General features: G+C 48.3%; 1 protein-coding gene and 2 long non-coding RNA genes across 4 annotated transcripts in view; all 3 read right to left on the bottom strand.

The window, feature by feature from the left end:
- The window catches only part of LOC110348657 (uncharacterized), a 10,177-nt gene extending 8,981 nt beyond the window's left edge, over positions 1–1,196 (bottom strand). Inside the window, exon 1 of the long non-coding RNA XR_002394087.2 lies at positions 612–1,196. This is a non-coding gene — a long non-coding RNA (uncharacterized LOC110348657). The remainder of the gene's footprint in view (positions 1–611) is intronic.
- Positions 1,197–13,714: 12,518 nt separating this feature from the next.
- Positions 13,715–22,052, bottom strand: LOC110348658 (uncharacterized). The gene is made up of 3 exons (XR_002394089.2): positions 21,539–22,052; positions 21,218–21,441; positions 13,715–21,099 (listed from the first exon to the last, which is right to left on the bottom strand). It is a non-coding gene; the product is annotated as an uncharacterized LOC110348658 (long non-coding RNA).
- A 4,575-nt stretch (positions 22,053–26,627) lies between these two features.
- Ets2 (ETS proto-oncogene 2, transcription factor) lies at positions 26,628–43,301 on the bottom strand. 2 transcript variants are annotated; one of them, XM_021256243.2, is made up of 11 exons: positions 42,984–43,230; positions 39,808–39,978; positions 39,029–39,100; positions 36,652–36,763; positions 35,242–35,361; positions 34,829–35,029; positions 33,332–33,415; positions 32,486–32,710; positions 31,422–31,685; positions 29,639–29,757; positions 26,628–28,854 (listed from the first exon to the last, which is right to left on the bottom strand). In XM_021256243.2, exons 3-11 carry the CDS (start codon positions 39,098–39,100, stop codon positions 28,639–28,641), a joined length of 1,413 nt encoding a protein of 470 aa, XP_021111902.2. In that variant the 5' UTR covers positions 39,808–39,978; positions 42,984–43,230; the 3' UTR covers positions 26,628–28,638. The 2 variants fall into 2 exon arrangements, with proteins under 2 accessions (XP_021111902.2, XP_004842428.2); XM_004842371.4 differs by lacking the exon at positions 39,808–39,978 and having other exon boundaries at positions 42,984–43,301.
- Positions 43,302–70,894: the final 27,593 nt, after the last annotated feature.

Raw genomic sequence — 70,894 nt, 5'->3', positions numbered from 1 at the left:
ATGAGATTATTTGAATCTCACCCAAAGCACTGCTCACTTGGCATAGATTTATTCATGATATTGTAGAAAGTAGAGTCCTAGCTTCATTAAAATTTCTCAAAATTGCAAAATAGGACAGAAAAACATTGAAGTTCCACATTAAACAGTTCTTTTATAAAAAGCAAACTAAAAGCAGAAGAAAGGAGACAGTACAGATAAAAGCAACAATTACTGAGTTAGAGATTTTAAAAACAGTAAAAACGCTTTAAAACAGTATATAAAAACAAATTCAAATCTAGTTCACTGAAAAAAATACAACAAAGCAGACAAACCCAGTAAGAAAAAAAGGAGGTTCTACAAATATAACAAGTGACAAGGGAGGAATAATTATTGAAACAAAGAAAGTTAAAAAGTAATTTGCATTTCATCTCTGGCCTTGAGGGAATAACAAAACCCAGACATCCCATCTCCCTGTAAACTACTTGAAAATTGGACAAAAATAGAGCAGGCAACTGTTTTCAGACATTGGTCAATAGATAGAGCATTACTACTGTGCCAGTCAATTTTCTGTTGCTGTAATGAAATACCTGAGACTGGATAACATGTAAAGGCAAGAGGTTCTTGTAACTCACAGTTTGAAAGGCTGAAAGTCCAAGATCCAGTAGCCACGGTGATTTGTCCTCCAGTGAGCTGCCCCAGCTAGGTCACCTCATCACATCTGTCGAGAAAGGGTGCAAGAGGCAGAGATGACTCAGTGAGACAGGAAGCCAGAGCGAGGAGAGGAGTCAGGCTCAGTCTACAGCAACTGACTCTAAAGGGAGCTGCCCAGGGATCCCAGGGATCGACATGAATCTCTTCTGCGGGCAGTGCCCTCATCTCCTGACAACCTAAGCTAACCTCTTACAGGTCTTCCCGCCTCTCACACCAGCACACCAGGGCCTGCATTTCCAACATGTGAATGTTTGGGGGACAACCACAGCAGAGCCATAGCAGTGTGAACACCAGTGAAAGACGAAGAGGAGACAGGAAGGCTGTGGTAGCCCTGACTTTCTAGCTAGAGGCATTTTCCAGGCCATCGGCGCAGAAGTGGCATCCCAAACAGAGCCCAGTGGTCTCCAAGAGTTGAAAGAAAAGAGCTGAGTTCAGGGAGGCTGACTCTGCAAGTCATGGGGCCAAGCTCTGAAGAGGGAGCAGCTGCTCAGAAAAATGGCTGTAGACATCTGCATAGATCTCTGCTTCTTTGCTCCCATGTAGGCTGAATCTCAGTTTTAAAGATGGGCAAAGAAGGACCACAGAGCTGTAGGGTGACTGAGGACCAGGTCCCATGAGGGGAGGTTTGAATGCTCAGAAGTTGAAATGCGGATCCTCAAGAGCAATTCAGAGCAGCCACTGAATACCCAGAGCCCTCAGTCCTGGGCTCAGCCCAGCAAAGCTTAGAAACAACCCACACAGGTCTGGAGGCAATGTCTTCCAAATGGGCTCTCCACTGTGTGGCGGAAACCAGCATAGACCAGACCTAGGGACGCACCATTTGTAGTATCCTGCCAAGGATTGCAAGACACACCAAAAAACTGCCCAAGAACTTGGAGAAATATCAACCATTAGAAGCAAATCACAAAGAAGAAGGGCATGATGCCCAGTGTTACATTTATAAGTAAAATGTATGACAGTGATAGCACAACAGATAGCCAGCAAAAATAGCAGTGTCATGTTCTAAGGGCTATCCCTTACACAGGAAGGGGTGACATACTATTATTTCTATTCAGTTAAAAATGTATGTTGTAAATATTAGAATAACTCTTTAAAAATAATAAAACAAAAGGGGATAGCTTATCATTCAATAGTGTACATAAATAGGATAGTAAAATTTGCATATAATCTAAAACAAAGTTGGAATTGAGGAAAAGAAATAAATGAGGGTTGGAACAAATAGAAAAAGTCAACAAGATGATAGATTTAAAGTCAAACATATTGGTGATTACTTAACACATAAGCATTTACACTATTATTAGAAACAAAGCTTGTAGGAGTAAAAGAAAGACAAAACCATGTGCAATCTACAAGGAACTCAGGTGACAGTAAAGACAGGTGAAGGTAAAATGTACCATGCAAACAATAATCAAAATAAAGTAGGACTGGGCATAGTAACATCAGAGGAAGTAGACCTCAGAGAAAAGTATTATTATCAAGGATGAAAAAGGACAGAGGAATATCCATCACAAAGGCATAACAATCCCAACACCCCCCCTCCCCCCCATAAAGCAAAAACAAATGGACCTTAAAGAATAGGCAACAATATGATTGTAGTTGGAAATCTCTGCATTCTTTTCCAAATAATTGCAGAGCAAGTAAACAGAAATTCAGTAAAGATATAAAAGACTTGAATAACACTGTTTACCAGAGTGACTGATGTAAACATAGCTGTATCAACAGAAGGAGAACCAAGTGCACCAAGAAAGGCCATGTGGGTGTGCGGCCAAAGAACAAGTCTCAACAAATTAGCAGGGTTGAAATCATGCATAGTTTATGCTCTGCCCACAACAGAACTTAATCAGTCAGAACAATCTGGAAAATCCCCAAATATTTGGGAGTTAAACAAAGTACTGCTAAATAAACAGGACTCAAGAAGGACTAATAATGTTTGAGCCAAATAGGAATAAAAACACAAGATTTTGAAATGTGGAGGGTGCAGCTAAGATCTACATTTCTACTTTAAGAGGATAGAAACAACAAAAAATGCAAATTAAGTCCAAAAATAGAAAGAAGGAAATGCGAATCATAAAATAGAAATCCATGAAATAGAAAATGCTAAAAGACAAATCACAATAACATTCATGAAACTCACAGCTGTTTCTTTGGGGGAAAAATCAATGAAACCGATGAAGCTCTAACTAGATTTATCTATTGAAAAAGAGAGATGACACAAATTACCATATTAGGAGTAAAAGAGATGGATTACTATAGATCCTATAAACTCTAAAAGGCTATTTCAATTACTTTGGTAACTTAAATGAAACAAATTCTTTGTTATAATATTGCTTTGTTCACATTAGAGGATGTTTTTATTTTTAAGAAATTTGTGTAGTAATATTTAAAGTGCTACTCTCTTTCAAATAGATCAGCAAATTGTTGGCAATTAGAAGTAGTGAATACACAGGTATTTTTTTACCTTTCTGTAAATAGTGTACAGGCTCCACATCTTTGGATTCAGCCAACTGTGGCTGGAAAATATCTGAGAAAAATATTGTGTCTATTGAACTTGTACAGAATTGTTCCTTGTCATTGTTTCTGAAAGAATACAGTATAATAATTATTTATATTACATTTACATTGCACAAGATATTATAAGTAATCTAAAGATAATTTAAAATATACAGGAAGATCTGGGCATGGTGGCACATACCTATAATCTCAGCACTCTGGGAGGCTGAGGCAGGCAGATTACAAGTTTGTGTCCAGCCTGGGCAACTTAGCAAGACCTTGTCTCAAAGTTTAAAAAACAAAAACAGAGACAAAATAGAAGTCTGTGCATATGTCTTACACAAATACTGTGCCATTTTGCACAAGGGATTGAACATCCGTGGATTCTGGTGTCTGTGTTGTTTCCTGGAAACAATACTCTGTGGATGCTAAGGGACAAACTATATTTAACAGTGTTTGTAATACAAATCGTAGGGGACCGGAAGTCAGGCCCACACTCTTGTCAGGAGGCGGGCTATTCTATCAGAGGGCATTGAAATGGGCTGATGACGGGAAGCCCCGTGACCTGACCCTGTCACTCTGGAGGCAGGCTGTGGCCTTCCTTCTATGACAGGCTGAGGCTCTTTGTGACACTGAGGGACAGTAGTTCCTGCTCCCTCCACTAGCAGCAATGGCTAGCAATGACAACAAAAAATCCTGAGGTCCTTCGCTGAGTTTTCTAGCCACTCAGAATAGCTGGGAAAATGCCCTGGGTGTCCATGTTGGGCCCTGCTTGTAAACAGAGTCAGTCCTCCTCGAAGCTTTGAAGAGGAGGCCTGACTCACTCAGACACAAAACTGTGGCCTCACTGGATGCTAATTACTCAGCAGAGCTCTATTTACTCAAACTTCCCGTAAACCCAGCTCGAGTGGAGTGGGAACAGCACAAAGAAGCAAAAGGCGATGGGAGAAATGACACAAATAGATTGTCCAGGCCCAGGAGTCCTCTTTGCAGAAATGATGCTGCCAATTGCCCAGGAATAAACAACACAAGAGTTGACAGATCCCACATTTAGGGGCTGAGAGCAGCTTTCCTACAACTCCAAGGGGCTGGGTATTTGGAAATATTTGGAAATTTGTAAGGATAATTGGCATTCGAAAGCCAAGAAAGATGACATGAGCAGCGTTTCCCATATTTTGATAAATGTGTGCGATGAGTGGCTGCAATCTACTGGAAACTACTGGATGCTTACTACCGATCTCCACCGGTGCAAGAAAGAGGCCCTCCGACTGCGGGTCCAGCTGATGTCCAGCGATCAGTGCCCCCTCGGCCCGAACACTGACCCTAGAGGGAGTGACATGGACCAGCAGCAGCCTCTTTGCACCCGGATGTGCGTGGCGGAAACTAGTTTCTGTGAAGTCATCAGCACAGGAAGTTGGTTTGGCTGGGCCTCACTGGTGCGTGGACACCAGAGGCGTCGATATCACAGAAGCAGAAAGCAGAGAGGTCAGGGCAGTCATACGGAGCAGAGAGGTCCGAGAGCAGGTACCAAAGGCCAGGGAGGGAGGAGGGATCCCTTCCAGCGCACATAGAGGGGCTGCAGTGCCCACCAATTTACTGCACGTTCAGTGAAGAAGTCCAAGGGAGCAGTTCCGAAGTTCCAGCACAACAAAGAAGTGATAACTATTTAATGAGATAGAAATGCTGGTCGATTAATCATCATATTCCATACATAGATCGAATCATCACACTGTACCCCCTACATGCACACAATTGTTAGATGTCGACATAAAACATTTCTTGAAAAACTATGGAAAATATATCACAGTTTCCCCAAATGCTATCTATCATTAGTGATTCATTTTTTATTTCTACTTTTTGGCATTTTTGTAATAAAAATAAATGTTAAAAAGATGAAAAGATTCTTTGCAGGAGATAATCAAACTACTTGTTTTCTTGCGACTGTTGAGCAGATGGAGCTTCTCAATGGCTTAATGCTGTCATAGATGCTGAGTATAAAAGTAGCAAAGGAAACAGCTGAATCTTGGAAGTAACCTCTCTGGCCAGTAATAAATGAATGGATAAAGAAAGTGTGGTAGTCACATACAATGGAGTACTACTCTGCCATAAAGAGGGATAAACTTGAGTCATTTGTAGGAAAATGGATGCACCTGAGACGGTAAGTAAAATAAATTAGACCCACAAGTTTAAATACTACATGGTTTCTCTTATATGAGAAACTCAAAGCCTAAGTAAATTAAAGAGCAAAATAGAAGATAGATAATAGAGAGTGAGATAGATCTTCTCCAAAAGGAAGGGAACAAATGGATGGGAAAGGGAGGAGAGGGGACATAAAAAGAATGAAGCTGTGTGATGCACATTTACCAACTCCCCACAATGAATGGAATCATTATATATTACAAACTTGCACTAATAAAAAAATAAATTGCTGCTTATTTTCAAGTAACAGGGTGGGTGCTGTAGTCCAATTAAAATTGTTTAAATAAAGAAAAGTAGGAGAGAGGATGACTGGGCCTGGTGGAACTGGGCCGTCCTCTGGCTTAGCTGACAGGTGGCTGGGGCCCTGGAGTGACAGTCCTCTGACCCCCGCTAGTCCTTGGGTCTGTCCATTCTGTGAGGGGCCACAACCAGGTCCCTAGGAACAGCCATGCCGGGTCACCTTCATTCACACTCCCTCCAAGGGCTGCCGAGTGCAACCCAGGCCAGGAGGGCTTTGGGGAAAGCATCAGTGGCCTGGCCCCTTACCTCCAAGCTTGACTGAGTCATTTTACCACTCTGCATTCAGGTCATTTGCTACAAAATGGGATGATATATTTGCTCAGAGATTAAGCAAAGCAACTGGTGACTGGCACCCTAGGGTACTCTGCTTTTCTCTCTTGTGGTGCTTACATGGGATAAAAGAGTTTGCAATGCTAAGACAATAATCATTTCGTTAATGAAGCAGCCAACAATAGGCAACATCACTAGTGGGTGGTGACCTGTGCGGGACTGGAAGCTTTCTTCAGTTCAAGCTTTCAATGGCTTCTCATGACACAGCCATTGCCAACATTAAGTTTGGGCTCGTTTTGGAAGCTCTGTCTATGCTTACAGCCAGGACAGTTCTTCGCCCAGCGTCCTGGGTGTGGGGGAGCAGGGAGACATTGTTACTAGGGGTTTAATTTAATTGCACCCTGTGAAGATGGTGGCAGACAGCGCTCTTGGGTCTGAGCATCAGGTGCAGGCTCGCTTTGACAGCACAAGTTCCAGTCTTCAGGGGCCTTGGGGGCAAAGCTTGGGCCTGTGTAATACACATGATTTCTTTTCATTTCTAAACATCATAAGTGACAAAGGTTAGAACACCAGGAACCAGGACTTAAGGGGAACTTGTACAAATCTGTAAGAGAAGGATAGCAAGTTGATTTAAAAACAGGCAAAAGTCTTGAGCAGGTGCTTTACAATAGAACAGGGATGGGCGGCTTAGGTCTCATGGACTTGGTCAGCCCCACTGGCCCGATGTGATCAGTGGGACTTGTTGGGGCACAAGTGTGAGCCATGGCTGCTTTTGCTCTGTAAGAAGGTATCTGAGAATTCAGCAAGACCACCCCACCCAGCCTGTGTAGCCAGAAATATCACCGTAGAAGATACTGGGTGCCTGGTAACTACCCAGAAAATGCCTCAGCTTTATTACCCAACATGGATATGCAAAGTAGGCTCATGGTAAGATGACACTGCACCTTTTACAACGGCCCAAACTGAAAAGAGTAACAGTGAGCCCTCCTGCGTGCGTGGATGGTTGATGGGTAAATCATTTCGGCTTTGGAAACCAGGTTGGCATTTCTCACAGCTAAACCTGCACATCTTCACGCCCAGCCATTCTGGGCAGATACGCAGGAGAACCAAGGATCACGCCAGTAAGGGGCACGCGGGAATAGTCCTGGAACCTGTGCTTGCAAGAGCCCTAAACCTAACGTCCATCAGTAGAGGAACGGATTAAATAAGTCATGATGCGTGCACACAGTAAATGTTCTTTGTGCCATGCAGGGACATCTCACAGAAATAATGTTGAGCAAAAGAAAGCAGATCCGGGACAGTCCACATTGTACTCCTCTGTCTGTGAATGTCAGTAGCTGCTTCATCTGTGTAGATGTCAGAACAGCAGTTACCTGTGCAGTCACTGCTGTGTATGTGCTGGGAAAGGGGACTAGGAAGTCTTCTGGGGCTGGGCTGTTCTAATTCTTACTCTGAGGAGTCACTGAATAGCACGCCTGAGATCTGGCCACTATTTATGGTAGAAGGTCCAGTGTAAGAGCAAAAATAGAGATTAAAAAAGACTGTGGGTCCCTTTGAATTGAACCTTATGCTGACAGTGGATACTACAGAGCCCTGTGTAACTAGAATCCAAAGTATAATTCCTTTTATGTTTTGCACAGAACATAATTGCATTTGTAATGAAGTCCTCCATTATAACCAGTCACTTCTCAACAGAGGGGACTAATTGGTATCCATTACCCCTGCCCTCATCTCTGATGGGTTTGATAGGGCATCCACTGAAGAGACCAATGACACAGGCTGAGGTCACTTACTGAAAGGCAACCAGGAGCCTTCCCTGTTCACTCATCAGTGATGTGACAGGAGAAAGCACCCCAAGAGTGTTGGCCTCTCCCACCGATGGTCTGGGAGGGTGACACAGGGATGGAGTTGGATTCTTGGTGAACCCAGGACTGCTGCTCTGGAGAAGATCCTGGGAGTCCCTCTACCACACTTCAGGCAGGAAATGTCCTCACAGATGCCCACAGCCGGGAACAGAGCAAAGTGGATGCAGCTACCTGTCGGTCTCTAAAGGGAGGAGGATATTTTCTCCGGGTGATTTGGATCCTCTTCTGCTCAGGCAATCCCAAGGGGCGTAATACTCACGAGTGGATCAAACCATTGGTGACAAGTTCATGTGATTTTAGGAGGTGGGGCCTGGCGGGAGGGTTGGATCACTGAAGATGTGGCCTGGGCAGGTGCATTCTTGTTCCTGTCTGCTGCTTTCTCTCTCTGATCTTGGTTATCATGAGGGGAGCACCTTTCCTCCTCCAGACCCTTCCACCATTCCACTTCTGCCTTGGAGTCAGCTTACCATGGACTAAGCTCCCCAAACCATAAGCCAAATAACACTTCTCCTCCTCTAAATTAGGCATTATTAGGTGTTAGTTATTTTGTCCCAGCAATTAAAAAGCTGACTAATATAGACAAAGACACTATTTCTAAAGAGGGTTGCTTTCTGAGGCTCTGGGGGAGACATGAATTTGGGGAAATACAGTGCCCAGCATAGGCACCAAACACCAAGTGCTTATTTCTACTACCCTACCTGCTTTGCAGATGTATGGAGAAGGCTGCTGTGGCCACGTTGCAGGATGTGGAGGAGCCTCAGGCCTCATGTTGTGGGAGGACCAAGCAAAGGGGAGGAGGGCAAGGATGGAGAGCTGGTTGCCATGGAGATTTCCTCTTCAGTTTCCACGGTCCTCTTCACCCCCATGGTCCTGTTCCTCCTCCACAGGCATGGATTATTCTGGAGTCAATGCACCCCACATAGAGGGACCCCCCCACATACACCCTTTCCTTCCTCCCCCAGTCTCCTGGGGTCCAGCTCTGAGAGGATTAGGAAAGGCTTGAGCTTCTAGGACAGAATGCCACGTGGGTGCTGACAAAGGAGTTCTTCCTGCGTCTCTCTAGAGATGGGGACAGGATTCACGGGGCTGGCTCAAGACCCGATAGTGCCCATGCCTTCTCAGGCTTGGCCTTGGGGCAAGGCCAGAGCTTGAGGGTTTTTTCATTTTCTTATCCCACTCAGAATCCTATGGTGCTGGACTAGGAAGAGATTTGATTTCAGTTGAAAGATTCCACCTGACTCCTGAAATTAGATATTGAGGGGGCGTAGGGCACCAAGTTGTCCTTTTACATCAATTTTTCAATTACTCTAACCTATGAGATTTTGTTCGTCCCAACCTTATGATTCAGACTTGAAATTTCATCAGCACAGGAACAGGAAAGAACATTCAAATGTAAAACCGGCCTCCAACTGGCCAGGCTTGAAGCTAAGGGGGAATTACAGCAGCCAGCGTTTGCACAGGGTGAAGACCCAAGGCTGGTTAGGGATGCGACACCCGAGGAGAGGAGCGCTCTGCCAGCCCACTGAGCCTTTCTTGTGGCAATGCTGTTACCTTCCGGTGGGGCTAAGGGTGAGTTCAATCTGGACCAATTTCCACCTCCTCTCCCTCTGCTGTGAGGTGGCCCTGGGCCCCATGGGTGTGTCTGCTCCGCCCCTCAGTCCCAGCCTTTGGCAGCTTAGGGAAGACGTCCCCAGGAAAGAGGGGGTCAGAGCCCCAGCTCTGTTCTGTCCCCAGGAGGAGCCGGCCCAGACCTGATGGATCACGCCTGGGGAAGGCTGACCCTTCAACCCAGCCCCACCACATTCCTTGGGGAGGTTTGGAAGTATGAAAAAAACAATCCCACTCCACACTCGGCCCCGCAGAGAGAGTGCAAGGGCAGGGGATAGCAAGTGACTGCAGAGAAGGAATCCTGGGTAACGGGCAAACACGGTGACCTTGTGACAGCTTCCATGCTTGGACATAAGATCCTCTTGTGGACAATGGAGCCCGTGTCTCCTTATTTGTTCTGAGGGGCTTGGTGACTGAACAGCACCCACCTAAGCAGACTTTGCTTATCAGCAGAATTAGTACAGATACAACCAGAATTAGTACAGATTCCTCCATGTGAAAGTGACAGGGAACTCAGATCAAACTGGCTTCAGCCTCCAAGGTAGCTCATTGGTGTGAGTAATGTTTTGTAAGACTGAGACAAGGGCTTCAGAGAACAGCTGGATCCCAGGAGTCCACCTCTGTTTCCTGAAAGCTCTGCTGCTCACTTCCAACAGCTCAGCTTTCAAACATGGTGTCCAACGGGATGAGATGGCTGCTGGCTCCCAGCACTTCTGGGCTCCTTGTGACGTGAGCTCAGAAGGGGAGTCTGGGTCTGCTGGGGTCTTATGGCCGCCCTGCCCTGTGGGCTTGGAGAGGGACCCCAGGTGGAGAAGGGAGATCCTAGCAAGCAAGAGAAGGGTGCTGAGCCCCACATCTGGCTTCCAGAGGGATGTGTGACGTAGGCCCCCAGGCTGAGCCTGGCACAGTGATCAGCAGAGACTGGAGGGGAAGAAGTTTGAAAGCAGGAAAAACTGGAGTCTTCAAAGACCTCTCTGCACTGACAGTCATGCAGCTTTACGCTCCGAAGATGCTCTGTAAACAAGGGGGACAGAGGGCTGGCAGGCACAGAAGGGCCCAGGGCACTACCGACTCTGCCTCCTGTGCCCGCCATGCCAGTCAGCCCAGCGGAAACCCACGTGAGCCAGGCACTACAGGACCTGGTGCTACCGGACTGGTGACACGTAGTGATTGTCAGTGATTGTATTTCACCCCACCTAACACGTGTGTGGGGATATTTGCTGCTCCTTTTTCAGTTGATATTCTTAGATCACCTGCAGAATTTCAAGTGGAATGTCTAGAATTGCAATCATTCAGCTCAAAGACATATCTTGGCTTCACAGTGACACCTTATTCCGCATCACTCTTTGGAAAAGCGGGGACATCTGGCAACAACCACATTCAAGGATGGACACAAAGAGTAAAATTGGATCAGGAGTTTCTGCAGAACACTCTGAGAACTCACTAAGAATTGCAACCATTTCCATCAAGCCAGACAGTGAGGCATCTGCTTCAAAAACCAAGGTCAAATATCCCACTAGTCTTGTGCTTAAAAAATGTTATAATTGGGCTGGGAGTTTAGCTTAGTGGTTCTAGTACCTGCCTCACAAGCACAAGGTCCCGAGTTCCATCCCTGGTACCAAAAAAAAAGTTATAATAATAATACACAAAGACTTTTTTGTTATACATACACATTAACTATATTATATCCTGTATGTGAAGCCCAAGGGAATTCCTCTTCACTCAGTGCAACCCCAGGAAGCCAAGAGGCTGGACACCCCCGCTCCGCACCCTGCGGCCCAAGGCTGGGTGTGGAGTTAGCCAGAGAGGTGACTTTTGGGGGCCCAAGAACAAACTTGCACGGGAAAAAAATTACATTTGCATTTTCACTGACTTCCAACTGATATCAAGCATTGTTTTTGATTACCGGCTGGAGGCAGTGGAAGTGGACTACTGGTTTCTGGGTGACTCTATTTTCCATTTTATACTTCCTGTGGTGGCCATATCAGTTTGTATTCCCACCAACAGTGTGCAAGGGATGCCCCTTGGCCACATCTCACTAACACTGCTGGTCTTTTGTCTTTTTGTGGAAAGCCATCCCAACAGGTATGAGGTGGTATCGCATTACCGCTTAGATTTGCATTTCTGTGAGAGTGGGTGAAGTCCAACTTCTGATCATTTGCATGTCTTCTTTTGAGCAATATCTATTCAGACCTGTTAAATGCAAACTCATGAGATGGAATAAATGGGCTTCTTGGCTAGCAGAAGGATCAGATCCCTGAACACATTCCTGCCAACCATCAACAGGAAGGGTAGATGGGAATCAAGAAAATGCCCACTGCACCTACCAGCCAAGAGCATTTTTATAATGAAAAATTGGGGAAAAAAATCATAAACGATTTATATTGAACTTACATTCCCTGTGGATTCAAGAGGTGGGATAGATGAAGTGGGAAAGTTTTTTGTGATCAGAGCACAGTCCAGAGGGAAAAGCACTTGCTGCTTCAGGAATGGTTGGGGTCAGTAGTCTGGAAAGTTTATACATCACCAGCAGGTACTAGAGCTTGGTGGGTTGACCACCCAAGGGTGTTTTAAGCCAAGGTTGTAATCTATGTTAAAGAATGTGGAATAATCTTTTATTGGTTTCAGCAGCAGCTGTTAGGTAATTAACTTTCCTTATCTCTTCCTCCATTCTATGGCCCCTGTAATTAAATCTCAAAGTTTTTTTTTTTTTATCAGATCCTTTGCCCAGTTTTTATTTGGATAATTTGATTTTTTTGCTATTGACTTGTTTGTGTTCCTTGTACTAGCATGGTTAAAAAATATGATGAATGTTTAAGTGAAAATATTTATTACAGGAAAAGACACATTGCCCTTCAAAATACTCAAAGTATTTCCCATTGGTTTGAACACATGTATCCCATCATTCTCGGCAATGTGTCTTTTACTGTAGTAAGTTTTAAGAAATTAAAATCCACCATAGGTATTTTCTGTCCCCCTTGTATATTACAGATGTTAAGCCCTTGTCAGGTGTATGATTTACAAAGATATTCTATAGTTCCTATAGACTGTCTCTTCACCCTGTTGGTTGTGTACTTTCCCCTTTAGCTTTTTAGTTTGATGTGATTCCATTTGTCTATCTTTGTTTGTGTTGCTTGTGCTTTGGGACAGCAGGGTGGGGATAAATGACTTCCCTTTATGCTCCTAGGCTTTTTGGTTGGCTTACAAATTAAATACAGTAAGACAGATTAGCAGGAGGAAACTATACAATTGCATTATGTTACAAGGGCACTACATGAAATAAGACTGAGTACCTCAAACTGAGGAAGGCCTAGAAGTTTATATTTGTTCTTCATAGGAGAGGGTGGAAGGGAAGGGGAAATATTTGGAAAACATGAATGACCCTCAGAGGAATGAATACCAGCCTGTTTGGTCATGGTGTTGCTCTCCAATTTCCTGATCCATGACCCAATTCATCTTAGCTGGTGGATAGGATTCCGAAGGAGGGATTCGTGGTAATTGAGTTCCCTTTGGAGGATCGTCTATGCAGATGAGGGAGCTCAGGGAAAGGCTCTGCCCATGTCTTCAAGTGCCCTTTGTCCAAAGTCAGCAGCACCCCATGCTTGGGGTGGCAGCTCTTGCTCTTATGTAATAAAAGTTGTCTCTGAATAGCCCTCTTCCTGATGTAGACACTTTAATGCAGATTTCCTTCATTGCTGGAAATTGCTTTCACGAAAGAACAACTTACCATAAGTGATGTTAGTTTCCTGTTGCTATAACAAAATGCCTGAGTTAATTGACTTCTAAAGAGAAAAGGTTTATTCTGGCTCATGGTTTCTAAGGTTGTAGTCCCTGTTGCTTTGGGCTGGTGATAGGTAGCACAGCATGGCAGAAGAGCAGGCAGAGCAAATCACCCACCTCAGGATGAGCCAGGGAGCAAAGAGAGCAAAGACAGAGTCAGGGTCCTCTATTCCTCTGCAGGAGCATTTCCCCAGTGACCTAAAGACATAACACCAGGCTTGGCCTCTTTTTTTCTAATCTTCTCATAGTACTGGGGACTGAACCCATGGCCTTGCACATGCTAGGCAAGTGCTTTACATTGTGCTGAACCCCCAGCTCTAGGCTGTACCTCTTAAAGTCTCCACCATCTCTCAACAGTACCAGGCTGGAGACCAAGACTTTTCCATGTGGACTTTTCAGGACATTTGAGATAAAAAACATAGCAGAACTGCTCCTGTATCTCTAGTTTCTCAGAATTAGCAAATCTGTGTATGTCACAGAGGTACATTTTTCAATGATGTATTCTCGTCTTCTATAGTAATATGTTGGAGTGGTGTGTCCTGCATCTCTAGTTTCTCAGAATTAGCAAATGTGTGTATGTCACAGAAGTATATTTTTCAATGATGTATTCTCGTCTTCTATAGTAATATGTTGGAGTGGTGTGTTCTGAGCCCGCCCAAATTATTGCCCAGGCAAAAGTGTGGAGCTTCCTCACTGTGTTTTCTTCTAGTAGATTTATGGTTTCTATCTTATGTTTCTTGTTAGTGCAGGTTGAGTGGTTTTTGTATGTGATGTGTGTGGAAGGTTGAGTTTCATTCTTCTACATGTGGACATTTGATTTTCCTGGTACTATTTATTAAAGAGATTACTCTTTCCCTGCTGTATGTTTTTGGCACCTTTGCCAAAAATCAATCAACCATAATTGCATCAATTTGTTGCTGGGCTCACTGCTGTTTCTGTTTTTATGGCAGTACTGTGCTGTTTTCATTACTACTGCCTTGCACTAAGTTTTGAAATCAGGTAGTGTGATGCTTCCCACTTTGTTCTTTTTGCTCAAGATTGCAGAGGTTTTCAGAGTCTCTTGTGATGTCACTTGAATTTTACAATATGTCTGTTAAAAGTGCCATTAGAATTTTGATAGGGATTGCATTGAACCTATAGATAAGTTTGTGTGGTATAGACATTTTAACAATATTAATCCTTCCAATCCATAAACACAGGATATCTTTCCATTTATTTGAGTCTCCTTTAATTCTTCCACCAATGTTTTATAGTTTCGGTGCACAGATCTTTCATCAACTTAGTTACATTTACACATATGTAGGGTTTTTTAAAGGTGCTATTGTAAATAAGATTGTTTTCTTTTGTTTTCTAGATAGCTTGTTGTTACTGAAATACTATTGTTTTTTGCATATTAACTTCATGTCTTGAAATTTTAATGAATCCTTTTATTAGTTCTAACAGTTTTTCCTGTAGAGTCTTTAGAATTTTCTTTTGTGTAGAAGACCATGTTATCTGCAGATAGAAGCCACTTAACTTCTTTTCTTCTAATGTGGATGCCTTTCATCTCTTTCTCTTGCCTCACTGTGGCTAGGACTTCTGGGTCTATACTGAATATAAGTGGTAGAGGTATGGACCTCACTGTCTTGTTCCTGATCTTAGGAACGCTTTCAGCCTTCCACCAATGACTGTAATGTTGGTTGTAGGATTCTAGCTCTTTGTTGTGTGAGGTTCATTACTACTACACCTAATTTGTTGAGGGTTTTTTATCATGAAAAGATTTTGAATTTATTGAATGTTTTTCTGTACGTATTGAAATCATGTGAATTTCACCTCTATTCTGTTGATCAAAACATACTGTGCTTGTATTAAAAATTATTATAGTAAAACATATTGCCATGAATCCTTCTCAAAAAATAACTCTCCCTAACTTCAAACACATTCAAGCCATCATTCTTGACATTTTCTGAAGAGAACCTGAAAGTCATTTTGTGTGTGCCTTTATGAAGTGTGATAAAAAAAATATACAGTGAATCCTGCTGTCGAGTGCATCCAACAGAAAGGCAGGCTCATAAGAACATGATGCTGTGTCCTCATCCACCTTATTCATCAGATTTTGCACTGTGTAACTTCTGGCTCTTCCTCAAAGTCAAAATGACCGTGAAAGGGAAATGTTTTGAATCAGTTCAGGATATGGAGGCAGTCGCAACAGAGTAACTAAAGACACTCAGGAAAGAGGACTCCAGAGCTGCTGCTGAAAGTTGCCAGAATGATGGAATGAGTGTGTTCAAGATGGGTGGGATTCGAGGGGGATTCGTAGCAATGTGTCTTTTACTATAATATATTCTTTAAAATGGTTTAATAGTCACCATATTTGTTGATCACACCATCCCATCCTGAACCACCCTTGCATTTGAGGAATAAATCTTTCTTTCTCATTATTCTCTAAACTAGAAAAATCTCACCTCACAGTTAAAGGCTGTAGAGACTGGAAACAAATGGTGGCTCCGAGGAGATTTAAATCCAATAGGGACCCAATAATTAGGGAGAGTGCTATCACAGAAGAAGGCCCAAGTCTCCTGAGATGTAATAGGAACCACCAAGAGAGCCTGGAGTCTTGCTGGGGAATGCTATGGTCCGTCTGAGTCTCTCCTCCCCTCTCCTCCCCTCCTCCTCTCCCTTCCTATTCCCTTTCCTTCCCCTTCCCTTCCTATCTTAGTTACTTCTCTTTTGTTGCTGAAACAAAATACTGGACACCCAAAGTTAAAAGAGGAAAGGTTTATTTAGCTCACAGTTTGTAGAGGTTTTGGTCCATACTCGGCTGGCTCCAAGGCAGAAGGACGTCACAGAGGAGAAACAGTTTATGGCAGCACAAGGTAGCAAAAGCAACAAGGGACCTTAACAGTGTCTTTCTGCCCCTTTTACCTTATCCAGACTTCTTAGTGTGAATAGCACTCACACCCTTAATCCTAGTGCCCTTGAGCCTAGCATTGCACTGTGAGTCAGTCACGCACTCTAGATCCAGCCACCTCTGAAAAGCCCCACCTATGACTGTGTGAGGCTTTGGGGGGACATCCAGACATGAGCCATGACACCATCCCTGCCCTCTCCCTGGCCCATCCTCAGCCACTCCCTGTCTGCCTCCCCTTGGAAGTTCCTCCCTGAGTTGGCCATTAGCTCGATTCATGTGTAATAACTCCCTGAACACTACATGGAGGTAGAAACCATCCAAAGGGAAATGAGCAGAGTGGGCCTCACCTGTACACAGATGTGTCCCTCACCTGGATCTCTCAGGGGAGAGCAGGGGGCACGAGTCTTTCTCCTGGGACTTAGCATGTGCATGTGTGAGGGCTCCAGGTCAGGGGAGAGCTCACGAATCTCCATGCTCAGCCAACAAAGGACTCAGTCTGTAGCAGACTGAGTGGGAAAGGGGGCAGCTGGGTGGGACTGAGGTGAAAAGGAAGAAGAGAAAGGAGGCAGGGAAGAGAAAGGGGGTAGGAAGGAGGAAGAATGAGAGGAGGGGACACAGGCAGAGACCAAGAATGTGGGCAGATGAGAGAAGAGGGAGGGAATGGACTCGGCTCCTCCAGGCTCCTGTCGTCATAGCCTGTTCTGGCCACCCAGCAGCTCAAATCTCATCTTCTGTTTCTCTGCTATGGCCTGGACCACACGCAAACCTGAGAGAACTGGTGTCACTGGTGTGACAGTCGCCTGGGCATGTGGAACAGAGAGCAGACCCTGCCTGGCCTCGGATATAGATGAGTAAGAAAAATAACCCTGCTGCAGGAGAATGCATACAGGATGGCATCATTGAAAAAATGTTTCTAAAATGCAAAGCAGTTTGGGGCAAGTTTTGCTCCTTGGTTGGTCAGCTCCTGGGCTCATGCACTTGTGATAGGAGTACAGCCTTCCCTGGATGCTAGGGCCGGCAGGCTCTGAAATCAATGGCCTGGGCTGGAATCCTGGCCACACCCAGGCTGGTGGCTTTGAAAGTTACTTGCTGTGCCTCTGTGTTTCTGTCTGCTACCACGGGACAGTGATGAGCATCTCGTGGGAGTGTAGTGAGAGTGGGAAGACACAGCACCTGGAAGATTTCTCAGGATAGAGTGCAGCTGCCAGGAAAGCTCCACAACCTTAGCTGTTAGCATCTCCACTGTTCTGCGAGGGCATTGTGAGCATGCAGTTTGTAATAACCGCTACTTCTGTTTATGGTTTTCCTAAGTGGTGGAGTAAAGCTGGTGCTATAGTTTTGACTTAAGTACCACATAAAGGGACATGTGGCTGGGGGTTAGTCCTCAGGCCGGCACTATTGAAAGGCAGTGGAAATGTGAAGAGGTGAGGCCAGGTGGAAGGTCTTTAGGTCACTGAAAGAAACAGAGGGACCCTGTCACCTCCCTCCTTTGTTGTTTTTGCTTCCCAGCCACATCCTTCTGCCACAATGTGACAAAGCAACAGAGCCAATCAGTCATGAGCTGGAACTTGCACAATGGAGCCAAAAGAAACTTTTTCTAACCTTTTATAAACTGATCACCTTGGGTATTTGTTACAGTACTGGAAAGCTGAGTAGCACACATGGAATCCCATTAAGATTTGGTAAATCTGAGAGGTGGTAGGTGATTCATGGTTATCATATATTTCATATTATATCTAGATATCTGATAATAGGAAAGCAATTAAGTTGGGAAAAAAGGGGGAAGAAAAATAACAAAAATCCAAACCAATTCAGGAGTCCTGAAACCTTACAGGTCTGAGACAGAAAGGAGAGGTGGAGGAAGTAGCTGTGGGCATCCTTTAGAGAACAGACCCTCAGCAAACCAATCAGAGGATCAGCCTTGCTGGCCACACCCACCTAGTGAGGTCACTGGGGCCCTGGGTGGTCCTGTTGCTCTATCAAGAGCTCTGGAATCTCTTACCTTGGTGCCTTGATTTTGGATTTCCTGGCCTCCAGAACTGTAAGCGATTAATTTTCTATAGTTTATGAATTACTCAATCCAAGGCAGTGTGTTACAGCAGCTCTTTTAGACTAAACAGGAGAGCACTGTGTCAAGTGCCTTCTTAGGCAGATTCCAAGCACTGACTGCCCCCTCTTCCCCTCATCCGACAGGCAACCCCCCTTATCAGCTCCCCCGCCAGAATAAAGGATGAAAGGAGCTCAAGTCAGTTCCCTCAAAGATCTCTGTCACTTACCAGTGATTTTCTAGAGTTTTTTTTAAAGTAAAGTGTGTGCTCAGTGATTTTCTAGAGTTTTTGTTAAGCAAAGTGTGTGCTCAGATTGGGTTCTTCCTCATGGACAAAGTTACTTGGGTCTACCTGGGACCTAGTACTTCCTTCCCTGTTCCCAAGGGTGAGGGCAGGTGCTAACCCTGTCCAAACTCATGCCCCCCTTCAGCATCCCCATGGTGAAAGGCCCCTGGGACCTTCTGAACATTTGCAAACACAGGGTCTCCTGAGCTCTGCAGTGGACCGTGGCAGACATCCAGATGACCTCTAGGAACAAAGTCCTGACTGCTTTGTCTTTCCTTAGACACACAAGCCAGGCCTTCCTCCTCTACCCTGGACTCTTAGTCCCACCCTGCTAGGGTCAGGGGCTGAGGACGGTGAGGGAGTCTGTGCAGAAGACTAGGCCACGTCCCTGGGAGGAGCCACATCTCAGGAGTAAAAGCAGCCGGAAGTGTTATCCAGGTGTCGTTTACTTCCTTAACTCTGAGATCTTTCAGATAAGCCAGGCATAGTGTCAGGCGTCCAGGGTCACAGTCTCTCCCTGAGCCTTTGTCAAGGTTCCCTGCATGGATAAAGGAGCTCTGTGAAGAAGAGACAGACAAGTGACATACTACAAAGTCCCGCCCCATGACCCAAGGGTGTTCCAATCTGTGGAAACAGCACACACAAGTGGGAATGTCACCCAGGTGCAGGGCAGTGGGGACTGAGGAAGACAGCACACTTAGAGACAGAAAGTAGAACCATGGTTACCAGGAACTGGGAAAGAGGTTAATGGGAGTTAATGTTTACTGGGGACAGAGTTTGAACCTGGGAAGATAAAGAACTTCTAGGGAGGGAGGGCAGCGGTGGTTGTGCAACAGTGAGAATGTACTCAATGGCACTGACCTGTGTACTTGGAAATGGATGAAATGGTCAATTTTTTCTTTCCTGTTTTATCAAAATAAAAATTCAAAAAATTTAAGACATTCCCTAAATCTGAGTAATCAAGGTAGATATTTTAAAATCAAAATTGATGTAATAAAACCTGTGATGAACAAAATAGAATAAGCAAATAGAATCAGTATTTCTGCATTTTCCCGTTGCCCCAGGCTCCAACATGGCTCGGGCTGGGGCTAACAAGTTACTGCTCTTTGAGAATCTCCATGCTGGTCCCAGGATTCCACGCCCACGAGACAAGAATTCCCATCCATGTTTCACAGTAAGGAGGCTCCCAGAGCAAGTCACCAGCCCAGTGCCAGGCCTGAGCCCTCGGCCTCTGCCAGAGCGAAGCGTGTGCCCCACTGGAGAGGAAGAAGGCTCAGATCGGTGCCTTCCTGAGAAGGAAGAGCTCAGCAGCTCAGGATTTCCATCTGGAGGCTTGTGAGAAGTGGCTCAAGCGTCCCTCTTCCCCCTGTGGATTTTCGTGACCTCTGCTTTATCTCATCCCCATTAACCATGTGACTCTGGCTCTGTAATCTGCCCTTCTAAAGGTGGGAAAGGTGAGTTCCCTGACAGCACTGTTCTGGTGCCCAGCTGCCCCCTGGTCCCGGACACAGAAACAGAACCCAAGCTTCATCCTAGCGGGGACCTCCTGCCCACCGGACCTTGGCCACCTCCTACCTTGGGGAAAGCAAAGCTCTTGCCAGATGGGGCTTCCTGTGCCTCTTGCGGGGCCATGTCCCCCAAATCCAGCTGGCCGGCATAAAAGGAGCTCAGTAAATCCCTGATGAATGAATGAATAGATCAATGAAAGAATAAAAGCTACCTAGCATATAATCCTGGAAAAAGTGCGGACTACATTTTGTCATCCTTTACCTGACATAGAGGGCAGAGGTAACAGAATTTTTGTAGATTGAAACGAGAAAGCATTTAGATTTTGTGATGTTTTATAAAACTATGTAGAAAATATACAAATATATAAAGTACAGATTAAAATGTAACATATATAAATATTATACAAATATGTTATGTACATGGTTTATACTTTTTTGTTGTTTTCTGAGACAGAGTCTCACTGTGTAGCTGGGGCTGACCTTGAACTCACTGTGTAGCCCAGACTGGCCTTGAACTCCTGACCATCCTCCAGAGTGGGATTACAGGTGTGCGCCATGCCTGGTTTGTACACTGTATATTCATATATTATACAAAACACGTATTATTGAACACCAAGGGGGATGAAATACACATCAGGAGCAGGGGCCTTGCGTCAGCTAAGTGTGGGCTCTGCGCACGCATCTCCTCCCTCCTGAGCCCAGGGCTGCTGAACGCTGACTGTCCAAAGCCCTCCTGGCCTCACCTGGCTGCCCTTTTTCTCTGCCTGTACTAGCACAGCCAGAGATTTTCTGTCTCTTCATCTCCCCCAAGCTCCTGCCCCCTAGCCACTTGTGTCCCCCTGTTTCAGATCTGATCTCAGCATGGACAGCGTCTAGGACAAGGCAGGGTCTGCACATCCCCATTGCCCAAGACCCAGTAAATCAGAAGCCGTTTGGTAACAATATCTCCGCATCTGCCCAAAGCTAGAAAAGCAGCAAAGGTGACTCCCACTCACCCTGAAGTGTTCAGCTCATGGCCACCTTGTCCAGGGAGCCTGGCCCACCTCCCAGCCATCCCCAGGGGCCACAGGAAGAGCGAGAGGGGTGGCCATGGCCCCAGCCACGTGCACTGGTCACAGTTCTGAGCACCTGCAGCTCAGAGTCCTCCTTGTCCAACGGCTGGTGCTCTGGTGGAGGAAACGTGATGCTTTTAGGAACCCCAGCAAGGGCTGTTGTACAGGGTCAGCTAAGGTTGCACGAATGTCACACCTGCCAATGGCCACCCGCTAGGGACCCTGCCTGTACCTGCCTGGAGCCCCGCTTTGTGGGGCCACATGAGAGCCAGGGTCACATGGTCCTGAGCCTGAGGTACTGAGGACCATGAAGAAGTCCAGAAGAGACAGGTTGCCCAGCTTTCTTCTGCAGAAGAGCAGACTTCATGGTGTAGCTCATGGGCAGCCTGGCGGGGTGGATGGAACGGCTGGGGTCCTGTAGATTTGATTCAGAACACAGGTGTGATTGCTGAGGACCTGGGAATTATAGACAAGATGTTGATTTCTCAGGGTGGTGGGAGAGTAGCTGCATCCTGAGAGAGAAAAGAGCATCAACAGCTTTTCTGATAATCACCACAGACAGGCTGCAAAAGGCGGGCTGTGCTCCTGCGGAGGAATCCACACACAGCCCTCATGCCAGTGTGGATTGGATCCCGACTTCTGAGCCGTGTCTCAGGCACAAGAGATGGAGACCGTAGGTGGGTCGGGATAAACCTCTCCAGTTTCACTACCAGGACTTCGCCTCTCCAACCCTCAGCTTCTACTTCTGCAAAAATGAGTGTAGCAAAGCCAGCCTCCCAGGGTGACACAGAAGTGTAAATGACATGATGGATGAAAGTGAGCTTGGCAAATGGTGCTGCGTTTCACAATTGTTAATTACCTGGCTGCTTTGCAATGAAAAATAATCTCTCCCAACAGCAGAGGGGTGGAGTTTACCAGCAAACTGGAAAGGAGTTTCTTACTGTGAGCTTTTGTGGCCATGATGACAGCTAGCAGAGCATCTCTTTTACTAGAGGCTCATTTTTTATTTCCCACCTCCACTCCCTGGCCTCTGACCCACCCAGCTTCTCTCTGAGCCATGAGCTCTCAGGAACCCACCTTTGTGACCTTTCGCCGCACAAACGCACACACATGTGCTCAGCACGTCCTACGTTTGAAGAGGACAAGGGTAGAGACACAGAAGCAGCTGGCAGGAGTCTGATGTGGCAATCCTGGGCTGGTTTCCCATCTGAGCATGACTTGGGGAGGCAGCAAGGGACCTCAGAGCACACAGAACAAAGGCTATGTAAATTCCATTTCCAAAGATGTCCTCTCAAAGGCATGACCAAAAATGGCCTTTCCGTTACTGATTTCAAGCAGAACTCGCATGTTTGAACCCCGCCCAGGAGTTACACAATGCTTACACAACTGGGGTTTCCCCCGCACTGCTTCGGTCTCACCCTTCTGTTTTCCTTCCTACAGAAAAGAACAGATTAACATCTGTCCCCAATTGTGGGATTCTTGCATCTGCTCAAACCAAATGAGCTGCCTCCAATGGCCAAGCACAAGAACTGTATGTTCTTGGGGTAGGAAGTTCAAGGGTAATTTGAAAGTCAAACCAAGGGCTGTAGACTCTGTTTTGTGGGAGGAGGAACTGGAAGCTTGGGTGAGGTCCCCCCCCCCACTGCCAACCCCGTGGCATTTCTAATGACTTAGGCCAGACTCAGTGCTTTCATTCATTTTGTCCATTGCTATGATAGAGTATCACATACTAGGGAATTTGTAAAAAAAAGAATATTTTTCATAGGTTGAGGATGGGAAGTCCAACATAGAGTCTCCAGCCTCTTGGCAGGACTGTTTTGCTGGCTCATTAAAGGGCAGAAGCACAAGAGACCGTGTGTGAGACAGGACAAATTGGGGCCTGCTCCTGTGCTCCTCTGCTCCCACCACCGCAGAGCCCCTCCTGAGCAGGGCGCTCTGGACCTGGGCCCCTCAGCACTGTCACAATAGCAGTTCAGTTTCAGCCCGGTCTGCAGGGGACATTCCAACCACAGCACATGGGTGGTCACTGTGGTCAGAGGGTGGCAGCAGCGGATGGGAGGCCTGGCTGGGTTAAGTGTCAGTTTCATCGCTGGCCTCTGTACCGGGGTACTTGGCACGGAAAGGGAGGCATGGCTGTTCAGAAGCTTATTATCTCGCCGGCCCCAGCACTGTACGCCTTGCCTGCGTCGTTGTGCTCATGATGCCCGTGTTGACCCCAGGTTACCCATGGCACACCATGTTGCACGGAAGACAGATTTACATACCCACAGCCACGCTGTGACCCCGTTTATGGAGGGGAACTGAAGGAGACATTAGTCTGCCACATGCCCCAGGTCACACAGCGGGACACAGCAGAGGGGGTGGGGAAGATTGCCCAAGCTGGCTCCAAAGTTCAGGAACCCCGCTGACCTTCCTGATGTTTCCAGAGAGGCCACCAGGCAACTGGCTGCCACCCTCAGCGTGGCACTGGCTGCCACTCCCCCTCCCTCCCGGATCTTACGTACCCCACTGAGCTGCCCCACCACACTCCAGAGCTGCTCTCTGCCAGGAGTGTTCACCGTCCTCTCAGTGAGGGCGGCCGACGGTTCTGCCAGTAAGGAGAGAGCTGGATGTGCTGTGCTCCAGACGGCTTCTTACCACCAGGTAGAGAGCCTAGACAATGGACCACAGCTACCTGATCTCTGTGTGGCCTCAGATTTGAGTTTGTTAAATACTTAATTTGAGATTTCTAAATACTTACTTTCCCTTTCCTTCCCTCATTTTTTTGTTAAAGTTTTAAAAAATCATGACAATCACTTCTTGGCCTTTTGGCTAAGATCAAGTGTAAAAAATCATGACAAGAAGTTCAGATTGGTCACAAGGGCAAAAAGCCTCAATCGACACTATCTTTACAAATGAGTAATTAGCTTTATAAAAGTAATTATTGATTCTATTGGAGACCATGGAGTTGAATTATTTAGTCACATGGTGAAAGCAATTTGGTTAATTTTTATGTAACATTGGATAAAACATTACAATTTCTAAAAGGGACAGAATGTAGTGTTTATAAGATGATGTAAATTCAGCTTGGTCTAGAAACCTCTTCCTTAACACCTCTCCTAGCCATGCCATTCTTTAAACTATGAGATGGTTCTTAGGAGAGACATTGTGTAGGGATGATTTGGGTATTGAAAACTCCCCCAAATGCTTGGTCCCCCAGCCTCTGGTGTGATTGAGAGGTGATGGAGCCTTCAGGAGGTTGGGCTTGAAGGGTCAGTCATCTTTGGGTCACTGGAAGTGTGCTGCTGAATTGGGACTGGCTTCTTCCTTTCTCTTTTGCTTCTTGGCCATGAGGTGAACAGCTTTGCTGCACCATGAGCTCACCCCATGACGTGTTGGCTAGCCACTGCCCAAAGCAATGGGATGGAACCGCCAAAGCTCTGAGCCAAAACAAACCTTTCCTCTTTGTAAATTCACTACCTCAGGCATTTGTTATAGGGACAGAAAGCTAATAACATGCATTAAACAGACAGTTATAACTCAAGACAATATAACTCCGAACTGTCAAGAATGTGGTAAAATATACATTTTCCCCCTAAAAACTGTTTAAAATTGGAGTGGAACATCAAAAGGGACAGAGATAGAAGGATAGGGAGAGTAGGAAGAGAACTTTGAGAATGTCCTCTACACCCTGTTCAAAGGAACTTTGTCTCCATCATGCAGAAAAACAGGCACTACTGTTTTATTTTGAATAAAAATACATCTTCCTAAAAAGTTATGGAGGGGTAAGACCAGAGGGATGAACACTGGATTAGAGAGAGCCATCGCTAATTTTCCCCATCCTTCAAGGTCTATGCCTTATGTTCTGGGTGAGGCATTCTCCTTTCATAATGGTTGTCAAAGCTTGATCCACAGACTCCGGTAGTCTCTGAGCTCCATTCAGAGCCAGCTCAAGGTCAAAACTACTTTCTACAATAACATTAATAGATTTCCCTTTTTTACTGTTTGTGCAAAGGCAAGGGTGAATAAGACTGCTGGTCCCTTAACGTGAATCGGGCAGAGGCACTAAATCATATATTCTTTACTGCCGTGTACTTGCTTGAAAAATAAATATAAAAAGGAAAAGACCAATCTCATTCAAGAATTTCTTTGATGAAAAGGAAAAGTTAATTAAAGAACATGAATCTTTAGTTTCTCTGTAATAAAATGGAAAATCTGCTGTGTACTCAAGTATAGTAACTGTCCCAAGGAAATGCAGGTGTGTATTGAGTTGCCAGCTAAACTAGCCACTTAATTTGTGTACAGCTTTTTATACTTTTTTACAACCTACAGATTATGTCTATTTGGCAAACCATGTGTTTGGTATTTGGCAGGTTATTTCTCAAAAATAAATGGAACAAGCCTGTCACTTCAAATAAAACAAATTAGGGGAGGATGTGTTGCCAATGATAAAACCTGAGTTTTCAAGTAGAAATGTGAGTTTTTGAAAATTTGTTATCTGTCACTGTGAGCTTGATAGTTTCCATGTACTTTTTGGTTAAGGTTGGTGATACTAACTACTATGATCATTTGATACAATGGACTGAAATGTATCTTCATTTTGGACCAATAGTTTCCAAATGATCAATCAATGATGTTATGGGTAAAAGCCATCCCAAGTCCAAGACAGATCAATTGAATTTAATGTAACCATAGAAAGTTTGATTATGGTTTCATATTTTATTGCAATAAAGATTTCATAAATTACCATGTGTAATTTTGGGGATATTAAAAAATCCACAATTGTATGATACAACTATTAAATGCTGTTTCAATTGTTTATCTGTGTTAGGCCAGATTTTCTTCACATACTCACATCAAATTATGTCAGAAGAGACTGAATGCAGAAGCAGGTAGAAGAATCCATCTCTTTTATTACAGCAAACATTAAAGAGATTTGTAAACATGTGAAACAATACCATAGTTACTATAAAACAATCTAGGATTTGTTCTAATTTCAAATATGGTAACTTTTTTGGTGGTTCTGGGGATTGAACCCAGGGCCTTTCTCATGCTAGGCCAAAGTTCTACCTGAGCTCCACCCCCTGCCCCTAATCTGGAAGCCATTTATGGGGTTATCTAGTGGTTTGCTGGTGAGTTAATGAGGTCCCTACAGGGAGAGGAAGCTGTTTTGTGGCAGTGTTTGCTGATCCCGGTGGTGTGAATACTCTCTTCACTGGGAGTCGGGAAGAGATGTGTGCCACCGCAGTGTTCTCATGCATTCAGAGGGGTTAAGGATCCCAGAGAACCACGCTGGTCTTTAGATGTCACCTCACTGTCGGCGTCAGCACTCTAGCGAAGGGACGTGGCTGCTATGGTATCAAAGTGCAGAAGTGCTGAAACCTTGCGGGCTCATCTGCTTCACCAAACATCCCCAAAAATCTCTTCTCAGTTACCCAAGACCCCTGAATCTTTCTATTGCAATCCTGTCTTAAACGAAGTTTTCATTTTAAGGAGCACATTTTTGGGATTCCTTGAGGTGGGGCTGAGTGCACTCTGGGGTGACACCACTCAGACTGGACGTTCACTGACAGGAAGTGGGGGTAGTGAAGGTTGTAGTTAAAACCCTCCCACCTCCTTCATTTCAGGAGTGGGGAAGAAGAATGGGAACTATTACGAGGTGCTGTTTACATAAATCAAATACTTTATTATTTCGGAAAGGCCAAATTACAAAATCTTTTATACTTCAGATCCATCCATTACCATGCCAAAGGCTCCTAGGGACTCATGTTTCCAAAACCATTAGGTCGCACTACATTAAGCTGCCATCTTTGCTGATATAAACCAGCCCCAAACAGGCAATTTTATGTGGTTCAAGCTCATATTGAGCTGAGGGCTATGCTTTCTTTTGGCAGCAAGATGTTCCCATCACGTCTGTTTATATTATAAACAGATATCCCAGTGATAAATAGGTCCCACTTGGAAAAAATATCCTGTGCTTGACTCTGCTGCAAGTGTCGCTTCTGGGCACGTAGGCAGTCATCCCAGGGCTGGCTCTGCTGCTCCCAGCTTGCCCTGGACCCATTCCACGGTCTCGTCACATGATAATTCTGACACTCTGGAAACGTCCAAAGCCAGTTTGCCAGGAGGCAGCAAAGTCTGTCCCACCTGGAAGTCAATGTCACTGGACCTTCTAAAAACGCCAGAATTACACGGTGGACTTCGACACTCCTGAACTCGTCAGATGGATCAGTGCACCACTGCTACGAATTCTTGCCTGTCTGGCTTTCTCTGTGCCTCTGGGTATTGTGTCCAGGAAAATTGGGAAGGAAAACAAAACCAAAACCCCAAAAGAGCATCTTGCTGAAGACACTGAGCAGAAAGCAGAGCATGCCGTCCAGATGGTCCCAGATAAGACAAGGCATACTTCATTCATCATCAGGGTCAGGGTTTCACAGCGACCCCTCCCCGTCCCAAGTCCCACCTTTGCCACTCTGTACAACACTCTAACTTTACACGCAGCTGAGATAAAAATAAAGCTTTCGTACAAATTACATTTTTTTCCAGTGAATTACTTTTGCAGTAAAAATAGCTGCTACATAAATCCCTCCTGATCTCTGAAAAGGAGTCGCATATTTCCAAAAATAGTATTCTTATTTTAATCACAGAGTAACGTGAGGCACAGGAAGGAAGCGGTTGGCTAGGGTGAGGTGCGTTGTTGGGAAGAACACGGTTAACACCAGAAAATAAAGGACATCTGTGTACAAACTGATTTAAAGGCATGCATAAAAGTGGAAAACATATGCCATTTGTCAAGAAAAATACTGCTTTATAGCTTTTACTTTACAATTAAAGGAGAAAACGGAGAGGCCAGGCATTCTCCTCATTCCAAGGTAATAACATTAAATTTCTTATAAAAAAAATCCCCAAATGTACAAAGTCCTTGACGGATAATAACCAAGGCAAAACAAAGACAAACAACAATAAAAAGCAAAAAACCAGGGAGGACCCCCGCAGACCTTATTCCTCTAGGTATATTGTATGAAAATAGCACTTTACGAACTTTACAATGTTCGTAATTTGCCGTGGTGGCAGATTAAATCTTTGTAAAATGCCACTCCCAAAAAATGGAATAACATAGTGGATGTCTGCATTCTTATTTCAAATAGTTACATAATTATTTTAAATTACAATATATAATTTCTGTTAAATAGAATGGTACGAGGATTCCAACAGCAACTGTAAGATTACAACCCTATATACAAACTTCTGAAATGGCAACTGGTTTCCTCCCCACCCTGCTATTTCTCTCCAGCAGAGACAGTTTGCTCCTCCTTGCTGAAGTCGAAAACTGTGTAGCAAATGGTCTTGTGTCTGAGACATGCTCCCTCCTAAGAGAATCCCAGGAAGTACCTGCTGTGTGGCGTGGCCTGGGCAGACACAGGCTGGCTCCCCAGAGGCCCTGGCAACCTCTGCCATGTGACACTGCCCACCAAAGACTCCAGAGTCCAGGAGCTGCGAGTCTGCCCTGTGGGGGGCACAGCCTTGTCAGAGAAGCCCATCCTGGGACGAAATAAGGCCACTGCTCAGTGACTTTCCCGGACGCCTCTCAGGGGTCCTTGGAGCAGTCGGCGGCACAGGCTTCCCACTCAGGGTCCCCTGGGCCTGGGGTGGGCTCAGGGTGGTCCCGGGCCCTCAGTCCTCTGTGTCAGGCTGGACCCCCAGGATGGCGTGCAGCTCCTCCGCCGTGAACCCCAGCAAATTCTGCAGGTCGCAGACGAAGCGGTACACATAGCGCTTGCCCGACGTCTTGTGGATGATGTTCTTGTCGTAGTAGTAGCGTAGACCCCGGCTCAGCTTCTCGTAGTTCATCTTGGGCTTATTTTTCCTCTTTCCCCACCGGCGAGCCACCTTTGGGGGACATAAATAGAGTTAAGTTCATCATAGAGACAGTGAAGGACCCCGATTCTGCTGCGTGCCACCCTAGAGAATGGGAGCCCTGCACAAGGCTCAGGGGCTCCGTCTCATCTTTTAATACAGCAAGGGACACAGTGTGCTCTTCAGCTGTTTCTCTGCATTCAGGAGTGAGTCCCCAGCCTCCTGCCCAGCTGTCTCAGTAAAACCTCCTGGGAAGTTGAACCGAGAGTTCAGACCCAGGAAGGCCTGTGATGGGAACGAGCTGGTGTTACCACCCCTGGGGTTCCGGTTCCAAGCACCGTGTCGACAGCTGCTGAGCAGCACTCAGCCTGTCACGTGCTCGATCCCCAAGGCGGGAACAGGGAGGTGACAAATTATGCTCCACAGCACCAGGGGCCAAGGGCTTCTCTCACACTGTCCTAGAACAGCTGGGGTCACCTGTGCCAGTGTCTCCTCCAGCACGGAACCTTGATCCAACCCTCCAGGCCTCTGGGGGACACTGCAAGGCTGGACGGTCCCCATGACAAGGACAGATTTCCCAAACAAGGTGCTTTCATTTGGCTATGGGAGGACCTCAGCTCGAAGCTCGGACTCCTGATCACACAGAGACCAAGGGGCGGGTCTGTCCCAGGCCCACGGGCAGGGGCACCCAGGGTCAGCAACCAAGCAGGGCCTCCCAAGAAACCTGCCCTCTCTCAGGGCTCCAGAGAACAATGCCTCTGAACCCAAGGTGACAATCGGGCTTTCGACCCTGGACTCCCTGGGGCATGGGCCGTACCTCATCAGGGTCAGCGAGCTTAAACTCCCATCCGTCTCCTGTCCAGCTGATGAACGACTGGCAAGACTTGTCAGAGAGCAACTCCAGGAGAAACTGCCACAGCTGGATGGGTCCACTTCCTGGGGGGACAGGGACACAATGACACATTTCCACGGGCTCCCAGGACCACCAGGCTCCAAGCATCTGAGGGACACCAGTGAACTTGGGAATGCAGATCCAACTCCCGGAATGGAGTTGGCTGCTGAAGACAGAAGCCAGGGTGTAGGAACAGTCTAAATGCTTTCACGGGAGAAGGCTAGACCCCGAGCAGGGGTCCTCCCTCCAAGCTTAATTCCGCACCAGATGCTCTCCCCTGGGCCCCGAGCTGGGCCTCCAACTCTTAAGTGTTCCCATTCCTCATCCTGACTTTGGTTCCTCAAGGAAAGGCCTTGAAGGTTTGTTTCTAGAAACCCCAGGGAGGCAGGGGTGGAACAGGGTACTAGGACACAGAATGTGGCACGGTGGGCAAACTGTGCAGCGTGGGACAGGGTTTATCCAGCACCCAAGTTGGGTGACACCAACTGCTGCGTCATCTGTCTGCCTTTCCTGGGCTCTGATTTAGAATCATGGTCCTGGAGGAGCCCTGATCTGGATACCTGCCCATCAGCACAAGGAACAGAAAAGCCCGGATCTCTTTCCACCAAAGAGCCTTTTCCCAAAATGCTGTGGGATGGCCAGGTATGGTGGCACACACCTATAATCCTGGCAACTGGGAGGCTGAGGCAGGAGGATCACAAGTTCAAAGCCAATCTGGGCAGCAAAGTGACTTAGCGAGACCTTGTCTCAGAATTTAAAAAGGGTGAGGGACGTAGCTCAGTGCAAAGACCCTGGGTTCAATCTCTACACACAAAGCTTTGGTGTGAAGCACAAAGGCCATGTGCTCAGGAAGCAGACATGGCCAGGTCACCCATGTGATCACTGAGAGCCGTCCGCATCTGAGGCGATTTCCCCATCTGCAGAATGAGCTCGCAGTCAGGCCATGGGTTCCAGACCCAGATAACTGCAGGAACCGGTAGTCAACAAATGGTAATTAGCTTTACTATTAAAACGGAAAACACCAATGCTGCAGCTGTTTATTTTCTTACCAAGCCCAGAACTCCTGGGTATGAAAAGCAGCAAGGATTCACATGCTTTTTACTTTTAACACATTTACGCGGTGGTGTTTTAAATGATTAAAGAAAAATAGGTGCCCATATACCCCCATTTTCATGTACAGTACTATATATTTTTAGGTAGACTTAAAAAAAAAATCCACAGTGGCTCTATAGGGTCAAAATATTAAGACAAAAAAGCACATTTAAGGACACAAAAAGCATTTAATCTTTTTGCCCCAGTAGTGGAAACATCTGGTTCCAAAAAGAGCTTTAATATTTGTCCTCTGCCTGGAATAGCTCTGCCTCCAACCTGAGGGAGGCCAGCAAGGTAAACAGTGCCTGGGACCGGGCCAGCCGACATTCCTGGAGCTCTGCAGCCGTGAGTCAGGGCTGGGGCTCCTCGGCTGTGCGTCCCTGGCCTCCTCCTCCTCCTTCCCTAGCACCGCAGGGGGAGCTGTACCCACACTCCCACCCGCTGCGCTCCGGGCACAGGCCATGCCTGCAGGGAGGCTTTTCCAGTATCCAGGCCAAGCAGCTGCAGGGCGGCAACACGACACGCTTCACCGAGAAAGCACCGAGATGATGTTCTGGGCACCGTGGCCCGGCACAACCAGGACAAGCAATGGGACCGGATGGGCAGCCTGGCGCACCTGTAAAGCCAGCCAGCACGGCCGCGGGGATGACGGGTTTGCCCTGCTCCACCGGGTCGCTGCGCTCCTGGATGTAGTCCTTGAAGGAGATGGTCGGCTTCCCCAGGCACAGGGCCTGGCTGCAGTCGTCCTCGAAGCTCTCGAAGGAAGGCACGCGCTGCACGTCCAGCAGGGATGACTGGCTGTTCCAGGAGCGCAGCAGCGAGTCTGAGCTCTCGAAGCTGTCCCCGCCATTCTTGGGCGAGTCGTGGTCTTTGGGCTTCCCTGGAAGGACAGAGCAGCACATGCTGTGACTGCCCCGGTACATCGGAAGGGCCCAGAGCTAGTAAGTGACCACTCTGGTCTTGGGCCCAAGACCCACCGTGCAGACATGCACCCTCCTGGTGCAGAATCATTAGACCCCTCCAAAGGTCTTCAGCTCACGCGCCTACTCCCTGGGACAAGCATATATTCAAGTCACCCCTTCCATCAATGGAAGAATGGACAGAACACAGCCTCATACAATGGAATACTGCACGGCAATGAAAAGGAACAAATGGCCCCAACACACACGAAGCTCAGGCATGACTGGCAAAAGATAAATTCACAATAAAATATTCTGTATGGTTTCATCTGTATGAAGTTAAGAACAGGAAAAAATAATGTTATGATAATAAAATGTCCATAGTTTCCTCTTCTGGTGACAATGCTACAGGGTTGGAAGAGCTATGCGGCACCTTCTGGGCGCTCAGACTTTTCTGTCTCCCTTTGGACGGTGGGTATGGAGGTGTGAAGCCACAGAGAAATTCAACCAGTTGTGTAACCTGAGATGTGCGCGCTGTGTGTATTTTAAGATCCCTTCAAAAGAAATCTGTCAGTCTTACATCTGCACAAAATATCCCACTGGGCAGGGGCTGTATCTTGCTTACAGCGTCCCTGTGGTATCTGGACCAGGGTCTGAAACCCGCCAGCTGCACACCCTTGCTGGAAAGTCACTCAGCACAAGGCCCAGGCCCCAAAGCTGCTTCCGAGGCTGCATGCAGGGCCGGTGGACTCAGAAACCCCCCAGAAAGCTCCCATCTCACCAGTGCTGCTGGCCAGCAGGTTCAAGTTGCCGCCGGGAAAGTCCTGGCCCACGGAGCAGTAGTTACCACTGACGGTGCTGAGGCGAGACTTGGAGAACATCTGAAAGTCCTGCTCGGAGCTCAGCACCCCAGGCGCCGTGGAGGACGGACACAGGGCGTCCAGGAGGCCACCCTTGGGGTAACTTGGGGTCTGCATTCCGTACGGGGACTGCTCCACGCCAAAACCTAGGGCAGAGGGGTGGCACCGCAGAGCTGTTTAAGCCGGTGTGGAAGCCACAACTGACTGCACGAGCAGATGATGAGCAGGGCCCGCAGGTGACCAGCAACACCCGGTTCTGGGTGGCAGCTCCAAGCCCCAAGTTCAAGCACAGTGCCGACCATGCTCCATGCGCTCGGCACTGCCGCCGCTTCTGTGTCACACTAGGCTCATGTCTAGTGACGACAGTCACCAGCCTCTTACTGCACAAACCGCCCAGCCCAGCGATGACCCAGGGACAGATAATGACAGCCCCTTACGCAACTTTAAATTTTCTAGTAGTGACATTTAAAAAGCAAGAAACGGACTAATCGTTCACCTTAACTGACCTAACTTAGCAATTATCACTTCAGGATATAAACACTACTTATAAATCACCAAGGAGGTATTTCGCAGTTTTGTTTCGTTCTAAGACTTCCAGATCCCTGAGCCCTAGATTCCGTACACATCTCATGGGGGACTGGCCCCATATTTCAGCAGCTCAAAAGCCACCCACGGCCACCATGGGGGGACAGGAGGCTCCGGACCGTCCCCGGGGAGCTTCCACGACAGAGGCAAAGTGTCAGGCCTTGAGAATCAACCCAACTGACCTAATGTGTTGTTGTTAACCCACTGAGGGACTGAGTTGAGGTGCGAATTTTCTTCATACTGATCTTCTGCCTTTTCTTGGTTTTCTGTAAAACAGACATAGGAGGCGTAAGATGACAAATTCAAGTCAAAGCTCCGTAAGAAAAATGCTACCGCCTGGTCTTTCTGTCGTATGGGCGTCTCTGAATGACTACACTTGGCGCTTCCTGCTTCATCAGAGGGTGTCGCATGTTATTATACATTCATTTCAAACCACTGCAGACAGTGATATACTTTTCTAATAAGTAGAGTTTTCCAAAATGAATGAAATCTTTGGCAAAGATAAATTTTTTACTGTCCAACTGGAAAGACCCAGACCAAGTATTTCATTCACTCTTATGTTAAAACAACAGTTAAATATCTGCCGGGGACTAGGGACACAGGATTTTAGAGTGGGACATGTTCTGCTCCAGAGCTTCCAAGCCTGAGTTTGCCCTTGGTGTGGGGAGCTGTGGTGGGACCCATGTACCCGTGAACTTTGAAAGGGAAAAGGTCTGCATTTACTAGGAACACACACACACACACACACACACACACAACCACACACACACCCATAAACCCAAACACATGCAAAACACACCAGGTAACAGCAAAACAAGCTAAAACTTGCTAAATGAGCAGGTTCACCAGCAACCTTCCAGTTAAGACCTGTCCAAGTTCAGAGGACATCTGAGGGTCTTTAAAAAGTCAGTTTCTCTGGCCATGAGAAGCTAGAACTAAAACAGACTTGGTGGTTGAAGCCTATTCTATTCAAGATTCTGAATCTATGGCAGATGTTGAAATGGGATGTTTCAACACAACTAAGTCAGGAATAATTGCCCCCAATTCAACAAAGGGGCCCATATTCTTACACCATTCAACCGAAATGATCCCTTCTCTAATTTTTTTTTTTTTAAAAACTCCAACGCATTCTAAACATTTTCATTGGTCTTTTAACTCCTAAATCAAGACTGTCTATATTTGGCAAGACTTCTGTTGATGGGTGGCCAGTTTCTGTATAACAGCTCAGTGGGTAAATATGTATCAATTACTTCCTTGTTTAAATACTGAACACTCCTCCCCGCTAAAATTCTCACTAGATTCCTTTTGGACTTAGTAAAACTCCAAGCTTATCTGAGTAAAGACTCCCTTTCATTAAAGCTGACTTAGCTCCTTCGGCTACGTAAGGTGAGCTCAGAACACACAGGAATTCCTGCTGCCTACAAACCCAGTCCGCCACAGTCACCGAGACCAGAGTCACCACAGCGGGGAGCCATTCAGTGACTCAGGCTCCCGCCTCAGGGGCGTGCCTGATACTGTGGACACAACACACTGTGCACACTCACCTCTGAGCAATGACCATCTGGACACCGTGGCATACCCGACTCTTGGGGTACTGGGGCAACCCAGAGGCTGAAGACAGCCCATCCCCTGCTGTGCCCTCCCTGCCCCGGACCCAGAGCCAAGCCAGCCAGCGCCACCTTTGATCATCTGCTCCAGATGCTCCCACAGAATGTCGCCCACGAAGTCAGGTGCCAGCTCCAGGAAACGCTCCTTCCCCAGGTCGCACAGGACCTGGCCGTTCATGCCGAAACGCTGCAGGTTCACATTCACCAGGCTGAACTCGTTGGTGGCCCAGAGAAGCCACTGGCACACCTGCTGCTCACTCCACAGCCAGGGGTCTGCCAGGGAGGAAGAGATGGAGAGAGCCAGTGGGTGAAGGCGTGCACAGGTGGCTAGACCGGGCTGGGACCCAGCTGACCCAAGCCCCAAACCGGCTGAAATGCAGGCTGGCTCAGGGGTCTGCACCGATGTTCACTTTGTAACACCCAACAGCAGCTCAGCGCCTAGTCCAATCCCCTCCTGACCCAACCGAGGTGGAGCTGGCACTTACTCTTCGGGATGCCAAGCCGCCGCCGCTCCTTCTGGAAGCCGCTGAAGGTGGCTTTCAAGGCCTGGCTCATCACAGCCTTGCTGCAGGGGGTCAGCAGAGGGAGCTCGCAGCTGGCGGAGTCTGAAGAGAAATCCGAGGGACAGGAGGATGTCAAGGGGCTGTGGCAGTGCAGACTCAGGAGAGAAAGCTTGGTTTGCAGCCAAGAGTGATTCTGACCTCAAATCTTAACATAATTCCTTTCTTTTTTTTTGAGACAGGGTCTTGCTATGTAGTTCAGGCCGGCCTTGAACTCGCTTCCTGAGTGCTGAGATTACAGGTATGCACCTCCACGCCCAGCAACACGATTTCTTAAAAGAGTATAAATACGGGGCTGGGGGTGTAGCTCAGTGGCAGAGCACTTGTCTAGTATGTGAGAGGCCCTGGGTTAGATTGCCAGCACCTCAATAAAAAATACACATATGTAAATATATACAAATATGAACAAAGTTTTTTTAAACCACAACTGAGAAAACATGACATGTCTTAGAACTACATACATGGAGAAAACCTGCAATAGAACCCAAGGTTTTTCTATCTTGCAGAACTTCAGACATCAGGGGGGTACAGGTAAAAGTTTTACCTATGCCTAGTTTAGAATTTTAGACAACAAAGCAAGCTGCGATGTTTGCTCCAGTGTCTTAGAGGCTCAATGATGCGAATTGTGGAAGTTATGTTCATTAAACCAGCGGTGGCCAAAGGGATGTGGGCATGGCACCCAAAGCTGGAGCTCAGCTCCACAAAGTAGCCACCTCTTTGAGTTTTTGGAAAAATAATTCTCAGCACTCAGAAATGTGCAGGATGATAAAGGACTGGCCACACCAACCCCGTGTGTTTTAATTAATTTTCCTGGCTGTATTTTTCTAGCACCTACTTCAGATGGCAAAAGCAACTTCTGGAATGCTTCCACCTAAAAGCTCTACCAAAGTAACTGCAGAGACATTATCTAACACGCTCTCCCCTTGGAAGAAGAATAATGACCTGCAGACACAGGGATGGCTAAGTCTAAGTCTACGCTGTCCCAAAATGGGAGGGGAGGAGACCCGATGACTTAGCTAGCAGGGACCCAAGAATGGAAAGCAGGGGTTCAGGGTGTTCTGTCTGCTCTGCAGAGTGGGCCAGGGAGGTGAGGACAGCGTTACTGGTGTTGAGGAAACTCCAGGCTTCCCCTGCAGTGTGACAGCAGCCCACCAGGTGCCAGGCCAGAGTAAAGACATCAGAATGGCCAAGTTTACTCTGAAGGCAAAAGGCCTTCTTCCCAGGTCCTCGCTTGTCACAGCCAGGATTCAGCTTATCAACATTCCTTGCTTAGGAACTTTGTCTCTTTATTCACTGAACTACTTAGGGAAATCGCAAGGCAAGGGAACAAATTACCATGAGAAATGGAATCCAAGCCTGTTGGCACTTCTTGGAGTGTTTGCTCTTCATTTAGAGAGGGGAAAACAGCAAACAGAGACCCATCGAAGGTGTCAAAGGCTGGCTGGCGCTGCAGCAACAGATGGGAAAGAAAAGAGATCCAGTAAGGAGCTGATTTAATCACCTACTTTAAAAGTGGTCCCTGGGTAATCTCCAGACACACCCCGACTAAGCTGGCAATTATAAAGCAGCACAGAATTAACCACCAGGACTGGAAACAGACTTCCTAAGAAGGTCAAAGTGACCCACATGATTCCATTGTTCTCTGAATTATTCAACCAACCTCAGAGTCAGGATGACTGGGAATTTTAGTAGCCTGCTCAGCTTAATACATTAAATAATTCTAAAAATAACAGAATCTTAGCACCATGCTGAGAGGAAGCTTGGAGGTTCCTTCTGCAAATACCTGCCTCTTTGGCTACATGGGAGGAAAATTTAATCAGGCTGGGTGTATGGGGACAATAACCCATAACAGTGATTTTCAGTGCAATACAGTACAACAAAAAGCAAAGTACTGAGTAAAAACTGAAACTATAAAAATGAAAAATGATTTTCTTTTTAGAAGCATTTGCTTTGAAATATTTACCATGAAACAATCCGAGAAAAACTGGGGATGATTTTCCTTATCAATTCCAATGGTTTAGAGAGCAGTAATACATGAAAAAAAAAAATCCTTCAGTTTTCATTTTATATAAATGAAGAGTATTAAAAGGGACCCCTCAACTTATTCCCCAAGGCAAAAGATTTCCAAGGGAAAGAAGCTAGCACAAAGATAAAAATATCACATTGAGAACTGCTAATCTCATATAGTATTTGTGAAAAAACAGCCTTTCACGGAAGATGCATTTCTAAGACATAATGTGTTCATTCATCATTGCTTCACTCTTAGAGGAAAACATGAAGAAAGGTTCCATTTTTCCAACATAATGTGGAAATCCCATGTTATGTGTAATACAATGACCCATCTGTTGAGTCATCAATTTAAAAATGTGCAACACATTTACAAATAAAATCAGTTGTGTGCTTTCTTTTAGAAATGCAGAAGAGCGAATGACGCATTACAAAAGAGAGGAGGCAGAAGTTGGAGCCCAGGCCCTCCAGTCCCCCAACACCAAGACAAACCCAACTGACTCAGTTCAAAACGCTCATCTAGATTTATAAACACAGCAGAGCTTGGTTTGGTGAAACGCCCAAAAATTCAAAAATTCCCACTAGCACTGCCCAGGCGAAGAAGTGGTACGTTTCTGGACTTCGAGTTCTTTTTTTAAAATCAGGAAGCCAAAGAACAATACAAATCCCTGCTTCCTATTTCAACACATAAATTTGGGCAATGACTGTTTTCTCAGAATCCAGACATCACAAGAGCATCATCAGATTCTTCTAATTCATAGAAGGATTTTCTTCGAGGTGTGCTTTCAAGTTAACAGCCCTGATTTCTTGGGACATTTCTGCTACCTTAAACCACCTGACCAGATCAAACCAGAACATTCATTGAAGTTGGCTGATTTTCTCAGAATAACAGAAATACTCATGGCTGAGTTCTGGTTTTGGGGGGCGGTTAGCAGACAAACAGCCTCACTAAAGACCTGCAAAGCGGAAGAGGCCAGAGATGCAGCACCAGCAGGCCAGACCCTAAGCTTTAAGGAGGCCAATCCTAAATCACTGCTGCTGGACAAGCGAACCACACATGCTCAGCAACAATCTGATCCTGCTGTCACATTTGGAGAAGGCAAATGGGAAATCACCAGTTTGTGCATGGAAAGAACGTTCCCAAAAGGAATTATGACAGAAGTGACAGGAGATGTGTTTAGGCAGTCCGGAGCAGGGGCTCTTTGGGGGCTCTTTCATCTTTCGCTGGGTTTTGTTTACATAAACAGGCCTGCTGCTCTCTACAAGGCTGGAAAAGGCACCTTAAACCCGGTGGACGTGAAGGGCTTGCATTTCACTTCAGAAACAGCCTTCTCTACGAAACTCAAGCTGGACAGAAGGGCAGGAGAGTTAGTTAGTCAGCACCTCCAGCTATCACTGACAATCACAAGATCTGTTTCTTCACTTGGAAGTAGTCCCGGACACAGAAGACCTCATTATTTCCAAATTAAATGGTTTCCTATCTGGGAAGACAAGTAGAACCTGCATCAAGATATCCATTTTACAGACCGGAAAACTGAGGCCCAGAGACAGCAAGCACGGTCTAGTCACACGGCCAGTAAATTAAAAAGCTGGGGCTAAACCAATTTTCTGGGACCTGGCCCAACATTTTTTCCCTAGACATGGAGTTTTCCTATTTGTAAAAATAAACAAATTTTTAAAAATTAATTAAGATGTGCTCACTCACCTTGAGTGTCCCTCGAAAACTGTTAGCCACAGGAGCTACTTGGTCCATATTCTTGATTCCAAAATCATTCATCTGGGAAGAGAAAAGGAAGTCCTGCGTCAAAGAGGCAACAAATCGTAGGCACATTTTCAAGAAGTCCCCACTGATGCCTTGATGGTAGTTCTGAAGGTGACAGGTAATTCACACCTGGCTGCTGGGAATTCTTATCTAAAAGGATTTTCTCAAGGGTCTGAGGAAAGCAGTGCTCAACATTACAACAGGGGCAAGGCATTTAGTCATTTAAATAATAATGCTGATAACTCATGAAATTCCAGTTAAGATTCCGAGCCATTCGGAGTTCACGTCCCAAGTTCAATCCCCGGTCCCCCCCCCCAAAAAAAAATTCCACTTAGATAGGAGATCTCAGATTCAGCTACCTTTTGTCTGGGGGGTCAGGACCCCCTTGCTGGATTAGCTGGTGGGGGTCCTGCTTTCCACTGGTTTCCACAGCACTGCAGCCTAGGTGAGGTTTTGGATGGGCATTGGCGGGGCAATGGGCCACCTCAAGACTACTCAGGGCACTCTGTGAGTTCCATCTGGGAGCCCGAGGGACCCCTGCAGCTGCCTTGGATCAGACCCAGGATAGCCTGCCGGAAGGAGTCTCACAATGTCTCCTCTTACCTCTTCCGCTCCAAGAGGTAAGAAACTACACTCAGAAGACAGGCAGGTAGCAGGAGACCTTATGACCAAACTCTTACAAGGCCCCGATCCCCCTGCTCTGAGTATAGAGCTCAAAATACCTGGCTCTGTGTGTCACCTGGCTGTGTGTCTCTTCACGAGGAAGCAATCCCAAGTACAAATCTGCTCACTGGGGTTCTGATGGTCTGGACTTACACCAGGTCTGTGTGGGCCAATATGGCAGCCACCAGCCTCTGAACCCTTGTGCTGAGGGTAGGACGCACATGAGGTTTCTAAGATTTGGCAGAAAAGTGGAAACGACTCAATTATTTGTATATTCACTGCATGCTTATATATTTTTAATTTAGCAGGTTAACCAAAATCAATTTCACCTGTTGTGCTATTTTTAACATGGCTGGTAGAAAATTTAAAACCACACATGTGAGTTGGAGTTGGATAATGCTGTGCTAGACTGAACACTTCCTTGGGGCCCTAACCTGAACTTGTCTGTTCATACAAGTTGATAAGGAAGAAAAAACACTGCTATAATATGGCCAGAGAGCTAAATAAAACAACTGAGGAACTAAAACTCGTGTTCAAATGAGCTGGGTTAGCACTGTGAAGGTAGTTTTCACCTTGAGCCCCCAGCTCAGCTCCATGACTTCAGAACTAAAGGCCTTCGGCCAGCAAGATGGGGTTCCCCTAAGCACCTGCCTGTCACAGCCTCCAACCTAACCCTAATTACTGTGCCAATTGCAGGAGCATACTGGGGACACCAAACACCATAGCTGCATGAAAATTATTTGTGTTTGTGTTTTCCTATTTTCTCTTTATGGTCAACATTTACAATTAAACCATTGCCCCAATGACCCTTAACCCAATACACACATACATACACACACACACACACACACACACACACACACACACACACACACACACATACACACGCACACAAACAACTTTGAATAAAACAGGACGGGGCAGAAGTCCCTGGTAAGGGCTGGAAAAGGCTCAGAGTTGCAGGTAATGCTTGCACTAGCCCAGAGGCCAAGGAGAGGTGTGTTACAGGGAGTCACAGCCCTACAGGAGGGCAGGGCTGTCCTGCTCTAGAGGGGCCACATTGGCGCAGAATCTCCATTTGGTACATTATGTCACCCACTACTGCACAGCAATCAATGTTCTCTACCAAGGAAGGCTGCCAGGACACTACGCCTGGTCATCAAGAGCCAAGCCCTGCGTGGGGGGACCCTACGTCGCTATGTTCTGCAATCTCCCGCGTTCCTGAGATGTGGATGACACAGCACCCTGAAGTGAGGCCATCAAGGGCAGTAACAGGGGGTCACTGGCCTGGGACCACACACATACCACCCCGTAAGGCAAGGTGGAGTCGAGGGTCTGGACCCTGGACCCCTCCACATCTCGATGGAGAGCACACAAGTATTACTCAGAATACTGCAACTGTGGTCCTTCACCACCTGTGAAATGCTCTTTCTCTGGAACGCTGTGTCAGCTACCCAGGTGAAGTCAGCCCAGGCACCTGTTGATTAAACAAACCTCAAACAAAAAACCCAATAGGGGGCCGGGGATTTAGCTCAGTGGTTCAGCCAACTGCCTCGCAAGCACAAGGTCCCGAGTTTGATCCTGGTACCAAAAACAAAACAATAAAACCCCACTAGGACAAACAAACTCAAAAAACCCCCAGTAAGACAGACACCAAGAAGGTTGGAATCACCCACCCTGAGCTTGACGGGAGAGCACTTTTTGGTCACTTGGTTTGTCAGATGCTTGCCGACTTAATTCTATGTTTTTCAGTCAGCATTTGAGATAGCCGGAGAATGGGTATGGAAGGAAAGGATGGGACAGCTTTGCCAGCTTTTGTGTACAAATACCGAGAGAGAAGGCGGCATACCACTCCCACATAAAGAGCTGTAATTACCAGCTACACAACACAATTCTTTTGTTATCCAGCTTTTAATGAGTTTTGTACAACCCCTGGAGAATTAAAGAGCCCACTAAATGGTTTCAGGCAGACACACAAGTAATCAAATTGAAGTTCACTTATTCTACTCAGCTCGGCTCATTAACTAGGCCCACCGGTCAAGTTTCTCCATGTAAATCCATTTCATGTTCGGGTCCTTCAGGTCCTGTGGGACTGATTTTTGCTTTTAAACCGAAAGAAAAGGAAAAAGGAAAATGGCAGAAACGTAAGCACCGAGAATGCTTACATTTTAAAACAAGGAGAATTTGCCTGGCAACAGTATTCTTACTGGAACAAGTAACCATTTATGTAAGATCAGAGCACAGGTTTGTATGCAGGTAAATTTGGAGGAAAAAAAATCAGAACCTGTGATACACTTTTGAAGGCTGGCTTGCCTGTCGCCTGAAAAGCAGTTTAGAAAGATGAGTGACTAATCCCAGAAGAGAGGGTTTGGCTGTCTTCCCCCGGGACGCACGGTGTTCACCCGTTCTGTACCACGGTATTACTCAGAATTTTAATAAAGCCTAACGTGGAGATTTATCTCCCTGATTGGAGGTGGTGTGGGATCGCAGATAAGACAGCGCTTCCATTGTGCGGAACAAACGCAATCTCTACCCCGTGAATTAACATAAATTACTCCTATCTGCACAGAGGTCTGTTCACGTCTTTACTTTGTAAACAAGTAGAGTCAACTACTATTTCAGATTACCCAGAAAATCGAGTTCAGGCTAATTTATCTCAGTCTCGTGCGCTTAAGCTTAAAAAAAAAAAACAATTAAAAAACAATCCAATCACAGGCAAATGCTCTACCGGGGAGAAAGAACAGAAAGGCCGCAGAGCGCAAGCACCCCGCTCCGAAGGTGCCCGTGCCCGGGGCCCCGCCAGGTCTGGGCTGAGGCCGAGCAGGTGCCCGACGACCCGCAGTCTCCCAGGTGTCCCAGGCGCCCTTCCGACCAGTCACCTCCAACCCGGGGCCACCTCGGGCACCGCCTCCCAAGCCTTTTTGGTGAAATCGGTCTTCTAGGGCGCTCCCTGGGAGCTGGAACCCCCACTAGGCCCGTGATTCTTTCCAAAAAACAAAAGCGAGCGCCCCCGCCCCGCCCTGCCTGGCCACCCGCGCAGGCTCAGGAGCGACAGCGACCACCACCCCGAGGGCCACCCGGCCACCGCAAAACGGGCCCAAGCGGAACTCACACGCGCGACCCCCGAGTTCCCAGGGCGACTCCCCCCTCCCCGGGATCGAGCCCTGGGATCGGCCCTGGAGCGCCCGCCCGCTGGGGTCCCCGCCGGGGAGCGCGCGCTCCGGGCCGCTCTTACCGCGCCGCGGGGCAGGGCCGGCGGCCGGCGGCGGAGCTCCGGGCCGGGTCTCTCGGTGGCGCCGCGGGAGGCCCTCGAGCACGGGCGGGATCGGGGATCGGGGATCCGGGATCGGGCCCGGCGCGCGCGGAGGCCGGGGATGGACGCGGACTCGCGGGCCACTCCGCGCTCGGCGCCGCGGTGGAGGAAGTAACCGGCCCGGCCCCCTCGCGGCGCGCTCTTCAGAAGCGAGGACTGGGCCGGGAGAGGACGCGGGGCGGAGGAGGAGACGAGCGGGGAGGGACGAGGGGCGGGGAGCGGAGGAGGCGGTGCCGGCGCGGGGCGAGGCGCGGGCTGCGGGGGTGGCGGAGGCGGCGGGCGCAGCGTGGGGCGGGAGGAGGCGGTGCCTTCCGGCCCCCCCCCGCCCCGCGCCGGTCCCGGGCCCCGACCCTCCCCGCCGCTCGGGGCTGGGGACGCGGAGCCACCGAGACAGGGCCGGGCGCCCGCTCGATCCCGCAGGAACTGGGGCTGGGACGGTGGCGCCCTGGCAGCGGGGCTGCAGTACGAAGCCCCCGCCGTGGGGCGGGCCGTGCTTGGGCCTCCAGGTGGCTTTGGACTGCTGTCGTGCAGTCACGCGGAGGCTCAGATATGAGGTTAGGGAAATGCAAGCCGACCCTTCCCCGGGCGCCTAGTCCGGGGGCCCCCGGGCTGCCCGGCCCCGGAAGCCCGTCGCTCCGGCTCCGAGTGAGTGGCGCCCCCTAGGGCTGAGCGCGCGCAGTGCATCATCGTGGTTCCTGGAGGCCTTGGTGTTCCCACTTGGCGCGCCTGGGAAGTGAACCGTGCCACAAGTAACCCGCCTGGTCATCTCAATGGAGAACTCGCGTTTGTTTGAAACCCGAGGTCGTCTCCACTGCAAACCCATGTTCGAAACCACCAGCCATACCGTGGTTCCTTCCCTTTTTTATTAGAAGGTGCTTGGGTCGGTGGCTGGAAACCTGTGCAGTTCCTATTTAGACTCGGCCACATGCTCAATATTAAGCAAGAGTTTATATTCCAAACGTGTACGAAACAGAACAACCAGCGGAGGCAAGGCTGCGGGACCAAAGGTTGCTACATCTCGGGGAATGCTGCCCTGGGAAGGGAGAGGAAGGGCCCAACTCCTCTGGTACCCAAGGTTCCCGGTTCCCATGACAACTCGGGATCAGGGCTTATCCGACCATTGGTTGATTAGATCCTGTTGCACCTCAGTGTTTCTCCATGTGAGGGTGTCCAGGTGTCACGGTGGACTGGTAAAGGCAGCGTCTACATGGCTAAAGCAACCCAGCGCTAAAGGAATTGCTAGTTCAGGAGAGTGAATCAGCTCTGAAGGCTTCTCAGGGCACATTCAGGCCTTGCTCAGACAACCCGGAGGAGTCAAGGAGGAGCTCCGTAAATGGAATACTGGTCCATCGTATGTTACCATGGAGACATGATGAAGTGTATGTTATGGTCTTTTTTTTTTTGGCCTTAGCAGAAAACCCTGACTCTTTGGGGCTGGGGTGCTGGTTAATAGCGGGTCTCTCTGGCAGGGCGATCCAGGCCAGGGCAGCGCCTGAGAGGCCCCGCACACAGGTGCCCAGAGCTGGAGGGCTTGTCCCAGCCCACTTGGTCCCGAGCCCCTGTGCTCCAGAGGGGCCCCTGAATCAGGACGTCTTTCTCCTTGCAGGACTGGCACAGGCTGAAGGCTAGACGTGGCGCAGCTTCGTGCTGGGCTTTTTCCAATGCGGGCAGAAAGCTGAGGCAGCAAGGAGATGGGAGGTGGGAAGACTGCAGAGCCCCCCGGGCCCGCCAGCCTCCAGAGTCCTCTGCAGAACAAGTCAGTAAGGGGGGGTAATGGAAGCCGTGCCATCAGCCCCAATCTGTAAAGAAATTGTCAGCAGGGTTATGCGGGTCACAACTACAGTGATTAGATTTCTTTTTTTTAAAGCTCTCCTCTGAGACCATTTTATGAAAAAATTTGGTTACAAAAACCATATCATATCATATAAATGAAAAGGAAATCCCCACGCTGTTGGCTCTAAATGTGTGACGCTATCTAAAATGATGGTGGCTACACGTGTAAACGTCAGGTTCTGGAGGTCTGGCCAGTGGCAGCTGGGCCTGTTCATCCAGGTGACCCAGGAGCCTGGATCCTGACCCTCCAGCCCCTTTGCTTCACCTCCCCTGTCTCTTCCCAAGGGGCCTGGGCTGTCACCTTCTGCTGGGGCAGCTATCAGCTCAAGACTATGTGGCAGATGCTGGTTCTGGGGCCGAACCGTGGTTCCTTAGGTTTTTTTCCTTTCTATTATTAGTCGGTTTCCTAGTTACTCAGCCGGGCCGCAGCTCCTGATTACTCATTGACTATCACAGGGCCATTCACAGAGAACACAGGGCAGACAGTGAATTAAACCTAGTGAAAGTGCAGCCCCTTTGGTGGAAGATCACAAGTCGGTGTGAGGAGGAAAGCGAAAGTTGGAAGGCGCAGTGGGTGCAGGGATGGGATGTACCTGGGCGTAAGTGTGAAGGCAGCTGTGCGCCCCCCCCCCCACATCGGAGACGGGCGTGTCATAAACAGCAGAGAGTAAAGTGCAAGGAGAGGAATTCAGAACGCAGACATAATTATGAAAAATGATTAACTTACCAAGTCATCCTTTAATGAGAAACAGCACCATTGAGTTTCCTTACAGGCTTGTCTTTATCTACCTTGTGATCCAAATCAATAGTCAACGCAGTCCTCAGTAGTTTCCAGTTGCAAGTTAAACAGATGTCATTTCATCTGAGGTGTATCACTTATTCATTCAGCAAACACAGTCCCAGATGCTGAGAGGACAAAGGCAAATAAAGCTTACTCCGTGCCTTTAAAGGAGTCCAATGAAGTGTGCAGTATTGTTATAATCACACTCTAAATTTTATAACTTGTGGTACTAGGGATCGAACCCAAGGCCTTCACACTGAGCTGCATCCCTGGCCCTTTTTCATTTTTTATTTTGAGACAGGGTCTTGTTAAGTCACTAAGGTGCCCAGGCTGGGCTCAAACTTGTGACTCTCGTGTCTTAGCTTCCGAGAGTGCTGGTAGAAATAATGTAATCCGTTTGAAATCTGGAGTGCGTGTGTCTAGCAGCGGCAGCTATTCTGCTGATTCATATTGGGATCAAGGAATGGAGAAAGTCAAGCTTTAGAACCTGACCCCTCCCCTACTTCCAAATCCATCATTCTTGTCCCTTTGCTGGTGGGCACAGGTACCAGGAATCCACTAGTGGCCTCCTGGCCTCCCAACTGGGTGGTCCCAGCCACCTCCAGTGAGCAATGTCTGTTTTCTTCTTTAACCCGTTTCCCATTTAGGAGAAAGAAAAAAAGAGTACAGCTCACCGCCAACATTCATGAAATTTTCAGCAATCGAGAATGACTGTTTTGTGAGTGGAAACATCACTCAGAAAAACAGAATGCTGTCAATAAAACGATGTCTTAGTCCCCACTGACTATCGATAACACCACAGTGCCAACATCATAATAAAAGTGAGATGGTTTGTGGCAAAATGGGTTAGGGTTAGGACTGGAACCTGCTGTAACCCTCGAGCTGTCTCAGGGTAACTGCTGCAGACACAAGCGGTGCTGACGCACAAATGTGATGTCCTTTAACGAAGGTTAAACCTTTTCCTAATGCCCCTCACCATTTCTTCCACCTGCTGGCAGCTGCCTTTGTCTCTTGGGTCCCCCAGGGCCATGAAGACAGGACAATCTGACAGAGTCTGCGGAAAAGCCTTAGCTCTGCATCCCTGGGCGTCCAGCCACAGCCTCAGTTTCCTCCTCGTCCTGTGACGTGCCTGCCACACTTGGCAGTCTGAGCAGGAGACAAACCCCTGCAGGTCCCAGACCCCCTGAGTCACCCCTGGTCCCTGTCTGCTCCACGCTCAGTGCAAAGTCTCAGCTCACAGCAGGCAATCAGGTCAAGACCAACCTGCCCACGGGGGCTGCGGTTTCTGTGACTATAATTTTCTGGCCTCTGGTGGGAAAAGGCCAGGGAATGAAGTCCAGAATTGTAAAACCGGAACTGACTTTAGAGGGCTGCTAACTGAGGCAGCTCCTGGCTTCATAGAAACGGATACTGAGGCCCAAGAAGTATGGAGTCCCGGTCCAGGCTCATGGAGCTGTTTGCTGGCAGGCTGCCACCCGCCTGCGACACTGCCACGCTGACCCAGCCATTTGCCCTTATAAGGCCTTGTTCTCTAAGTCCATAAGCCACCTTGGGAAGCCACCGCGATATTAAACCTGGGGTGACATGCCTTAGGCAAGTCTGAACAGCCATGCTTGTAGCAGGGCCCTGTGGTATCTGTAAAATTGATAATCCCTAAATAAATGTGTCTGAACTGAGTCAGACCTGTACGGATATATGATTTTGCAGTTGTGCATGTTTTTTTTTTTTTTCTGAATCACAAAAAAGATTCCCACGTAGGCACTGAACAGAATAATGTGGAGTCCATCAACTATTTAGTCATTGATGTACTACTCAGTCTAGCAAATGATGAAGGAAAGTGAATTTACGGGCCACTCTGGGCAACAAAATAAAATCTGGATTAAAGGCTAAAAAGTGTAACAGACTTAATCGAGCAGGTAGATAAATCATTAAGAAGTTGGAATACTGAAGTTACACCAATTCTCTGGGGGAATGGCCTTCTAATGGTGGCCAGGCTTTCCCTGCGTCTTCACCGGTGGGTTGCTAGTGTCTGTATCTACTTCAGGTCACTGAGCTCCCAGGTCCCTTTTTCACAGTGGTTACAGAAGGGTACCTGTCTGTGTGCCCCATCCCTGGGATTGCTGTCTTCACCTCTAAATGACAAATGTCGCCACCTTGAACGTGCGCTTGCAGTGCTGGCTGAGCAGTGGCAAGAGGAGGCCCTCTTGCCTTCCAGTCTTTGCTTTCCAGGGAGAGAACCCCCAGGATGGTCTTTGGGGAGATTTTTGTGGGATACTGCAGGAGTCACCCTAGTTTTCCTAGCAAAGAAACGGGCCGTAGAGCACGCCTGTTCCTATTAATTTTCTGCTGTCGCCGTCTTGAAGGCATCGTGAATTTTGAGTAAGATGTTTTCCTTTTGCATTTGGCCTTGTACATTTTTCAGCTGGCCCCAGGGAAGGCTTTTCCCAGGCCCGACCAGAGGGAGGTGGACAGGTCACCTGCTCCAAGGGGAAGGAAGCGCTTCAGATAGTCCTTGCTCATTTGACAACAGGAGCTTAACAGACACTTAAAAGAGGGTATTTTAATACGTGATTGTTAACTTTGTTAGGAACCACATCTTCTGTGTTTGTGTGTGTTATGTATATGGTGGGTGTAACACACTTGTATAAATGCTTTTATTATGAGGTATGATCAAAAGGAAATGTTTGCATGTTTAAATTAAAAAATATATATTACAGTACATGGCACATTGCCCTAAATTCCCCTCACATACCTCCCCCTGGCTTCAAACACACAAAGTCCACTGTCCTGGCCACTTTCTGCAGCAGCTCTGGAGTCCTCTCTCCTGAGTGTCTTTAGTTGCACTATTGTGGCTGCCACCATGTCCTGAATGGATTAAAAACGTTTCCCTCTCACGGTCATTTTGACTTTAGGGAAGAGCTGGAAGTCACACAGTGCCAGATCTGGTGACTAAGGTGGATGAGGACCCAGCATCATGTTTTCACGACCCTGACCTTCTGTTGGATGGTGCTCAGCAGCAACATTTGCTATGTTTTTGGTCACATGTTGTGTAGACCCTCGTGAAAGAGGACTTCCAGAGCAGCTTCAGAAAGTGGTACCTGGGCATGGTGGTGCATGCTTGTAATCCCAGCACTCAGGAGGCTGAGGCAGGAAGATCACCTCGAGTTCGAGGCCAGTCTGGGCTACACAGTGAGTTGAAAGCCAGCCTGAACTACATAGCGAGACTCTCTCTCAACCCCACCCTGCCCCAAAAAACAAACAAAAACAGTTGCAAGAAGGACGGCATAAGTGTGTTCAAAATGAGGGGGAGGTTTTGAGGGGCATTTTGAGGGGCATTACTACGGAGTAGTAATTTTTTGATGTAAACATTCACTGTATATTTCAATCACACCTTGTCTAGCGCTCACGGTCCACAGTACTGACCTTGTCTTAGTCTATTCAGGGTTCTGTAACGAAAGGCTAGACTGGGTGCTGTAGCTGGGGTCGGAAATGTCCCTGAAAGGCCTGGGTGCTCAGGTCTGTGTCCTGGGCTGGGTGATATTGGAGGTGGAGGATCCTCTGAGAGGGGACCCTGGTGGAGGCTCAGGTCTCTCGGGTGCCCTCAGAGGGACTGTGGGATGCTACTTTCTCTTTCTCTTCTCAGATCCTGGGGGCTTTGTTCTGCCCTGTGTTCTTGCCTGCACAGCCCCAAAGCAAGGGGCCAACCAGCCTCAGACTAAAACCTCCACCCGATTGCCTGGTTACAGTATCAAAAGCTGACGGATAGACAGCACAAACTTGTTTCCTATAGTTCTGGAGACGGGAAGTTCAGCATCCAGGCTCCACCAGAATGTACCATGGCAGTGGGGGTCCTGGTCCCCTGCAGGGGACAGCCTGGTCCTCCCTCAATGGTGAGAAGAAGCAGGGCTGACTGTGGACATTTGGCCACCTCAGAAAGGGCCGGGGTCTCTGCATAGAAAGGAGGCATGGGAAGCCATTTCCCTACTCTGCGCTCGAACACATGTGCTTCGCTCTATCAAGAGCAGCGCTGGGCTAAACTTAGCAAGCGTGGCTTCTCCTTCATTTTCATCTTCCCCTTCCTTGGGCGCTGGTGAACCAGAACAAGCTGACTGTTTCTCTGCCAAGAAATACCTGCTCCGCTTCAGGGAGAAAAGCAAGCATGTGATTTAGGAAATCAACTTTGCAATGTGCATTCAAATACCTCTCCTTGTTTCTAGAGACTTCTAAATAGAGGGACCCTGTTGAAACATCAGTCAGCTTTCCTCAGGTGACTCAGAGACAGCCAAGCTCTGTGAGGTGCCGGGAGGAGCCCATCCAGCCTCCTCCATCCCTGTGAGGTGGCCCTGCAGGCTCTCCAAGTACCAGGGAGGCTCTTCCTGCTGTTCCACCCCCTAAGAGAGCTCTTCCCCCAGCCATCACCTTTGGCAAGGTCTTTGGCTGCCCCATCTGCAATGTCAGCAGCTCAGCCAGGTGCAGTGGTGCACACCTGTCATCCCAGCACTGTGGGAGGCTGAGACAGGTGGACGTCGAGTTTGAGTCCAGCCTACACAATCTAGCAACTTAATGAGATCCTGCCTCAAAATAAAAAAATAAAAAAAGGGCTGGGGATGTTGCTCAGTGCAAAGGCCCTGGGTTCAATCCCCAGTACAAATAAAATAAAATTCCTCATCTTACACACCATGCAATTTTTTTCCTTATCATTATTTATTGTTCTTTATACTTTAGTTTTTTACCTTGTTAATTCTGTCTCCCTAGCATGTATTGTACCCCATTAGGGCCAGAGCTGTATTTGCTTTGCTCACTACTTTTCTACAACTCTTAGATCAGCAACCCTTAGAACAATTCCTAACACAGCCCTCAGTAAATATCTGTGGAATAAATTACAGTAATTAATTCTTAAGATGGACTTTCATCCCCTTTCCAGCGAAAATGTAAAGTGTCAATTAGTAAACACAAACATGGGTGTTAAAAGTGTTAATTAAAATGCAAATACGTTGCACGAATTTGCCTTAGTCTCTTTCTGGTGCAGTAATGAGATACTCCAGGCTGGCTAATTTATTAAGAATGCAGGATTTTTGGACTCATGATTCTGGAGGCTGGAGGTTCAATAGCATGGTCTGGTGGGAGTTCCTGCTGGGTGGTCAGCGTCAGAGGAGTCCCATGGAGAGACAGAGCAGGTGAGCTAGCTCAGGCCTCTCTTCCTCTGTGTATAAAGCCACTAAAATCACCACGAGGCCACAGCCTCGTGCCTCATCCCTCCTCCACCTCTCGCAGAGGCCCCACCTCCAAATACCATCAACATAGGAATTTAGGGATTAAGTCTCCAACTCATGAATTCTGGGAGACACATTCCAACCATGGCCATGTCCTTCATAATACTTTGCTCAACTGGTAAAAGATATAATAATGACACAACTTTGCATGAACATAATGCATAGCCTCCTGGGACACAGTTCACTTTGGATAACAGCACTATCTTCAGTGAAGGTACACTGCTCAAAGTCACGGAGCAAAATTCCAGAGGGCTCGGAACCAACCAAAGCCTCCTGAATTTTCTTCTAGTGTGTTTTCCCTTGAAAGCACACGGGAAGCCTTTGCGGGGGCTGGAGTGACCCATTGCAGGTTGCAGTCTTTCTTAGATGTCAGTCTCACCCCTTGTGCTGTGATAGGCAGAGGGAGCTTTATTCTCCAGGCAACTTGTGAGCTGTGGTTGGCCACTCAGAGGGCCTTGTGACCTGCTTGGTGGAGCGGAGGACCAGGCCCAGCGGCTCTTCTTTGTACCGAATGACAGCAGATGGTGAAGAACGGCAGGCTCCAAGCATGACTTCCTGTGCTTTGCAGAGGGGCTGCAGCTTGACCTTTGGCACTGAATGCTGTATCATTGATTTCGTGCATCACTGAACAAGTCCCATGGATGCTGCATTTGAATTTCACTTGAAGCCTGTGTCCCAGTCACCCCCTATCTCTTTGGTTGACTTGGTCAGGTACCTCTTCTTTCAGTCTGCAAAGAAACTATGGACAGCAGTATGTCCCTGAACTGGGTTGGGTGGTGGCCCCCCAAGATGACATGTCAAGGTCCTAGGCCCTAAACCTACAAATGGGACCTCCTTTGGCTAACACACTTTTTCGGATTCGGTAAGGAGCCATGTAAAGGTGAGACCACCCTGGGTTACTCCGGTGGGCCTTAAAACCAGTGACAAGTGTCCTTAGAAGACACACACACAGGACAGGCAGGGAGAAGAAGAGAAGCCACATCAAGACAGAGGCAGAGCTTAGCACGATGCAGCCACAAGCCACAGGCTGCCTGGGGCCACCAGAACCTGGCACTGGGCAGAAGGACCCTGGGGCCTCCAGAGAGAGAGAGAGTGACTGGCCTCACCTCAGTTCAGGCTTCAGGCTGACAGCACAAGGAGAGAGTAACTCTCTCTTCTCTCTTCAGGCCAATGAGCTGGTGGCACTTTGTTACCATACCCGGAGGAAACTGGTGCGATCTCCTGGTGGCATCTTCCTTCCCCAGGAAGGAGCCAGAAGGCTGGGACAGAGGACAAAGGCATAAAGGCTTCTCTGAAAGTCAGGGATCTTCTCAAGAAAACTTCTTGAAAAAAGTCAAGGAAAGAATCAAATGTGGAATTAGGCAGTGACTTGGCCTTGTGACATTCTCTCCGTGAAAATGAGAAGCAGGGCTTTATAAACTGGCTTCAGCCAGCGGGGGCAACATGCGTTTTATGGGTGCAATTTCAGGTTGGAATGTTTAGTGCAATCCCAGGGGTGAGTCACCTGCTACCATTCATGCAGGGGGGAAAAAAATCCCACAAGACGCAGAACTCACTAATTCAGATCAATTAGTTGTTAACAACAACTCGGGGAGAAGGGGTTAGTGGCAAGAGAATGGCAAGGAACCAGAGGGCCACATTCACAGTCTCCTTTTACTTCTCACAGAGGGGTCTTTGAAACCCCTCACCTGGAGTCCAGTCCACTCCCTGGGCCTGAGTTGACAAGAAATGCTGGCCCTGGGCACTCCTGGGTGGAGACCGAAGTCCACCCACACCCAGCCATCGTCAGTTAGGGCCTGGACTGTCCCCTGGCCAGCTGAGGGCCACTCGGTCCTGAGAAGGCCCCGGACTCCACCGTGCTGCAGACCAGAACCTTGGCCCTCCCTCTCCTGGGGCATCTGCCGCGGTCTCCTTCCTTGAGCCCAGATGCCGCCGCCCCTTGGGTCCTTGTCCTGTCCCTGGGTGAGATATGCTAAATCCTGCCGTCCAAGTACAGCCCACTGCCTGTGCCCTTAGTCTGAGCCACACGGCACTCTTGTAGGCCCTCTGAGTCTGTGGCGGTGTTCCCTATATCTCAGTCCCAGAGGGGGGGACGCTGGTGGGGTGCCGCCGTGGGAGTGGATGGGCCCAGCAAGCTCAAGGGGTAGGTCCCACCACCCCACACACCCCTGCCCCAGCCCCGGGAGCTGTCCTTGATCCTAGCCTTCCTCACCTTGTAAACCACCAGCAGCAACAGATCCTGCGGGCTTTCCCTCTGCCACATCGCTGAAGCCAAACCTCTCCTGGCTTTTGCTGTGGCTGTCCCCTCAACTGCCCCTCGCCCCTCTGTCCACCACCACGAAGCGGCCAATCTCATCTTTGAAAAAGAAAATCCTACAAGGCGGCCACTGTCCCTGAACCCTTCAGAAGGCCTCTCACCCTGCAGAGGGTAGAATCTGACTGCTTAGGTGCCCATGTGCACCCCATCCTGCTCTCTCCCCTCTCCTCCTCCTACCCACTGCCTTCTGCCAGTCCTGGAACAGCCCACCTTCCTGCGTTTGCATCGGGCGTGCCCTGAAGTCACCCTCCACCCCTCTCTTCAAGGCTGGCTTCTTTTCACCACCCGAGTCACATGCCATGGGCCGTCCTTTCCGGTCCTGATGTCAAGGGGCCTCAGCTTCCTATCATTATTCCATGCTGATAATGCTCTCCTAGCGGTTATGGCCACGGTCACCTTGCCAGAGTATCTGTTTATTTTATTTTCTTATCTTCCTCCCTCAGTGAGAGCAGGATTCTTGTCACCTGTTGGATGTGGTCTCCCAACACCTTCCCAGGGTGGGGGACATCTGGCAGTTCCTGGATGGCACTGATGGAATGAGTCAACGCATGAATGAAACTCTCCAGGCTCAGGGTGTTATTCCAGCCTCCCCAGATCTTTACGACTCTTGAGTTTCTTATCGAAAGCATCTTCTATTACGAACCACTTTGGGTCACCTTTAACCCTGACAAGCATGTCATGGAGCAAACAGTGACTAAGGCAAGCCTGCAGTATGTCGCTACGACTCTCCCTCTGTGGTGATGTCCTCCTGGGGCTGATTAGCTCTTTCTGTGTCATTGCTCATGAGCTGTTGTGCAAAATGCCATCTGCCAAGTCTGCCTTATCTACTCCTCCCTTGCACTGGCTGGCTTACACTGATACCATGTGCAATTCTGTGAAATTCTACTACTAGACCCCAGGCTTCTGTTCACTAGATGTGTTTCTGGGTTAGCTCCCTCGAGAGCAGAATTGGAGCACCCAGAGGGTCATGTGGTGTCCCTCAGAGTCACGTGGTGTCCGTCCCCAGTTTCCCATGTGCCTGCAGGCAGAGGACGGGTGGCTTTGAGATCGCCTGCTCAGAGGGTCGGTCCTCAAAGTACTGGTCACTTAAAATGCAACACAAGCAAGAGTCTGCTCCTCACATAGAGTAACATTCCAAAACAGCATGTCAGTAATAAGAGGGTGAAGATACAGGAGCTTAAATGACTTAGAAGTTTACTGCTCTCTCCCATAATATTTGGGGAAAAGTGAGCAATGTCTGGTTTGGTGGATCTGTGACTTTGGGACTAGGTTTCTCCTGTGAGAGCTGTCCTGGTCCTGCTAGCTAAAGATAGCGAAGCAGAGATGCCCTTTCTTAAGGATACCAGTCAGAATGGCACACGGCAATACAATCATTCCCATTGGTCTGAACTTAGTCACATGACTTCATCTAACTGCAAGGGAGGCTGGGAAATATAATCTACCTGAATGAGTCTGTGTTGAGGATACCAGCAAGACAAGTGGAAAAACCAGTATGTCCAACCATCCTTCCTCCCGGATTATCTCCTAGTCAATCAGCAGTGGTCCTCAGCCTGCTCTATGTGGGAGGATTCTGTTCTATCTGCCTCCTAGTTCCTGAGTTCCTTTAACAACCAGTCTCTTCTTGTCCTCACTGATCACCCAGGGACAGGCACAGCAGCATCTGAAAGTTATTTTCCATCACATCCCCTCCCTCTAATAGCTTCCTTTCAACAGTACTATCCCAAGCAACCAGACACACTTCTTTACACTCCTTTGAGGTGTTACTCTCCTTTGCAAGGCTCCAGAAGTGAAATCCACTCAGATAGAAGCTTGGCAGGGCTTCTATCTGTACTGCTGGCCTCTTCTGCTACTGTTCCCCTCATCCCACCACCCTAGGAGCCCCAAGGTTCAGTCCAGAGAAGGGCAACTGAGTGAGCAGAAGGCAGCACCCTTGTGCACTGCGATTCATTGGCACCCACTTCGAGCGGGGCTGGCCTTGCTGTGCATGTGGTCCTTCCAGCTGCTGGCAGGTGCTCTGGACCAGCTTCTGGTCAGCATTGCCTGATTGTTTTTCCAGAGACTCTCGGCTCCCTAAGGCTCAGAGAGACCCCTTCCCTGAAGGCCTTGCACCATTAGGGTGGAGGAAGCATTGGGGTTACCTAGAGGAGTTAGTGGGGTTGCTTTCTGACCAGGGAGGCTGAGAGTGAAGTAACTCCATGAGCTCTGGACCTGGATGGTTTGAGTGTGAAACTCCTTCCCAGAGGCTCCCAGGAGAAGCAGCAGGGCCTGATCCTGGGTCATGGTTACTTAATCCTGGGCTTCCCAGGAGCTAAAGTGATGGGTGGCCCCATGGGGCATACCTGACGGGTTAGTGGGAAATAGGTGTGGTGGCAGGGGCAACCTGCATTGCCAGGCCCTCAGCTGATTCTCAGCCATGTCCATTCACTGGCCCAGAGGCTCCCAGATGAAGCTCAGAGCCCTGGGTAGAAGATCATATTTGCCACCACCCCATGCATCTGAGCCCTGCTGCTAACCTCCTTCCACGGGACCTGTGAACTGGGGAAGCATGTTCCCAGACACAAGCTCTCTGCAGAAACCACTGGTCTCCACTGGGAGCCGGGTGCTGCCTGAGGGGTCAGATGACAGAGTCGAGTGACCAAGGGAGCTGTGATGGAAGACCTGGTCTTGCCGCCTACTGCGTGCTCCTATGCAGAACCCTCTACTCTGTGCCTTTGTTTTCCCCCACAAAACAGAGGTGGGCTGGACAGGCCCCGAGAGAAAGCCCTCCCTCTGTCCTCTCCTTCCTTCTTGTCCACAGACATTTATCACATGTCTTCTCAGAGCCAGGGCCAGTTCAGACAACCTGGAATACACAGGTGGACAAGACAGACAAACTCCCCAGTGGTTGTGGAGTTTATATGGGGACAGAGGATGATAAGCAACAAGCATGATAAATAAGTAAACTACCAGGTAGTTAAAATATTAGCTTGGCAGTAATTCCAACACTCTGGGAGGCTGAGGAGGAGGATCACAAGTTTCCACTGTTTGGACAACTCAGGGACTTAGAGACCTTGTCTCAAAGGAAAAAATAGAAAAAGATCTAGAGATGTAGCCCTGGCTTCGATCTTCACATATGGCTTGTGTTAGATGTTCCCCCAAAGCCTTGTGTGGTCATAGGTGGGGCTTTTCCAGGGATGGCTGGGCATAGAGTGTGCGAAGCTGGGATTAAGGGTAGGTGATTGTTAAATGAGTCCACTGATTGGTTTGGGATGGTTTGGGGAGAGGATTAAGTGTGCCTCATCCAGGGTGTGAGTGCTGCCTGGCCTAAGGGCGAGTAGCCGGGATGAAGTACATGGGACAGAAAGAGGGTCCCTCCTTGCTACTGCTGTAGTTCTGTTGTAGAACTGATACTTGTTGTAGCTGGCTTGTTTGGTGCCTTCTGTCTTCTGTCTGCTTCCTACCATGAACTGTTGCCCCTCTGCCGCCCTGCCTCAGGGCCAGCCGACTATGACTGAAACCTCTACAAATGGTAAGTCAATATAAACCTTTCCTCCTTTAACTTTGGGTGTTGGGTATTTTGTCTCAGCGATGAAGTAAGTAAGATACCCTTTACCAAATAGGTCGGTAAGTGCTGATGGGTACAAAAAGAAATAACTGGAACAAGGCATAGGAAATCCAAATTACCAAAGGTCAAAGATCCTTAAAGATGATCTGATGCAGTTGTCAGACCTTTTGGTCTTGAGATCTATCTATAATCTTAAAATTTTTTTGAGACTTCCAAATGGCTCTTGTCTATGTGATTCTGTCTATCCATTTTTACCATATGAGAAATCAAAGCTGAAAAATGCTTAAAATATTTATGTATTGAAAAGCAACAGCAATAAACCCATGACATGGTCACATGAATGACTTCTTAAAATGAGAAGTGGCACATGCTAAGGCAACACGAGCAGAACTGGGGTGATAGGGGGCCTTTCCCAACCCTTCCTAAGGTCTGGCTGAGGAGAAGGTGGCCAGATCCTCACACCACCTCTGAACTGAGTCCTTGTGGTGTCACACATCACCACAGCTCTGGAAAATCCACTTGACATGTCTGTGGGCTTGGGAGTTAATAGAGCGAGTGATACTTGTGAGAGTAGCGATGACCACAGATCCACAGGAAAGGCCCTGGGGACCTCTGGTGTCCCTGGACCACACTTTGAGAACTACTGTGCTTGTGTATTCCAATCTCATTTCTCAGATGACACACTGGGGTCCCCGTGGGACAGTGTGACATCTGGCCAGCAGCACAAGCTGAGACCCAGACCTGTGACATCTTAGCTAAGGTTCTGTCCCCAGCACGGCGTTTATCTTTGCTTTACTATTTCAGCACAAACCAAACACTGGGTATTCTACTCATCACAGAGAAGCGATGTTGGAAATCAGTACAGGCCAGATCAGCGGGGTGGCGCAGCCCAAGGCAGGTCTTGCAGGGCTGCCATGCACGCAGGTCCCACCGTGCGGGTGGTGATTGCCCGAGGCCTGTTTGTGCTTTGTGTTCTAATGCAGCCTGTGTACAGGGACAGGAGTCATTCCGATCACAGTAAACAGTCTCCTTTGATGAGTGGGACAAAGGTGACTTAGCTGGGTGTTGGCAGAGGGGGATCTTGCTGCTGTGGGTCAGCCCATCACCCTTGGGGGAGCACCCAGCCTTCTGCACGGTGCCTGACACAGCTAGACCTCCAGGGCTGGCTCTGCCTGGGGTCCGTTCTGCATCCCCAGAGCCACCAGGCCGTTTCAGCCGTGAGCCTCTAATGTGCCCGAGGCCACTTGTCACTTCAGGGGCCACGAGGGGCAGATGTGAATGGTTGCTGCCAACATCTGGTTTCTATTCCAGGAAAGGCAGCCCTTGGAGTGCCTGTGACCTGAACAAACAGGGCATCCTCGCCGAGCAACCCAGGTGTCACAGGTGTGAGTCACCTTGATGTTATCAGGAGGGAGAAAGTCCTGCCAAGGGCACTGCTGAGTCACTAGCCCCTTCAAAGGTCTGTGAAATACAGGGAAATTGAGTAGAAAAATCAATCCCAACTGGGCAGGCGCCGTGTGAGCAGTGAGCAGCGTCCTCCAGAAGGGAACACAATATCCCAAGACCCTCGCGGCCGCCAGCTCAGGGTGATGGAAATGGGGATCTCTGAGCCAGCGGTGCCCCAGCATCTGGTGCACGAGCTCATATGAACCTGCCAATCTTTTCTGGGTGCTCCCCCCGCTAAAATGCAGACCACAGGCATGGGGTGGGGTGCAGGGCTTTTGGAGAGGACCCACAGGGTCCCGAGGCCAGGGGAAGACACTGGGACTGGGAAGCCCAGCCTCAGAGAGTTTACACTGCATCCTCGAGACAGACTGTCTCAACGGAGAGTGAAACACTGACATCACAAAATAATTTGGTTGATAGGGTTTTTACAGCCATTGTAAGCGTAAATTATTAAATATTAACTGTGGCTATTGAAGCTCCAGAGTAAGTAGAAGGCTAGCTCATACACTCTAGTCTATGAAATGAAAAATCCATTTTTGTGTTTCCCTTTTCACATTTTTAAATGTTTCAAAGACCTGGTTCATAAAGCAGTGCTATAATTAAGCATGGAGGGAAAGAACATGGTCCTGTAAATCCCATCTCATTTTAAGGAATACTAATGCCAATTTAAAAAGACAAGTTGTTGCTTTAAAATGAAGACAAACTATATAGAGAATTAGAACATGCAAACTACACAGTGCTTGATGCTGGTGTTAAACAGATTTTTTAAAGCACTACGGGCTTATTCCAGGTGAAATTACATCAGAGTGCTGTGTGTTCCTCACAGACAACTCCTGGCGCCCTCAGCCTCGCTGTGGTCTAGTGGCTTGGATTCTGCTGAGCTCCTGGGTCCTCAGCCTCGGGGCTGCGGGATGATGAGACCCCAGCCTTTCTTTTCTGCCTGGGCAGCTTAGTCTCCATCTTTCCACACATCACAAGGCCTTTGATCCTTGCTCAATCACCACTTTCAAGAGAACATTTCCAATGTACCTGAGTCAGGTACCCCAGGCCTCACCGAGGTGTGCGTCAGTGAATGACACACAGGCTCCTTAAGGAAGCAAGTTCACTATTCTCCTTCCCATCCTTGCAGGTAGCACATGCTCAATATGCTTGCTGATGAATGCCAGAGGCCAGGGGCTGCAAACAGAGACACACAATTTATGAGGATGCTAATTTGACAAGAAACTCCCCAACTCTATAGAGAATCCTTTTTTTTTTTTTTTTTTGGTACCTGGGATTGAACTTGGGACCTTGTACTTTGGAGGCAGGCGGCGGCATCACTGAGCTGGATCCCCGGCCCGAGAATCCCTTTTTTAATGCAGCCACTTAGGGGCTCTCAGACTCCTCAGGGTAGGCAGGCATTTCAGAGGAGTCAGGGAAAATTAGGCAGTAGAGGTCCACAGGCACACACCTGCCACTCCAGCCTTGCTTCTCGACTCTCCTAGAAAAGGCTTTTGGGCATTGCTCCCCGCTGCCTGGAGGACCAAAGGGTCATTGTCGCCACAGCTCCTCTTCTGACTGGGGCTGAAACTGCCAAAGCTGGGGGAAAACCCCAGGAAAAATTCAATTTTAGGGTACATCCTTAAAAGAAATAGCTGGCCCCCAAAAGCTGTGTTTCAGCTAAAATACAGAATGTGGGCCTATTATTTTTATTCTTTGCAGCTGGATAGTTCAGCCTGCATTACACTGAGGTGTGATTTGATTGAGCAGCAACCCAGGTGAAGCAGGATTTCACGATTCGAGTTTGGTTTTGGATGTATTTGGAGAGGCGGCCAGAGAGCCTGGACCAGATGCTGGCATGTCTGACCTTGAGTCCACCACACACAGGTGGCATGAGCTTGCTGAGGCGCTGATCCTCTCCGGGCCTGAGCTGTAACCCGTCTCAGTGCTGCTGCGAGGACCAGTGCCCACCCTGGCCCTCTGTCTGTCTACCTGTCGTCCACCCACCCTCCATCATCCGTTAGTCACACATCCCATAGTTGGTGCTCACGGATGCCACCTGGGCTCAATCTGCACCGGCCACACTGCCTCCTAGGGCAATCCAGCTTTACACTTATGTGGAGAGTAAGATTGCTCCCTTCTCCAATTTGGGGGCCTAGCAGGTTGGTGGAAGTTTGAGAATCTAATAAAACACAAAAGTGGCAATCAATAGAAACAGAAGGTATCACTTCCTTTTGTTCTGTCCCATTGCTGTGTGGTAGACTAGAAATGATTTTTTTTGGTGGTACTGGGGATTGAACACAGGGCCTTCATGTTAAGCTACATCCCCAGCCCCTTTTTATTTTGAGACAGGGTCTTACTAAGTAGGTAAGTTACAAGCGTGCCCCTTGAATTTGACAGTTCTGTTACACAGGGCAGTGGAGAAGCTACAGACTCCTGGCCCCACCCCATCGGGTAGTGACTTAGACACACAGTGGTTTCCTTGTCCATCAAATGGGGCTCTGACATTCAGAACCTCCCTGTAGGGTGGTGGGGAGGTGTTTTCTCGGAGCCCGGCAGCAAAGCTTGTTCCTTTCTTCTCCAAAGACCTTCTTTAAAGTATGCAAACAGTGGCTGTTTGGCTTAAATAGAACCTGGTGCTTCCTTAACAATGAGTGATTTTTCTGGTGAGCCCGAAGTAAGGCATTGGTGGAGATGTATGGCCACCTGGAAGCCTTCTCTGGACAAGGAGTTGTCGGGAAGTGCTGCCTCTGAGCTAAGCGAAGCACAGCGAAGGTGGCTTGGCTCTCAGCCCCCTCCAGGTCTGAAGGAAGAGCTTCTGCCTGTGCCCACCAGGTCAACCTCGGGTGTGGCCACCCAGCTTACTTGTCTTGTTGTTTTAAGCACCGGGTCTTACTGTTTCTTAATCAGGGACTCCGCCTTCTCGTCAGTCTTACCAGGAAGAGTTCCTGAAGTCGGTCCTGTAGCTACACCAGGCTATGCCACAAGTCTCGGCCAGCTCCCAGTGATTGGCAAATGGCAGATCCCATTCTCTAGCCACAGTGCTAGTGAATTAAAAACCAGTGACCAACGCATACTGAGAAGAACCCCAGGTGATTGGAGTTTAAGAAGCACGATTATAAATAACTTATGGACATACGCATTAAAGAGGGCATATTAATCTTCCAGGGCTGCCATGGCAAATCCCACACACTGGGTGTTCTAACAACAAAGTTATTTTCTCACAGTGGAGAGGCCACAGGTCTAAGATCAAGGTATCAACAGGGCTGGTTTCCTCTGAGAGCTCTCTCTGTGGCCTGCAGATGGTCTTTCTGCCTGGGTGGCTGTGACCCAACTGCTTCTTTTTATACAGATACCGGTCATATTGGATCAGGCCCCAACTCAAGGGCTTCCTTTAAACTTTATCTTTTTAAAGTTCCTATCTCAAAATGGTTATGTTTGGATTTAGTGTTTGGGATGAGACATTTCAACCGAAAAAGAATGGCAAGAAATTCTTTGCTGTTTCTTCTATCCAAAGGCAGGTCTGTGGTTTAGTCAGTTTCTTGTCACTGAGACACGATACCCAACAGCCACAATTTAAAGAAGGGAGGTTCATCTTAATTTATAGAGGTTTCAAGTCCATAGTTGGCTGGGTCCAAGGCAGGCAGCATGGCAGAGACACCTGGTGGAGGAGGGCTGCTCATGGCATGGCACAGAGGAAGCAGAGAGGGAAGAAAGGAGCTGGAAAGGGAAACAAACCCTTCTGGGCCAGGCTCCAAGTGACAACATATGAGCAAAACAGTCTCAGGCCCCTTGGACCAGCCCGTCCGCAGCTGAATACCCCTGGCTACCTCAGCCAGTGGCTGGCAGAGCAGAAAGAATTGCTCAGCTTACCCTGTCCCAAAATCATGAGGGAAGAGGGAAATGTTTATGTTAATTGCTAAATTTTGTGGGTTTTTTTTTTTTCTCTTTTTAAAAAAGGTAGTAATAGGTCACCATAGCGAAAGGTTCAAGAAGAAATTACCATGGAAGTTTGGGACTATCACAACTATATGATAAGGAAAACGCTTCATATTAAAAGTTAAGGAATTCAACCAAAGCAGAACTTAGGAGTACATCTATAATTTTAAATGTTTCTATTGAAGAAAGACAAAATGTTAGAAGATTAATGAGAAATCATCCATTTTAATATTCAAGAAAGATAAGTAAACTTGGGGTACAAGTGTGCAGATTAGATCTCCAAGAGGTTGGAGGGGCCCCTGAAATAGTGACATTTTGTGTACACGTGAGGGAGAGAGTCCACACGCCTGCATATTCAAGATTCCCTGGTGCAGACGGAACAGGCTCCTCTGACTTCTCTTTTTAGTTTCCTTAATTCAAGTCACACAGAACTCCCAGGCCGCTTGTTTTGCTTTGCTCTGTGCCTGAGTACGAACTCTCTAGCCTGGCCAGTTCCTGGCTGCCATTTGTACCTAAGTCATATCCTAGCCCCATTGGCCCCTGTCCAGATGTTCTCCTGGGTTTCATCAGCGTCATCCTGCTGGGGCACTTGGGGACCAGCACAGGCAAGGACCTGGTTCTATGGTGCTTAGGTGGGGCTTATACCACGCGTGTAGGAAGAACGAGTGATTTCAGCCAACCAGGGCCAAGACTGACTGTTTTGCTGGTTAAATGTCATCAGGCTCACAGTTGAAGTCACCTGGGCCAGTGTTTTAAGCCTGCTGGGACAAATTACAACTTAGTAGTTTTAAAATAACATGCTTTTAATATCTTATGGTTTGGGAGGTCAGAAATCCAAACACCAAGGTGTCAGCAGGACTGTGTTCCTCCCGAAAAGTCTAGTGGAGAATCCTTCTTCACAGGGTCCAGCACCTATGGGTTCCCTGCACTCCCCAGCTCAGGGCCCTCCTCCACCTTCAAGAGCTTCTCTCTCTCAAGAGCCTCTCTCCTCTTTCTCCTTCTCTCTCCCTCCTTCTCTCTTCCACCCTCCTTCCTCTGCTCCCACCTTCAGATCTCCCCCAAGTCTCCCACTCCAGGCTTGTAGAGACACTTGGCTTACGTTTAGCGACCACCTTGCACAACCCAGGATCACCTCCCCGTCCCGAGGTCTTTCACTCCAGCACACGTGCACAGTGGCTTTGCCCGAGAAGGTGACACAGGCACAGGTTCCGGGGATTAGGACACCGACACACTCGCAGGGGCATTCTCCCTCTCGTATCGCCTCTTCCACCAAGACCTGGTCTCATGCTCCTCCCTCAGCCCTCTTTCCCTTTGTTCCCACAGAAGTTTCCACTGCAGCCGAGCTCACTCCCTCTCTGTCTCGCCCCACACTGTTCCTGACCTCCAGAATTCTCTCCAATGTCCTTCCTCTCTCGACTCTCCCAAGTTCTCATCATCTTTGGGGGCCCCTTGTCGCCCAGCTCCCCGGGGAAGGCCCCAGATCAGAGCTTAGGTCTCCCTTCTCCTCAGGGCCCTCCCATCACGGACCAGGTGACAGGTCCTGTTCTCACATTTGCACATTCATCTGTTTCTCTCTGAGGGCAAAACCTGTGGCCCAGCCCTCCTGCCGTAGAGTTGGGTGCACGGTCAGGAACTGGTGGATGCAGTAAATACATTTAAAAGCACTGTATGATTTTACCTGGAGAGTAAAGAGGGGCGGGGAATTAATGTGATGTCCATAACCAAATAAATGAAGACTTACAGTGTGAACTGTACCAGTGAAGAGAGAGCAGACATGGCCAGGCAATGGCCTTAGCTTGACTCTCAGAAGGAAGCCCTCCCTTGCCCTCCACGTTCCGTCCCTGAATTACTTGGCAGGACTGTGGAATGTTGCTGCTGGCTGCATTTAGGAATAAGGAACAGATGGCCTCAAGGATGACCTGGGGAGTGAACTGAACATGCTCTTGATTTCTTTTGCCCTAGGAATCCTACATGACATAGTCCCCAAAGGTGCTCTGCTGCACTCCGCTTCATTTCTTGCCTGTCTTTCTTTTCCCAGCTGTGATCTTTTGGGGCTGATTTTGAACTACATGCCCTATCAGCAAAATGCCAGACAACAAATTAATCGGATGCACCCTCAACAGTCACCGATCTAGAATCCTCAGCAACTAGATGGCGAATCGGACGACACATGCTAACTGCCATAACAAACAATCTCCACGGCTCAGTGTCTTCACAAAGCTTTGTTCCCACTCTCTGAAGACTGATGCCGCCTGGGCAGTTCTGACCTCTCCGTCAAGTGGAAACTTGGGAGTTCGGTCCCTTTGCTGCTTGTGTGGCCACCATCCTCAGTATGTAACTGCCAAGATCATCCTGGAACACAGAGTTAGTCGAAGATCAGTCAGGGAGTTTTATGGCCAAGTCTACGAGTAATTCCGCCCACATTCCGTGGGCCAGAACCCAAAGTAATGGTGGACTTTGCTGCAAGGGAGGCTGAGCAATGCAGTCTCTGTCTGCCCAGGAAGAGGGCAGAGAGCTGCCCAGCTCTTCTACCCCAGGTCTGCAGAGCCTGGCATTGGCCTGTGGCCCCTTCGCCATGTCTGCTAATCATGCCGTTTACCCTAACTCACCAGTGCCCGGTGATATGGAGACCAGACCTTCACATCACAGACTGGTTTTGGCTTCCCGGTGACACAACTAGTGACTGCAGTTTCCGACACTTTGTCTAGCCTGTGCTCACAATCCAGTGGCAGTTTCCAATCGACAATAATGTTCAGGAGCAGAAAGAGTGTAACCTACATCCTAAAGTGAGTCATAATTAGGGCTTAGTTTGAGATCCTTTTTGGAGAGTTTGAAAAAGAACTGAGTTCTGGATCATTTGGCTCTGTGACAAATGACACAAAAATCTCAGTTTTTCTACCTTAAACCGTGGCTGGTATGGTGTTCATAGGTCAGAAAGGCACCTGCGCCCTCCGCAAGCATCCCAGGCCTCCTTCACCATGCCGAACCATGGAACCTGGGAGCACTGGCAGGGGCAGGGCAGGGCCAGCCTTCTGGCTTGTTCCTCCTCCAGCCCGGCTCCCCCCAAGTTCTCCATACAGCGACAGGTTTCTTCCCTTCCAGAGAAAGCTAATCCTAGGGGCCAGGAGGGTCTTGGCCACACCCTTCTAGTAGGAAAGGAAGAGGCGCTTTGGTAGGAGTGGATAGAAATCTTTATTGTGGAAAGGGTGATGCGATCTTAATATACATGGCCTCTGTCTAATTCCGGTGCAGTCACATTCCTTCCTGCAGTCAGGGTCTGTGATGCACTTCCAGTGCGCTGCTGGCCACCTAACAAATGTACATTTTTCCATTTATAAATGACCCTTTCTGCCTGGTTCTAGCTTCCATCATAACCTCATTGAGAATGTTCCTCCCACATAACATGCAGATCTGCTTGTTATTTTCTGATTCCAGGTCATTTCGTGGAGAAATGAGAGGCAGCCAGGCCTCCTGGTCTGCTCTGGCTTCAGGGTCCTGCTGGCTTCTCGATCCTTCTCTTGTTGATGTCAGCCTGACTGGACCCCCAGGTTCCCGGGACTTATTTCCCAATGCCTCCCACTTAGTCCTCCCTAAAATAATATTCCGAGGAGGTTCAGGCAGAGGAGTCTTCAAATAAATCAATGCACGCTGAGAGAATGCGTGAGTAACAGGGCGGCTCACAGCCCAGGCCTCGAAAACCTCCCCGAGGGCAGCTGTGGGTGCCCCCACACCTGCGGGCCAGCGCTGCATGCCTCTTTATTGGAGAACAGAATGTTCTTTCTTCCACCCTCCTTGTCATAGCCCAGTGGAGATTCACCTACTAGGAAAGAAACAAAAGCTAAGAAGTCTTTGAATTTAACTGTCTTGTGTGTTTTCTTAACATTTGGGTCTGGGACATCTGTCTTTGCTTAAAAGCAAAGCTATTTATATCAACAACCATTTACATGGAGTCCTTGGAGACTGATTCATGCAGATGTTGCCTGTTGTGGGGTTTTTTTTTGTACAATTCACTTTGAAAAACTGTGGAATTGATTTCTGCCCTGCTCCCTCCTCAATAAAATGAAATCCCAGAAATTTGCAAATCTTACATTTCTGTGTACACAAAACACATCCTCTTAACTTTCCATAGCACGTGACTCATGTTACTGGGATGGAGGGATGGATGAATCATTTTAGGACCACGAGGGCTGGAAGGCGGGAGCCTGGAGGGAGTCGGCCGGTTTAGAAGACGGGTGATAGGGTTACTCACTGGACGAGACCAGCATGAGGCCGGGAGTGAGCACACGTGCGAGTTCACACAACCACTGGCTTGGCTCAGGGTGAGGGGTGCAGCAAATGGGATGCGGGCAGGGAAGGCTTGTGGCGTTAGGGAGCCCACAAGCACAGGGCGTCAGACTCCTCTCTCCGGGAGGCCTGTTCCAGCCTGAGACCACGCTCCATGTGCATCTGGAAGTTGCTCAGGCCCGGAGCGCTCTGCACAAGACACGGAGCACCAACAGAGAAAGGATGGGGCGTCTGCTTGGGGTCACAGTGTCTTCCGGTGGGAGGGCTGCAGCACCCAGCCAGGCCAGGGGAGACAGTCGCTGACAGGTCCACCGTCTTTTGCCAGCTTGATTCTTCGTTTTGCTTTCTCTTACATTCATCTTCCCCCGTATTCATTTAATTCACTGGTGGCACAAAGACAATTTCACCCTGTCTGTCCAGCCTGTATTTGCCTTCAGTTTATACCTAAGAGATGGGATATAATCTGTGAAGCCACAGTCTCTTTTTTTTCTGCGAAATGGGAAGTGCAAATTTCTCTGCCCGCGGCCTTGATTCTCAGAGGGTCGTTGCTAGCCAGTCAAGTCCACTTGCCGAGGATTTATTTCCAAAGGGGACTGCGGTCAGGAGAGAAACAGGACAGCTGGAGCTTGATCTTGGAAAATAGAACTTTACAATGATGCAGTTAAGAATCTGGGAGTTTTAGCAGCGACACTTAGGCTACCGCTGTGACATCAGCCCGCTGCTTTTTCCATTCTTGGGGTCGGCACAAGCCCAGTAGCTCACCATCCAGACACATGCTGGGAGTGCGCAGGGCTTGGGGTCAGCTGCCTGTCTGCGTGGTCGGTCCTTTGGAGAGTATTTGAGAACTATGGTAACTTTGCTCTGCTACTCAATACTCTCAGAATATTCTAATTTTAGAAGAAAAAAATGCTAGAATAAAAATGGCCTCTCCTTTGACATACAATTGGACTTTATTATGTGAAGACACTTTATCGCCATCCATTCATTAAACCCCATGACAACCCAATAACTTAAAAATGTCATCCCACTTTTACACATGCAGGCCATTAGCGGCTCAGAGAGGTTTGGCAGTCTGACTGAAGTCACACAGCGAATAATGAAGGCAATATTCTTGAGTCTAAAGTCTGTGATCCTAATCTCTCTACCCACTTTTCCCAAGTCAGCTATTCTGGATGACCAAATATCTAAGACTGCAATCATGTCTTCATTCTCTAACTTCCCAACCTCTGACCTTTGGAAAAAGAAATTCTTTTTAGTGCAATTGAAGGTGAAGGCCAAGGAGGGGGACCCCGTTTAGCTCACACTGGAAATGAGATCTAATTTCAGTTCTATCTACTGCCGATTCTCTTCCCTTCAAGGAGCATTTTCATCTACACATCAGAGTACCAGGTACATATTCTTGCAGGGAAGAATTTGGTAAAAATAATAAATCCTTACCCTAGAGACGACTGCTTCCATAGCTCATTTATTTTTGGCTACTGCGCCTCAGAGCACTGATGTCTACTCTGACCGCCCCCACAGTGGTCAGACTCCGAGCCTCGTGTGCTGTAATGTTGTATCAGCCAGTACAGCAGGCAGCATGATGACAGCTTGGCCTGGGACAGACCTGGGAAGAACTTCGACTCCCTTGTGGGTGTGGAGGGTACCCTGTGGGCCAGAGGCTGACAGATGAGGCTGGCAGTGTTGGGTCACGTGCATTTGCTTGGGCGGCCTCTGATTGACTGCTGCTTGCCCCTCCCATGTGGACTGAACGAGGCTGTGGGTGGTAGGCAGATCTCGTAGGTGAAATCACGAGCAGATTTGCCTTAAACCGGGGTCTGCCCTGGGAGAGCTTGTGCTGGCCAGGTAGCTCCGATGCCCTCTCCTCTAACGTGTAAGACAGCAGCACCGTGCTGTGGGAGGCTCAGGCCCGATTCACCCGGGCAAGGAACGGAGAGTGCCCCGTCAGCGATACAAAGCTGAGCTCTAGCGAAGGGCTGCAGGGAGCGGTCGAACTTTATGCAGGAGGTGGGTGGCTTGTTTGTTTTTATTTAGGATTACCGCTTCTGTAATGATAAAATCATTTTGCCCTGTTAGAAGAAGACATCTGGGATTACAAACACAAAAGAAAATCAAAACCAGCGTCTCAAACTCAGCGCTTTAAGGAGACAAGCTTTCAGAGCATTTGACAGCCACTCCCGAGAGCGCACCTCCGGAGGCTGGTTACACTGTATCCTAAATGACTGAGAAACAGCCCTCTCCATAGCCAGGGTTATCAGAAAAGTAATTTCTAGGATACGTTGAGGCTTGGTGTACACCATCATTCCACGGCAAATCCCTCACTTAGTGATCTAAATTCCAAGCCTAGTTAATCACCCGTGTAGGGTGTATATTTGGATGTGACGTATATACAATTAGGCCTCATTAAAGCCACCCACTTAGAGAGTGTTGAAAGACCAGCATTTAGAAAGAGGAGCTGAATAATTAGGGTCATTAATAGGAACCGATCATTTAGTTTACGATAGCTTAAAAATAAATAAGGATCAGCAGTTCTCTGTCATGGACACGCGGAGGGCAGTGCTGAGCTGATTTGAGAGGGAACCCCTCATTATACCGCAGGGAAGGCTGCCAGACTGCAGCCTCAGCCCCCGGGGACGGTCTTTTCCCTAACGCCTTTGGAGCAGGCAGGTAGATTGCTGCAAAGCAACCCATGGCTGAAAGGGGTTAGAGGAAAATGCTCCACCCCCACGCTGGAGCAGACTGGACTCAGCTCCAGCCCCAGGAGGGTTTCCTGCTCTGCCAGAACTGCACTCAGCAGGTGGTGGCCCTCCTCCGGCAGAAGCCTCCCGCCTCGAATTCCCATCATCTCAGTTCTGTGGTTTCTGCTGGATTTTTCTGAAGCCACAGTGTATCTGTTAATGTAACTGCCGACTCACCCACAGTCTTTTACCACCTGCCTTTACATAAACAGTTTATGTACACCATGCTTGGCCGGGAGGTGCTTTGCATTCTTCTGCCTTCCCGGTGGGCTCCCAGGGCAGCCCTGGGACAGCCTCAGACAAACCGACCTTCAAGGGAGACAAGGAGACCCCTGCAGGGGAAACCCGGACTGTGGGTGCCACGGGGGTGCGGGCCGGCTGGAAACGCGGGGTCGGCGGGGGGTGGGGGGGCAGCCGGACTCCGGCACGACCTGAGGCCAATGTGCATTCGTAACAAAACAGGATGATTGTTTTGGCTATCCTAGCCTTGAGATGGATTTTATTCCTAAAATCTGGTGCATGCGTGTGTGTTTCTTATTAGGCAACCAACCACGTGAGAAGCTCAGTGCCTATGGAAGGGTTACAGGGAGTTCAGAACATGCCTGTTTTAGTCGCATAGAAACCCCCTGCCCGGGCCTCTGAAGCAGTCTCTCTCCTGCCTAGGAGGATGGGTGCTGTGGTTTACCCTCACTTTGCGGTTTTACACGTGGGCTAACTCTCCCGCAACATTTTCACTCTTACTTTTTTGGGGGAGTGGGAGTGGTTTAGGATGGATTGGCTTCGTGAACTCGGTTTCTGACGTGTCTACTGAGTGGTTGCTCAGAAGCAAAACACGAGCCCTTTGGAAGCCATGCAGCTCAGCGCTCTCACCTTCGCTGTTCCTGACTCCCTTTGGGGGTCCATTGTGTGCCTCAGGACCGGAGGCTGCCTCTCTCACTAATACCAGGAGCACCCCGCCCACACCCGCCCCCCATCAGACAGATGTTTCGACCCTGTCAAACGTCCCCTGGGGGAGGAAGGCAGAGTCACCCGGGCCTGAACCTCTGATATAACACGATTCTTCAGAGGGGGAAAAATGAGAGATGCCTTCTAATGTCTACTTCGGCTAGAACAACAAAAAACATTTTTGTTTGAACATTCAAGGATCACAGAATCTCCCCATTTATCTTTTGCAAGAAGATAGTTTCCTTTCTTAATTCCCCCTTTTTTGGTCTTCTTTGTGATTTATCTTCAACGGTTTTAAGATTCAGGAGCTAAATTGTAGATTAGTCTTTCTTGTGTGATGTACGTTGGGTTTCTCTTCTGATGCAGGTTAAAAATATATGATTTCCACCTGCTTTCCCACTCTTTCCTGCAGTGATATTTTCTAATCATGTCACCCAGACATCCCTGATGGCCACTTTCTCCTGGTTGTAGAAGAGACATTTATGAAGAGAAACCTTAGCTTTAAAATTAGCTCATGGCTTTGCACCCTACTGAAGGTCTGCCGACAGCCAGCATCTGTGTGTGGAAATCAGTGCTCTGCGGGCTGCCTGGACACTTGGGCACGCTGCATCTACCCAGGGGCTCTCCCAACTGCTGAGGGCTTACTCAGGGTCCCTTTCTGAGATAAATCGGTGTTTCTTCCCCATGCCCCCCCTTTTTTGGTGATGCTGGGGATTGAACCCAGGGCCTTCTTCCTGAGCTAAATCCCCTGCCC

The sequence above is a fragment of the Heterocephalus glaber genome, unplaced genomic scaffold (assembly GCF_053883595.1).
Source record: "Heterocephalus glaber isolate CG9 unplaced genomic scaffold, H.glaber_assembly_v1.0 deba00000122, whole genome shotgun sequence".
Classification (NCBI taxonomy): Eukaryota; Metazoa; Chordata; class Mammalia; order Rodentia; family Bathyergidae; genus Heterocephalus; species Heterocephalus glaber.
Note: the sequence above shows the minus strand (reverse complement) of the source record. Positions and strands in the feature narration are given on the sequence as shown.

What these genes read in the sequence shown, in the direction of transcription:
- Ets2 (XM_004842371.4), bottom strand. Translation starts at nt 39,100, where the DNA reads ATGAATGATTTTGGAATCAAGAATATGGACCAAGTAGCTCCTGTGGCT. An exon ending in TCTGGAGCAGATGATCAAAG is followed by an intron (nt 33,416 to 34,828) that starts GTGGCGCTGGCT and finishes TCTGTTTTACAG; the next exon opens with AAAACCAAGAAAAGGCAGAA. An exon ending in AGCTCGCTGACCCTGATGAG is followed by an intron (nt 28,855 to 29,638) that starts GTACGGCCCATG and finishes TGTCCCCCAAAG; the next exon opens with GTGGCTCGCCGGTGGGGAAA.